We start from the raw sequence: 71,833 nt of genomic DNA, 5'->3' as shown, positions 1-71,833 counted from the left end.
TCAGAAATGGTAAGATTTCATTCTGTTTATTTATTTATTTTTCCTTTAGCAGTAGAAGAAGTAATTCATAGAAGAAATAGGCTTAGGAAACAAGTTATATAGGCAAATGAAGGGCCCTTGGAGCTAGAAATGAGGAAGGTAAAGATGAGGCATCTGGGAGGAGGAGGAAAGGAGAAAGATGCAGGGTGCTCCTAGGAGGGAGAGCACCAGATTTCATTCTTTTTAATGATAATAATATTTCATTGTATATATGTGTCACATCTTTTTTATCTACTCGACTATTGATGGACACCTAGATTGCTCCTATATCTTGGCTATTATAAATAAAGCTGCAATGAACATAGGGGTACATATTTTTTGCTTTTTGTGTTTTCAACTTATTTGGATAAAAGGTTAGAAATGGAATTATTGGATCATGTGGTAGTAGTATATTTTTAATTTTTTGAGGAACCTCCCTTCTGTTTTACAAAGTGGCTGCACCAATTTGCAATTCCACCAATAATACACAATGGTACCCTTTTCTCCACATTCTTACCAACACTTGTTTGTTAATTTATTTATGATAGACATTCTGACAGGTATCTGGTGATATCTCATTGTGGTTTTAATTTGAATTTTCCTGATTATTAGTGACGATAAGCATCTTTTCATGTGTCCATTAACCATCTGAATGCCCACTTTGGAGAAATGTCTGTTCAGGACCTCTTGTTTTTTAATTTTTAGTAATTAATTAATTAACTTTTTGAAAGAGAAACCTTGATTGATTGCCTTCCATACATGCCTTACTGGGGACTGAACCCGCAACCCAAGCATACACCCTGATAAGGAATTGAACTGGCAACCCTTTGGTGCATAGGACAATGCTCAACCAACTAAGCCATTCAGCCCATTTTTTTCCCTTGGCCCATTTTTATATTGTGTTGTTTGCTATTGATGTTTGGATGTTGGGTTATGTGAGTTCTTTATAATTTTTTTATATGAACCCAATATTTGATATATTATTTGCAAATATCTTCTTCCATTCAGTGGGTTATCTTTTTGTCTTGTTGATGGTTTTCTTTGTGGTGCAAAATCTGCTTAGTTTGGTGTAGTTTCATTTGTTTATTTTTGTTCTTGTTGTTTTTGGCCTAGGAGACCTCTCCAAAAACATATTGCTAATACAAGTGTCAAAAGTTTATTGCCTATGTTTTCTTCTAAGAGTTTTATGGATTTATGTCTCACATTTAAGTCAGTAATTCATTTTGAGTTTGTTTTTGTATATGGTGTAAGAAAGTGGTCTAGTTCCTTTATTTTTAATATGTATTATCTACTTTTTCCAACACCATTTATTGAAGGAACTGTCTTTAGCCCCATTGTATATTCTTGCCTCCTTTGTTGTAGATTAATTGACCATATAAGTGGGGGGTTTATTTCTGGGCTCTCTATTCTGATCCATTGTTCTATGTGTCTCTCTTTGTGCTGTTACCATACTGTTTTGATTACTATGGCCTTTTAGTATAGTTTGGAATAAGGTTATGCAATACTTCCAACTTTGTTCTTCTTGTTCAATATTGTTTTGACTGTTTGGGGTCTTTTCTGGTTTCATTTTAATTTTAGAATTATTTGTTCTAGTTCTGTAAAACATGTCATTGGTATTTTGTTAATACCAATGAATCTGCAGATTGTTTCGGTTAATATGGATATTTCATCAATATTAATCTTTCCTATCCATGAGTATGGTATATGCTTTCATTTATTTGCATCTTCAATTTCTTTCAACAATGTCATGGTTTTCAGAGTACAGATCTTTTGCTTCTGGTTAAATTTTTTCTAGGTATTTTATTCTTTCTGATGCAACTATAAAAGGAATTTTGTCTTAATTTGTCTTTCTGGTAGTTTATTATTAGTATATATGAACACAACAGATTTCTGAATAGTAACTTTATATCCTGCAACTTTACTGAATTTATTAGTTCCAATAGTTTTTGTTGGAATTTTGAGTGTTCTCCCTATATAGTATTAAGTACTTTGCAAATAAGGAGAGTTTTACTTCTTTCTTTCCAATTTGAATGTTTTTTTGTTTTTGTTTTGTTTTGTTTTGTTTTTTCTTGCCTAAATGGTGTGGCTAGAATTTCCAATACCATGTTGAATAAAAGTGGTGATAGTGGGCATCCTTGTCTTGTTCCTGATCTTAGAGAAAAATATTTTAGCTTTTCACTATTGAGTATGATGTTAGCTTTGTCATATATGGCCTTTGTTATGTTGAGGTATGTTTTCTCTATCCCCACTTTGCAGATTCTTTCTATTTTAAGTAGATGTTGATTTTGTCAAATGCTTTTTCTGCATCTATTAATATAATCTTGTAATTTGTATGCTTCATGTTGTTTTATGTGGTGTATCATGTTCATTTATTTGCACATATTGAACAACCTTGCATCCCAGGAATAAAATCCCCCTTGATTGTTGAATTTGTTTTGCTAATATTTTGTTGATAATTTTTGCATCTATGTTTATCAGGGTTATTGGCTTATAATTTTCTTTTCTTTTTTTTTGGTAGTATGTTTGTCTGGTTTTGGTGTCAAGGTAATGCTGGCCCCATAAAATGAGTTTGCTCACTTTCCCTTCTCCAATTTTTTGGGAATAGTTTGTTAAGGATAGGTATTAATTATTCTCTGAATATTTGGCAGAATTTTCTTGTGAAACTATCTGATCCAGGAGTTTTGTTAGTTGAGAGTTGTTTTTTAAAATATGTTTTAATTGATTTTTTTTTTTTTTTTTTAGAGAAAGAGGAAGGGAGAAGGAGAGAGAGAGAGAAGCATCATTGAGAGAAAAACATCTATCATCTATTGGCTGCCTCCTGCATGTCCCCTGCTGGGGGTGGAGCCTGTAACCCAGGCATGTGCCCTGACCTCTTGGTGCATGGGACAACTCTCAATCAACTAAGCCACACTGGCCAGGCAGTTGGGACTTTTTTGATAACTGGTTCAATTTTATTACTAGTGATTATTCTGTTCATATTTTCTGTTTCTTCTTCATTCAGTATTGATCTACACCATTTTATATAGAGCACTTGAGCATCCTCTATATAAAATGGTTTTGTTATCTGTGAAGTGTCCTGGAACCAATTCCCCATGGATACAAAGAGTAGTATTTGGTGAGTCTAAAGTTACATGTAAATTTTTTACTGTGAGGATGGTCAGAGTCCCTAATCCTCACATTGTTCAATGGGCAGATGCACTTGGTGTGCTTGAGGAATGAGGAGTAATTCAAAATTCTTCCTGCCTGGCAGAAAAATATGTGATGGCATCCAGGTGTTCAACAGCAGAAAAATAAACATAGATGTGTTAACATAAGAGGTGTAAAACACTAAAAAGTTTAAAAGTTCATGTGCAGCTAATTGAAAAGTAAAGAATACTGTGATGAATAGATACCTGTTAAGTATTTCTGTCTCTGTGCTGGGTAGTTAAGTTAAAAAAAAAAAATCTGTTTTGATCCATGTATTGTGTCATAATATTATAAATGGAAAAACTTATCTGCTTATTTCTAGCATCTAAGTAACTTAGACATAAAGGGGGCAGTTACAGGTTTTTCCTACTTCTGAGACTGAGAGAAGATACTCAAGGTAGGCACACCATGGTTATATGACTTAAATAGTACCTGAGTGGGCAGGCTGGATGAACATGGAGGGGCCAGGATAAGGTCTGTGCTCTGAGAAGGGATCAAGACACACACCAGAGTGTAGAATTCAGGATGGGATCTGTGATCTGAGATAAGGACATTCCAGTGTGGGATCCAGAATAAGGTCTGTTCTCTGAGATGGGATCAGCATGTGGGATCTAGTATAAGGTCTTTGCTCTGAGATAGGATCAGGACACAGCATGGTATCCAGCATGCAGCAAGCCCCTCTTTCCCACAGGAGAGATTCCAAACTGTTTATGTGGATGTTGGGGTTCCAGCTTCTGTGGGTTCTGGTGAGAATTAAGTGATAAAATGCAGGTAGTGAGTAAGCCTAGCAGATGCTGAAGATATTGTGCACAATATCTCTACCCCTCTCCCATCTCCCCCAACACCTGTAACATGGGGTCTTTGACCAGGTTCTTTTCTCTGAGCTTCAGTTCTCATTCTGAAATTCCAGGATCCCGAGTTTCACCTAATTTAGGGAGCAGATAGAAAGGGTGAAACTCACCTAAATGGAAACATCCACAGAATTGCAGTAATCAGGATGTTTCCCTCCCGATGAAGCTAAAACCTGTCCAGGACAAATGCATGAGAATCATGAGGACTAAAAAGGTAACAGGCAGCATGGGCAGACACTGCAGAATGTGGCTTCCCCAAGACTTGTAGCAGCTGTGACACGCCACAAGGCCCCATCTTCTTATCACAGACCCCCAGATTTGCACACTACACTTCTGAGACCCCATGGCTAAGTCATCACCCCCTGACAGCCCAGGACCACCAGAAGACCCCCTTCTCCAAAGCACCTCTAAATAGTGGCAGAGAAGTGACCCCTGCTTTCCCTGCTACCCTCTTCCTGTTCCTCTATCCTCCAGGTGGACCTTCTCCCTTCATCAAGGCTCACTCCATCCCCTTGGGTTGTTCAGTTCATTGGAGTTTGTCAGACTACAGGCTGGTTCTAGGGTGTCTGGCTAAGTTGGCATTAATACTGCAGTGCTGATGAACAGCTCCGGAAACTGTTTGGAGTGTTGGTATTATTTCCTTGATCATAGCAGCCAATACATGACTTTAAGGAATGAGGGATCACCTTTCTCCAGTGACAAATGGGCCATTTATTTATTTTTTATCCTCACCAGGGGACATTTTTTGCATTTATCTTCAGATAGAACGGGAGGGAGAGAGGGAGGAAGAGAGAGAGAGAAACATCGATGTGAGAGACACATTGACTGGTTGCCACCTACATGACCCCAACAGGGGCTGGGGACAAACTGCAACCGAGGTACATGCCCTTAGCAGGAACCGAACCCAGAACTCTCTGGTCCATGGGCTGACGCTCCAACCACTGAGCCAAACCAGCCAGGTCCAAATGGGTCATTTTAGAGATACTTTATCAGAGCCCCTGAGCAGTAAACTATGTTAGTGTCTGTGTGGTTTTGAAGTCTTTTTGCCTTCAGCAGAAGGAAAAAAAAACAAAACATAAAAATAGATAAGAGCCCTCTTGTGACAGCTGAAAGGCCTGTATTGCAAGAACCTTAACACTGAGTTCCTTCACTCAATGAATTCTCACCTAGCCTCTGCACCAGCCACAACCTTTACCAGATATCAAAGTACCAAGGTTCGGCTGGCTGTACCTCCTGGAAGCCTGTGAATAAGTCAGAGTAATATTTGGCACTATTATTGCTAGGACTGCCAATACAGCTGCAGTTTATTGAGCATCTACTATGCACAGGCCCTGTGCTGGACCCTTTACAACAGAACTTATCCACTGCAAAGCACAGCTCTCAGTCCTGGTGCCTGGTTAGCTGGAGGCTGTGCTTGAGTGCTTAGGGTTGTATTTTTAATGTGCTCCTGGGGAAGGCAGATGTGCAGGTCCAGACCAAATGATGAGGTGGTTTATCTTTTTTTTTTTTTTTTTAAATAAGCCAGAGCCTGTATTTTAGAAATTATTATTATCCTCACCCAGGATACATTTTATTGATTATTTTAGGGGGACAGAGAGAGACATCAATGTGTGAGAGAAACATTGGTTGTCTCACATACAAGCCCTGATGGGAGGGAACCCACAACCCAGGTAAGTGCCTTGACAGGGAATCGAACGCACAACCTTTTGGTGTACAGCGTGATGCTCCAACCAATTGATCCAACCAACCAGAGTGAGGTGGCTTATCTTTACATACAAGCATGTTCTGTAGAATGCTCACCTCCTGCTGGTGATATGTATTGCTTCCCTTAAGTGTATAGATACTGGGTTTTAGGAAAGCTACACATGGTACTTCACTGTGCACAGTTCATTTCATGTTTGGCTAAATTTGTCATTTCCTTTGCTATAGCCCATTCACCTTCCTGCTCAGCAAGATGAGCATGTCATACCTTCTCCTTCCTTTCAGCTAAGTCCCCATGTGTTGGTCAGCATTCTCCAGAGAAACAGAACCAGTAAGGTGTGTGTGTGTGTGTGTGTGTGTGTGTGTGTGTAGAGAGAGACAGGTAGATTTATTTATTTTTATTTTATTTTGTTTTTTCCATCACCACTTATTTCCTCTATGCCATATTCCACCTCCATCCACCCCTGCCATCACCACACTATTGTCCATGTCCATGAGTTTTCTCTCTGTCTTCTTTTTTTCTCAATCCCTCCACCCTCCCAAACCCTCCCCATCCCACCCTCCACCACTAGAGCTGATTGCCTGCTCTCTATCTATGAGTCTGAGAGATGGGCAGATTTAGCTAAGGGATTGTCTTATGCAACTGTGGACTGGCAAGTCTGAAATCTATAGGGCAGGCTGGCAAGCAGAAGCCCAGGGAAGAGGTATCGTTACAGTCTTGAATCGAAGGTAGACTACATGCAGAAATCGTCCTCTTGGGAACTTTAGTCTTTACTCTTAAGGACTTCAGCTATTGAATGAGGCCCACTCACATTACAAGGAATAACCTGCTTTACTTTGCTCAAAGTCTACCATTTTATTTTTATTTTTTAATTTTTTATTAAAATTGGGTATACCCAATTCCTCAGACTGTTATATTCCACAAATAAGTAAGATCATATGATATTTGTCCTTCTCTACTTGGCTTGTTTCACTGAGAGGATAATGCTTTCCAGGTCCCTCCATGTTATCTCAAAGGATAAGAGATCTTTCTTTCCTACAGCTGCATAGTACACCATTGTGTATGTGTACTATAGCTTTTTTATCCATTCGTCTACTGATAATCACTTGGGCTGTTTCCAGATCTTAGTTACTGTAAATAGTGCTGCTATAAAAATGGGGGTACATATATTCTTTCTGATTGGTGTTTCAGGCTTCTTAGGTTATATTCCTAAAAGTGAGATCACTGGGTCATATGGCAATTAAATTTTTAATTTTTTGAGGTAATATCATATTGTTTTCCATAGTGGCTGCACCAGTTTGCATTTCCACCAGCACTGTACTAGAGTCCCGTTTTCTCCACACCCTCTCCAACACTTGCTATTTGATGATTTGTGGATGGCGGCCATTCTGACAGGTGTGAGGTGATAACTCATTGTTATTTTAATTTGCATCTCTCTGATGATTAGTGATGTTGAGCATTTCTTCGTATGTCTCTTGGCCATTTGTATGTCCTGAGTCAAACCGGCCAGGGCATCTACCCATTTTTTAATTGGGTATTTTTTAATTCTTTGTCTTCCTACTGTTGAGTTGTATGAGCACTCTATTTTATTGGAAATTAAACACTTATCTGATATATCATTGGCAATTATGCTCTCCCATACAATGGGTTGCCTTTACATTTTGGTGGTTGTTTCTTTTACTGTGCAGAAGCTTTTTAGTTTGATGTAGTCCCATCTGTTCATTTTTTTCTTTGTTTCTGTTGCCTGAGGTGATATATCAATGAAACTTCTGTTGCGTATGATGTCCGAAATTTTGATGCCTATATTTTCTTCTAGTATTTTTATGGATTCATGGGTCACACTTAGGAATTTTATTCATTTTGAGTTAATTTTTGGGTACAGTGTAAGTTGACGATCTAGTTTCACTTTTTTGCATGTAGCTGTCCAAATTTCCAAACACCAATTATTAAAGAGGCTGTCTTTACTCCATTGTATGCTCTTGCCTCCTTTGTCAAATATCAATTGAGCATGATGTCTTGGGTCTATTTCTTGGATCTCTGTTCTGTCCCACTGGTCTATATGCCTATTCTTGTGCCAGTACCAGGCTGTTTTGATTATAGTGGGTTTGTAGTGTAACCTGAAATCTGGTAATGTGATCCCTCCTACTTTGTTCTTCCTTCTTTTTTAAGGTTGCTGTAGCTATTTGGGGTCTTTTTTGGTTCCATATGAACTTCTGAAGTATTTGTTCTAGTTCTGTGAAATATGTCATTGGTATTTTGATGGGGATTGCACTGAATTTATAGATTACTTTGGGTAATATTGACATTTTAATAATATTGATTCTTCCAATCCATGAACAAGGTATGTGCTTCCACTTTTTTATATCTTCCTCTATTTCTTTTTTCAACGTCCTGTAGTTTTCTGCAAATAGGTCCTTTACTTCTTTGGTTAAGTTTATTCCTAGGTATCTTAATTTTTTTGCTGTGATGGTAAGTGGGATTGTTTTTTTTTTTTTAGTTTCTCTTTCTGTGAGTTCATCATTGGTGTATAAAAATGCCATCGATTTCTTGACATTAATTTTGTATCCTGCTACTTTACCAAATTCATTTTTTAAGTCTAGTAGATTTTTTATGGAGTCTTTAGGGTTTTCTATGTATAATATCATGTCATCTGCAAATAATGACAGTTTCACTTTCTCCTTTTCAGTTTGGATCCCTTTTATTTCTTCTTTATGTCTCATTGCTGTGGCTAAGACTTCCAGTACTATGTTAAATAAGAGTGGCAAAAGTGGGCATCCTTGCCTTGTTCCTGTTCTTAAGGGAAATGCTTTTAGTTTTTGCCTGTTGAGTATGATGTTGGCTGTAGGTCCTTCATATATAGCCTTTATTATGTTGAGATATGATCCTTCTATTCCCACATTGCAGAGCAATTTTATCAGAAATGGGTCCTGGATTTTGTCAAATACTTTTTCAGTATCTATTAATATGATAATGCGGTTTTTATTTTTATTTTGTTTATGTGGTGTACCACATTTATTGATTTGTGAATATTGTACCAGGCTTGCATCCCTAGGATAAATCCCACTTGGTCATGGCGAATAATTCTTTTGATGTATTCCTGAATCTGATTTGCTAGTATTTTGTTCAGGATTTTGGCATCTATGTTCATCAGGGATATTGGCCCTTATTTTTCTTTCTTTGTAGTGTCTTTTTTTTTTTGGTTTTGAAATTAGAATTAGGCTGGCCTCATAAAACAAGTTTGGAAGTCTTTCTTCTTCATTTTTTTGAAATAGTTTGAAGAGACTGAGTGTTAGTTCTTCTTTGAAGGTTCGGTAAAACTCCCCCATGAAGCCATCCAGGCCTGAGCTTTTGTTTGCTGGGAGAATCTTGATTACATCTTCAATTTCTTCTATTGTTATTGGTCTGTTCAAGTTTTCTATCTCTTTATGGTTCAGTTCTGGGAGACTGTGTATTTCTAGAAATTTGTCCATTTCGCTTAGATTGTCAAATTTGTTGCCATATAATTGTTCATAGTATTTGTTAACAATCCTTTGTATTTCTGTGGTGTCAGTTATTATTTCTCTTCTTTCATACCTGATTTTGTGTATTAGGGTTCTCTTTGTGAGTCGAGCTAAAGGTCCATCAATCTTGTTTATTTTTTCAAAGAACCAGCTCTCTGTTTCAATGATTCTTTGAATTGTTTTTTGTGTCATTTATTTCTACTCTGATCTTTACTATTTCCTCCCTTCAACTTGCTCTGGGGTTTTTCTTTTTGTTTGTTTTCCAGTTCTTTAAGTTGTGAGGTTAGATAGTCTGTTAGAAATTTTTCTTACTTCTTGAGGTAGGCCTGTAGTGCTATGAGCTTCCCTCTCAGAACTGCTTTTGCTGCATCCCGTAGATTTTTTTTGTTGTTGTGTGTTCATTTTAATTGGTTTCCAGGAAGTTTTTAATTTCTTCCTTGATCTCCTTGGTAACCCATTCATTGTTTAATAACATGCTATTTAGCCTTCATGTGTTCCAATGTCTTTGCATGTTCTTATTGCAATTTATTTGTAGTTTCATGCCATTGTGATCTTAGAAGATGCTTGATATGATTTCAATTTTCTTGAACTTGTAGAGACTTTATTTGTGACCTAACATGTGGTCTATCATTGAGAATGTCCCATTTGCACTTGAAAAGAATGTGAATTCTGCAGTTTTGGGGTGCAATTCTCTGTGGATATCTATTAAATCCATTTGGTATAGTGCTTCATTTAGTGTGTCTGTTTCCTTGCTAATTTTTTGTCTATAGGATTTATTCAGTGATGCCAGCGGGGTGTTGAAGTCCCCTGCTATGATTATATTGGTGTCGATTTCTCCTTTGAAGTCCTCCAGTTGATTTTTAATATATTTTGGTGCTCCTATATTGGGTGCATATATGTTTACTAAGGTTATATCTTCCTGTTGAATAGATTCTTTCAATATTATGTAGTGTCCTTCTTTGTCTCTAGTTATGGCCTTTATTTTTAAATCTATTTTATCAGATATGAGTATTGCTTCCCAAGCTTTCTTTTCTTTTCTTTTCTTTTTGATTGCTTGGAAGTTTTTTTTCCATCCCTTCACTTTCAACCTATGTGAGTCTTTTGTTGTGAAGTGGGTCTTTTGTAAACAACATATATGAGTCGTGCTTTCTTATCCAATCATCTACTCTGTGTCTTTTTATGGGAGCATTCAAGACATTTACATTTAAGATGATTATTGATATCTATTTATTTATTGCCATTTTTTGTTTGGTGTGGTTCTATTTTTCTTCCTATTTATTCTACTAATTACAAAAATCCTTTCAGCATATCTTGTAGTGCTGGTTTGATGCTAGTGTATTCCCTTAGCCTTTATTTTTTCTGGGAAGCTCTTTGTTTGACCTTCTATTTTAAATAATAGCCTTGCTGGGTAGAGTAGTCTTGGATTCAGATCCTTGTTTTTTATGACCTTCCTTACCTCATGCCATTCCCTTCTGGCCTGTAGTGTTTATGTTGAGAAGTCAGTTGATAGCGTTATGGGGGTTCCTTTGTAGGTAACTTGTTGCTTATCTCTTGCTGCCTTTAGGATTCTCTCTGTCTTGAATTTTTGGCATTTTAATTACTATGTGTCCTGGTGTGGGTCTGTTTGGGTTCTTCTAACTTGAGGATCTCTGTGCTTCTTGAAATTGAATGCCTTCTTCCTTCACCAAATTAGGGAAGTTTTCTGTCACTATGCCTTCAAATATATTCTCTAACCCTTGCTCATTTTCTTCTTTGGGGACTCCTATGATGCGAATATTATTACATTTCCAGTTGTCCCACAGTCCTCTTGAATTGTCTTCCTTTTTGTTTTAATTGTTTTTTCCTTTTGGTTTTCTGATTGGTTGATTTTTTCTTCACTGTCTTGTAATTCACTGATCCAGTCCTCAGATTCTTCTGCTTTGCTGTTTAGTCCTTCCGATGTGTTCTTTATTTCTGCTATGTCATTCTTTATTTTCTTGGTGGTTTTTACTTTCCAATTGGTTGATTTTAAATGTTTAGATGTCTTTACTCATGGTGCTGATGTCCTTACACATGCTGATGAGCTTCTTCAAGATCATGGCTCTGAATTCTACCTTTGTTAACTTGCTTAACTGCACCTCATTTATCTCATCTTCAGTAGAGGTCTCCTGTTCTTTCGTTTGGGACTTGTTCCTTTGTTTCACCATTTTGGCTATCTCAGTGGGTCTTGGAGCCTGCCAAATTTTCCCTGTGGGTGTTAGTGTTTTGCTGTTTGTGGCTCCCTCTACTGGGTTTGGATGAGCGAGGGAGGACCCACATTAAACACCACCGTCAAGTCTTACTTTCCTGGGTAGAGTTGCAAGCCCAGGAATGGTTCAGTTATTATTTAGCTTTTTGCCCAGAGGCTATTAGTAGTGGTTACTTGAAGAGCCTTGGGTTCTCAGTTGAATGAAAAACTCTCTCAGGTGTTCAGAGTAAGGTGATTTCCTGAGGGTGGGGCAGATGCTGGTTGTCAATAGGCCTCAATTTGCATTTCAATGGCCCCCAGGTGGGGTTGAATCTCCAAGGGAGGGGCCTCAGCCTCTCCCCAGAGCCCTGTGAAGGAGTAAGATTGCCACTGTCTTGTGTGGTCGCAACTCAGCAAAAGCTCTGAGCGCCCTCCAAATTCTGTGTGTCCTCACACAGTTCCAGTCCAGTCCTCCCTTCTTCTGACAGAGCCCAAGGTGAGTGGCTGTGGCTATTTTAGTGCTCTGTCCTGGCCCCTTGCACTTTGGTGCCACTTGGGAGTTTAACCTGAGTGCACTGCTCACAGCTAAGACCACTGAAGTCCATGGGCTCCCAGCCCCCCCCCTCAGGATTTTCCAGCCCCCCCCCCCGCCCTCAGGATTTTTCAGTGTCCCTGGTTATATGGTCCTCATAAACTGCTTTTCTGTTGCTTTTTTCCAAGGATTTGTCTTTATTTTAGCTGTAATTCCAGTTTGGTCCTGGGAAATGGTCTGTGTAGCTTCCATTCACTCTGCTGCCATTTTGGAATCCAAATCTACCAATTTAAATGTGAATCTCATCTAAAAAAAAATAGTGTTTGACCAAATGCCTGGGCACTATAGTCTGCACAAGTTTACATATAAAATGCACCATCACACTCTGCTTCTCACTTCCCTGAAGTGTCTGAGCATTTACAAGTTTAACCAGTACTCATAATGCCCACCCCTTCTCCCTGTGGTCCTGGACTCCAGACTTGTCCTGCCTGCTGGGCCTTGCCTTGGTGCCTGCCCAGCCTTCCCTTCTTTAGACCTGCACTATAATTTCTTCCATCTTTAATATTGGACCCAGCCCCCCCTAGGCCACAGACACTTTTCTCCACCTAGCCATTTCTACTCTCTCACTTTCTTCTCCAAAATGCTCCAGCCCAGCAGTTCCAGCACTTCTGCTGTGCCCAGGGCCTGTACCAAATCTTATGTCAGTGATCTCATCAGTGTTTTCTCCTCATCTAATTAGATCTTGAAACAGCACTCACCCACATTGACCAGCCATCTTCCTTAAACCACAGTTCCCTGTCTGGATTTGGACTTTGCCCATATTTCCCTACACCTTGGGGTGGCTGCTGCTCTTCCCCTCCCCCCCCAAGCCTATTCCCCTTTTACCCTCCCCTCTTCTCCTCTCCTCCCAGCTTCCAAAGCTGGCATGGCCCTGGTGAGTCAGCCCTTTCCATTCTGAGGCTGCTTCTCTATTGCCCTTGTACATCACAGGGTTTCAATCGCCTCACCCTTCTCCGAGGAAGGTCATCACTGCTTGTGTTTTGGACATCTCAGACTCAGCAAGACCAAAACTCACCATCACTTCCTCCCAGATATCTGCTTTCTTTTTTGGATGCAATTCAGGCACAAACCACAGCTGTTCCTCATTCTAGGGCCACACAGCACAGGGAGGGGAAATCCACCTGTATTTCTGCTGCCCCTTATAACATGGCACCTGCTTCTTCTACTCCAACTTGTTCTGAATGGTGATTGTGGTAAAATAATGGTCCTATCAGGCCACACACTACTTGAATCCATCCTGGGCATTCTTGCACTATTCTTTTTGTTGTTGTTAACCCTCACTGGAGGATATTTAGATATAGTGGAAAGGAGGGACGAAAGGAGGGAGGGGAGGAGGGAGAGAGAGAGAGGGAGAGAGAGAGAGAGAGAGAGAGAGAGAGAGAGAGAGAGAGAGAGAAACATCGATGTGAGAGAGACATATCGATTGGTTTTCTAGGATTGAACCCAACACAACCAAGGTACATGCCTTTGACTGGGAATTGAACCCGAGACCCTTCAGTCCACAGGCCAGCGCTCTAATCACTAAGCCAAACTGGCCAGGGCTCTGGCTTAGCAGTTAGAGAGCTGGCCTGCTGTCCAAACTCCAAGAGTACCAAACTCCTGCTTCATGGGCTTTGCATGAATGTTCCCTCTGCTGACATGCTCTTCCAGCACACCTCTGTTGTGCTTGCCATCTACCTGCTCTGCACTCAAATACCACCTCATGAAGGTCCTACCTGACTGCCATGGCAGGCTCCTCCTTACTGTTTCCTTTTATTTCATTTTTATGGCATCTATCAACAATGGCATTATATTGAAGAGCCATTTATTTACCGTCTGATTCAGCTTCCAGAAGCCACAATCTTCTGTCCATTATGGCCTTCCAAGGATGGAACAATTGGTGGCACACAGCAAGCATGTTATAAAAACATACATAATCAGCAGCAGTAATATAAACCAAATACATATACAGATTGACTGGTGGGCCTTCAGCAGAGTAGGGTTTCCTTGCTGGTGCTTCACCTGTAGCAAATAACACAATCCCACTTGGTACAAAGGAAGGCACCTTCCCATGGCTCCCGGTGCCTCCATCCCAGCTGACACCCCACTCCCCTTTTTCACTGGCCACCACTCTGGGCCACCCCAATAAAATGAAGTTCCTTAACGTGGCATCTACAACCTTCTGTGGTCATCTCACCTGTGCTTGCACTCACTCTGCTTCCCTCAGTAATAATGAATTGCTTTAGTCTCGAGATTTTGCATATAATTTCTTTTTATTCACAATCTCCTCTGAAGGCCTTTCCAACTTCCCACACCTATTTTACTAGTTGAATATCTGATGAAAATGCACTTTTAGAGGAATATTGGTTAAATGCTGCTAAATATTGTAACATCAATTCTGGCAGAAAAAAATGTCCAGATCCTATTTAAACCAATATTCATACCCATGGAACTAGTCCTCAAACTGGAAGGGACATTATAGGAACTTTGTTCTTATCCAGGCTTGAGCTTAATCACTCCCTCATTTCAGATGTCACCATGGCAATGGAGTCTGCCCTGACTTTTTGTTGTTGTTGTCAATCCTTACTGAGGGTGTTTTTTCTATTGATTTTTAGAGAGTGGAAGGGAGGGAGGGAGAGGGGAGAGAGAAATATATCATGTGAGAGAGACATATCGATTGGTTGTCTCCTACACACACCCCAACTGGGCCAGGGACTGAACCTGCAACCCAAGTATATGCCCTTAACCAGGTATGGTGACCCTTAGGTGCACTGGTTGACTTTCTAACCACTGAACCATACTGGCCAAGACTGACTTTTTAAAAACAAATTTTTTTATAAGAAAGTTCATTTAGGAAGTCAAAGAGGCAGATAAAATGGGCTCAGGAAACATGTTACAGAGACAAAAGAAGGGCCCATGTGGCTTAGGAGAAATAGAAAGGTAAAGGTAATGCACGTGGGGGGACAGGAAAGGCATGGACATGCTCCAGAAAGAGCCATGTTGCCCTGACTTCTTTAATACAGGGACCCAGCACCCCCTTATGGTTACCTGACACTGTTCCACTTTTCTTTTCCTCTGCAGCATGAATCAAACTTAGCAGATTGTGGTATTGATTTTGCTAACTGCTTGTTCCCCTCAGGAGCTAGTGGTGTTCACAGATGTACTCTGAGCACCTGGAAAGGTACCTAGCACTAAGAGAGCTTAGTAGGTGCTTGATATGAATAATTCCATACCCACCCAATGAGGTGGACAGCATCATCTCTGTTTTCTGGATGAGTCACAGAAAAGTTAAGTTGGCTTGAGATCACCTAGTAAGGAGTCAGGGAGGCAGGATTTAAACCAGATGCTCTGGCTCTTAACCTCTGTGCTTAGTGAAATACAAGAGAAATGCAAAGTGAGGGCAAGCTCTGAGCTGAGACAGGTCAACAATTTGCAGGGAGGTATCTGTTCAAGGGAAGGAGCTGGTCTGGGCAGTGGGGACTGACATGATGCTGTGTGCTAGCAATCTCTGGGTTCTGCATTTTACCTGCTTTAGGGATACACTAAGCAGAAAGAGAAGCACAAATTCTCAACACTCACAGCTGGTTCCCCAGCCAGTCACAGGGCTTAGAGCTCTAGCAGAGGGTCTGGACCTCCAGACAGTGCCACAGGGTGGGCTGTTTGCTAAAGCACCGAAGTCCAGCCTACCTCTCTGGTCCCTGGTTCCTCCTATTGGGAACCTCTCTTCTGGCTCCATGGCTGCAATGGTGCTGGTTGGTGCTCCTGAGAGGGGGGCTTAACACTGAGTTCAGTGAAGTTGGACAGGGGTGGCTCCCATTTGAATTCGCAGGCTCCAGATGCACTCTCTGGGTGACCCTGCCAGCACCTGGTATTTCCGGAGGCAATCACTGTTCACAAAAAAGAGCTTCACTCCTTTGCTTTCGTTCACTTCCTGCTGAAGTCAGAGTCCAGGCATTTGACAAATGTGGCTCTTAGTAACTTTCCCTAGTCAGAGTGACAATTTGTAATTTAAAGGAAGAAACAGGAGGCACCAGGCCATGGAATGAGGAGACATGCAGGGCAAGGATCTGGTGTCTTGGCCCACTCACCTCCTCCCCACCCACTTGGGCCATTTTCATTAGGGGAACTGGTTTATTCTGCTTGCCCTTGAAACAGGGTCTGACTGTAAGCAGAGATGTATGCAGTGAGGTGACCCTCTGGTACATAAAGACTTTTCTCTGCCTTCTGTTCCGAGAGTTTAACTTAAGTGCAGGGTCGATGAAGGAGAGGTTTGAGGGAATCAGACCTGCTCAGGAGACCAGAGGCACTCTTTCTCCCAAGCTCCGAAATCTGAAAGATTAAGGATGACCCAGGAAGACCCCTCCTGACTCAGGCAATGTTCAGCGTAGGGTAGTGTTTGCCGGATCCTAAGGCCCTAATTCCTGCTTGCCCATCACTGCCACTTGACTTCCAGAGGTCTTTAACTTCTCCCTGCGTTCCTGGCCCAGTGTGAACCAAGAGCACCAAGCTTTCCCCACCAGATGCTCCGGGTGAGATTCACCGGGACCCTCTGGGCTCTCCCCAGCCTTGTTCTCATGCTCAGAAAGGCCATGCAGCAGGTAACCTTCTTAAACTGAAACTCCACAAATCTGTTTCACCCCAAGAAAGTGCAAACTAACACCTGGGCGTCCCAAGGCGGAGGAGGCAGAGAGAGGGATGTCCACATTTCTCTAGCCCTACTCGCCTCTTGAGCTGCGCAGCTGGCCCAGAAAGCGGGTTTTGGCTATTAGTGGGTGGCGCCTGCCAAGGGCGGTCACAAGGGATTCCTAAATGGAGCGGCTTCCTTTCCCCATTCCAGCCGGCAGCTCAGGCCCCAGATAGGCCCTTCCGGGCATCCACAAACCCTGGGGGCGCGGAGTGAGGAGAACAGTGAAGAGGATCGCCCAGACCCCTAGCGCCCTCATGACTTCGGCGTCCTCTGTCACTGCCTGCAGGGGGTCGTACCCACCGCGCCCTCCACGCGCTGTGCCATAGGGAGGCTGGCCCTGGCGGCGGGCCGGACGTGCGAGGAGAGGGGCGGGGCAGCGCGCAGGCCATGCTGGGGGGGTGTCGGATATCACCCCTGCGCACACCTCGGTCTGGGGGCGGGGAGCGAACCACTGAGATGCTGAGACCTCCGCGGTCCTAGAGTGGAGCAGGAAGTGTCCCAGGGGAGGGAGCCGAGGGTCCGGCCTTTCCTTTCCTCCGCGTCAGGCGGGCTTCGGTGGCGGCCCAGGCTGCGCGGCCCGCCAACTGGGACGCGCTGTGGTGGTGAGTGGGGCTGGGCTCCTAAAGGCTCGTGCGGAGCCCTCCCACCGCTTCCCCCAGTCCCAAGCACCCTGGACTCCCAGCCCCGCGCACCCTGATCCCTTGCGCCCCTCAGCCCGGCGCGTCCTCCATCCCGGAGCCAACCGTCGCTGGATCTGCGGCTGGAGGCGGTAAGACAACACCAGTATTGTTTTTCAGGTGTCTGCATTTGTTTATACTGCTTCACTCCGAAGTGGAGCTGTGGTTTTCTGAATGAGCAGGAGACAGGGCTTGTCTGGCTGGGGACAGAGTCTGGCCCTGCAGAGAGCCCGCCTTGGAAAGGACGCCGAAAGCCTGGCTGGGAAGCATGAAGAACAGCTGCAGAGACTAATGCCGCAGCAGGAGCGATTTGAGTTAGATGCTAGGAAGGAATTTCAGGCTGTGAGGTGAGGAGTCGGGAGCTGGCTACACTGGGGGCGCGCGCGCGCGCGCGTGCGTGTGTGTGTGCGCGCGCGCGCTGGCTACACTGGGGGCGCGCGTGCGTGTGTGTGTGTGTGTGTGTGTGTGCGCGCGCGCGCGCGCGCATTGGGAGGAAGCGGGAGAGAGGGGAAGCGAGGAAAAGCTCTCCCTTTCCCTGGGCTAAAATGCCCTTCCTTTCCTTTCTGCTGATCACTCGCTGTCCCTCCTCCGTGAGCTGCTTTAATCCCCACCCTGCCCCGTGGGAATCCTCCCGGACCCGGGACTCACGTTTGTTCATTCATCAGGCATCACTCCTGAGCCTCCTACCTCCAGGTGCATGGGTGACAAAGAGGAACGCAGCTGTCTGGTTAGGACTGGTTCTAAGCGGACACCGAGTGCTGAGGGTGGGGCTTAGGTCCCCTAGGTTGGGGCAGACCTGAGGAACCCAGAGGCCCTACAGGTGTATGATGGCTGAGTTCAGGGTCTTTGGGCTGGTGGAGCCAGAGACTGGGTTTCATATGCAGGAGCAGGCACTGAAGGAACTAACGTGCCCAACCAGACTCCTTGAGTCCTTTTCTGCTAGTCTGTTTGTTTTCCTTTGGAAAGCAAAGCTGATGTACACTTGGGATTTTCTGACTGCCATTTCATGGCTTTGTGGGTCTTCTGGCCTTCCTGTGAAATCGGAGGGAGGCCTGCATTCCACATGGGACCCTTGGGGCCCTGAGCTGTTGAAGGTTAAGGTTAAGCTAGGGTGCCTCAAACAATCTGGGTGTGGTGGTCTAATGATTGTGCCCAGTGGTCTCAGAGGCCTGAGAGAGGGGGAGGGACTTTCTCTGGGTTCTATAGACTATGAGTAGTGGCTGTTACTTTTTTATGTGGCCTGTATATGGTCACTGGGGAGGTGGAGGGGCCTTGAGTCTCACTGTGCTCAGTTGGGGCTTGTACCTTCAGCACCTCATCTCTGTTCTGCCTCAGAAGGGCTCTTTGGTGTGTGCAAGGTGCCTTCATCATGGTTTGAAGATGGCAAGGGTAGAGAACTCTGGCAGAGGCAGGGTTGAAGAGTAAGGCATCTTTAGATATATGCTAAAGTTTACTATTCAGATTTTAGTGAGTGAGCCCTGGGGAGGCTGATTTTTTAGAGAGAGAAAAACATCAGTGTTAGAGCAAAGCATGGGATCAGCTGCCTCCTGCATGTCCCCACTGGGGATTGAGCCCAAAATCCGCCACATGACTGGGAATTGAACAGTGCACAGGATGACACCCAACCACCTGAACCACACTGGCCAGGGCAAAGTGCTGGTGTTTTTAAATAAATAGTGTTGCTTTTCTCCAGGAATCTGAGGGAGTGGCTGTCACTTTTGACTGTCCCATTTCTTGGTGTGTTTTTTTAATCCTCACCTGAGAATACGTTTTTATTGATTGATTTGAGAGAGAGGGAGAGAGAGAGAGAGAGAGAGAGAGAGGGAGAAAGAGAGAGAAACATTGATGTGAGTGAGAAACATGGATCCATTGCCTCCTGTATGTACCCCTAGTGGGGTATAAAACCTGAAACCCAGGTATGTGTCCTGACCAGGAATCAAACCTGCCACCCTTTGGTGTACGGGACAGCATTCAAACCAACTGGCTAGGACTTGTCTGGGTATTTTCTCAGCCATGTGCTTCACGAACTCTGTCTCCTAGGGCAGACTTGGTGGGGCAGGGCCAGGTCTGTCTGTGTGGATCTAGCAGGTCTAGTACCAATAGTCAGCGCTGGCCACCAGCAGGATGGGTTTTCCCTACTGGCTATGCCTTCATGGCTCTTACCCCGAACATCTGTCTTTGTCTTTCCAACTCATGTTGTAAAGGTCTCAAGGGCAGGAACTGTGACTTTGGCTCAGAAGCCGCCAAGATAGCAGCCTGCTTAGCTCAGCCCTCCCAGGTCTCCAGGAGGACGTGGCCACTGAAGGTACCACAGAGTCTTAATTCCTTCTCTCTCCTGCATGTAGCCCTGTCTGTTTTCTGGAATGCTTGGAATGCCTTTGTCACATTGAAAGGCCACCACTTTTCTCTCAGACTCCCTGCCTTGATTGTCTGGTTGACCAGTTAGGAGGATCATGTAATGATGCTGTTGGGGGGTGATAGTTCTTCTTTCTCTTTGTGTAAGGGCCAGTCACACTGATACTTCACACATGTCCCAGGGCTTCTCCCAAGTGCTGGTCTCTGGGCCTTGTCACTTTCTCCATCACCACCCTTGGCACCTACTGCAAGAGTTCAGAGTATTGAAGCCAGTGATTTCTGTTTGGAAATAGGGTCGTCTTCTGCTGCTGACCCCCATCAAATCCCATCATGCCCACAGCCCTGTGCCCCCGAGTCTTGGCTCCGAAGGAAAGTGAGGAGCCCAGGAAAATGAGGAGCCCACCGGGAGAGAACCCTGGCCCCCAGGGTGAGCTTCCCAGCCCCGAGTCCTCCCGACGCCTCTTCCGCCGGTTCCGCTACCAGGAGGCAGCGGGCCCCCGTGAGGCCCTGCAGCGCCTCTGGGACCTGTGCCGGGGATGGCTGCGCCCTGAACGGCACAGCAAGGAGCAGATCCTGGAACTGCTGGTGCTGGAGCAGTTCCTGGCCATCCTACCCCATGAGATCCAGGGCTGGGTTCGAGCCCAGGAGCCTGAGAGTGGAGAGCAGGCTGTGGCTGCTGTGGAGGCACTGGAGCGGGAGCCAGGGAGACCCTGGCAGTGGGTGAGTGGAGCAGCTGCTTTGGGCTGGCTGGAGGTTGGGAGGAGAGGGTAAGAGCGGGTTGGGTAGCAGTGTGAGGAGGTGGGCCATGCAGCCCTCCCCCCCACTTCCCCGCAGGGATGAGAAATTCTGTCTAGAACGTTTTTGTTTGTTTTGTTTTTGTACATGCCCCTAGCGGGAACCGAACCTGGGACTCTCTGGTCCACAGGCCGACGCTCTAACCACTGAGCCAAACTGGCCAGGGCCTGTCTAGAACTTTGTGCTTTGATTAGGCCCACATGAGTATTGGTTTCTCAGTAAAGCATATTATATTCCCTAAAGGCTCTAATTAGGGGGATGATAAGTCCTCCTCCTTTACAACCCTTTTCAAGACCTAGGCTGAGCCTCCAGTGGTCAGCTGTGGAGGTGATGGTCAGTAGACCAAGGGAGGGGCTTTGCACCACTGCTGGTCCTTGCTGGCTGGGGATCTCTCCATGAGTCCTGAAAAGCTCTTTCTGGGATTACAGCTCAAGCACTGTGAGGACCCTGTGGTGATTGATGATGGGGATGGCCCTCTGGACCAGGTGCAGGAGCCACTGCCAGCAGAGCCCCAGAATCACCTTGCAAAGAGCCAGGAAGCCCAGCTGATGGCCCTTTCCCAGGGCCCTGGGCTCTCAAGCAGACTGCCAGGCCAGCTCAGCGGGGACCCAGGTAGGGAGTCGGGGTGAGAGGGTGTGGGGAGGCCTGCACACCCCACCTTGTGCCTTGGTGGTGGCTCTTGACCTCAGTAGTTCTCTCTTGTCCGCTGAGGAGCCATAAACCAATTTCAAGGTCTGGGTTCCTGCCTAGAGTGATTGAATCAGAATTTCCTGAGGGTGTCTGTTATTTCAATGGTGTCCCGTTCACCCAGAGGGACCTCTGTTGTAGGGGGTGTGTCTTTGAGGCTGCACCATCTTCTCTTGGTCTGTCTGGTCTGTGGCCAATGCAATAACCACTGAGACAAACCAGCCAGGGTTACCGTCATCTTTGTGAGGGCACATTTCTGGGCTTTGTCATTTGGGGGACATCCAAGCACTGTTGTCAGGAACCTGTTGTCAAGAGCCAACTGTGGTCATGTCCACTGGTTTCTCTCAACCTCTTTCTCTGTTAAACAACTCTTGATCTCAGACTTGTTATGATGTTACAAGGAAATACAGAAATACTTTCCAAGGGAACAGGTTTGTGTCTTAGGATATGCGGCTTGGATGTCACCTAGCCATGTCTGAATATCTATATAAAGTATGCTGGTGGCTATAGGCAGGTGGTTTTGTACCAGGTTTACTTGACTTTGAATCCCCTCGCTATAACCCAGGGCTTGCTTCTAAACTCTGCAAGCCTCAGTTTTCTGGTCCATCCAAAGGAGATAATCATTACCCTTATTGGGTTTCTTGAGGATTAAAGAATTATATACATAAAATGCTGAGCAGGGTACCTGAGCCAGTCATGATTTTGAGTTGAAGTAATCTTTTCTTTTTAATCCTCACCCGAGGATACTTTTGCATTTATCTTCAGATTGAGCAGGAGGGAGGGAGGGAGGAAGAGACAGAGAAACATCAATGTGAGAGAGACATATCAAGTGGTCACCACCCACACGACCCCAACCGGGGCCGGGGACAAGCTGCAGCCAAGGTACGTGCCCTTAGTGGGAACCGAACCCGGGACTCTCCGGTCCACGGGCCAACACACTAACCGCTGAGCCAAACCAGCCAGGGCAAGTTGAAGTAATCTTTATGGAAAGTTGTGCTGCCCTCAGGTTGAGTAAGTGACCTCTGTGGTGTGAGGGCTACTTTGAGCAGACTTGCCACATTGTGCTATAGATAACAGATGGAAAGGAGAGGGCATGCCAGGAGAGTATTCTTGAGATTCACAGTTGTCCTTTACATTGTTAATAAGTTTTTCAATTTAAAAAAAGCGCATATTAAATTTCTTCATGGGTGAAACTATATTGACTTCTGTATCAAACTCTTCAGCCTCTCCTTGGTTAACAGTACAGATAATTTTGTTAGTTTTTTAGGAATGTTTGAACAAAGTCTCACAGACAGGATGGCTTAAACAACAGACATTTACTTTCTTCCAGTACTGGAGGCTGGAAGATCAAGATCCAGGAGTCAGCAGGGCTGGTTCCTTCTGAGGCCTCTCTCCTTGGCATGTAGACGGTCGTCATCTCCCTGTGTCCTCCCATAGTTGTCCCTTGTGTGTGTCTGTATCTTAATCTCTTCTTCTTTTTTAAAAATAAAATTTATTATTTTACTATTTAAAAAATTTTTTTTAATTGATCTTAAAGAGAATAAGGGAGGCGGGAGAGAGAGAGAGAGAAACATTGATGTGAGAAAGAAACGTCAGTCGGTTGCCTCCTACACATGCCCTTACTGAAGATCAAATTGAAAAACCTGGGTATGTGCCCTGACCGGGAATCAAACCCATCACCTTTTGGTGTACTGGTTGGGGGGGTGGGGGGCGCTATAACCAACTGAGCTACCCACCAGGGCTTAATCTCTTCTTTTTGTTTTTTATCCTCACCCAAGGATAGTTTTAGAGTGGGAAGAAGGGAGAGGGAGAGAGAAACATCCATGTGAGAGGGACACATTGACTGGTTGCCTCCTGCATGGCCCCAACCAGGGCCAGGGACAAACCGCAACTGAAGTACATGCCCTTGAGTAGAATCGAACCTGCGATTCTGGTCTATGCGCGGACACTAACTGCTGAGCCAAACTGGCCAGGGCTTAATCTCTTCTTATAAGGACATCAGTCCTATTGGGTTAGAGCCCATCATAAAGATTTTATTTTAGCTTAGTTATCTTTTGAAAGACTCCCATCTCCAAATGTAGTCACATTTTAAGGTCCTGGGGGTAGCAACTTCAAGATGTGAATTTGATGCGGACATAGTTCAGCCTGTAACAACAGGCATAAAGGAAGCAACCAATAGCCCAAATGAACGCTGCATGTGCAGGCAGCCTGGGGTATGCAGGTTGTGGGTGTCAGGAATCCCCTCAGGAGAAGCTTCCCCAGCCTAACCTGGTACTTCTGGGGGATTTTGGAAATATGCCACCAATGGACTTCTGGTCAAAAGACACAGCTCCTTTAATTACCCTGAGCAATAGTAAATGGACAGAGTAGAAGTGATGGGTTAGTTACTAGGAAGTGATTTATTGTTGGGATGAACCTCAAGTAAAAGCCATATAGTTCCTAATCATGAAAATCTTTCCAAAAAGCTAGATCTTCTTTAGAGGATGAATGCTTTCCAGTGAGCTGTAAAAGTGTCTGTGTACTCAAGTCCCAGGGGAAAGGTAGGGTGAGGCTGTCATTCATCCTCCAGAAGGTGGCAGGTATGAGAGAGCAGAATGAAATCACCCCTCACATCCATACCCACCCAGCCTTAGCTTCCCCTAGCAGAGTAAGGAGGCTGCCTCCCTCAGCTACCTCCAATATCACTGCTGGCTAAGCCGTCTCCTGTTCTGCTTCCTGTTCCAGACCCTTGTTCTAAATAGCTGCACCTGTCCTTGCTGCATCCTGGTGAGGGACACTAGCTTCTGTGTCAGCATTGAAACTGATTTAATATGTGACCTGGGGTCAACCTTTAGGAGACCAAGAGATGATAGTGCAGCTTTCCAAGTCTTACTCTATGAAAGGAGCACCTTTAAAAACACAGCTTATTTTTATGTGGCTGCATCCAGGGCCAGATATGTGGCTCACTGCTTACAGAAGCCTGAGCAAAGTGTAGTTGCCAGTCAGGGAGAGAAGTTCTGTTGTAATAGTACCCCCTACACCCAGGCCTCAAGATCAGGCCAAATGAGGTGATTGCAGTGCTATATTCTGCACTTACAGTGATGATGGTTAGGGCACTGTAACAAGTACTCTTTCCAGGGGCACCTAACAGTGACACAGCCTTTTTTCTGGAGTTTATAGTTTACAAACTTACAGATGTATACACTTCTATGACCCTGGAGCCTCACAGTAAACTTCAGGCAGCTCTTACTGATCTTGACTCAGAGTTCTGATCTTTATTTTCTCTATATTTTGGATCATGAAGTTGAGGTCCTTACACCTGTGGGAAGTTACATTGTGACTTGGCAGGGCCAACTCAAGCCCAGCCACTCCCTGTTGAAGTCCCCATTGTTGGGTCTGAAAGCAAAGTAACAGAAATCTTGTGGTTTCTCCAAAGCTTTTTATCTGCATTATTTTATAATCCTCCCTTTGTATGTAAGAAAAGAGACCTGGGATTATGAGATACCCTTTTCTCATCTCTTTCAGTTCTACAAGACCCATCCCTACTTCAGGAAGCGAGTTTGAGGGATGCACAGCAGGTGACTGCTCTCCAGCTGCCCCTGGTGAGTGACTCCTGCAAGAGCCCTTGAAAACCCCACTTTGCCTCTCTGTTAGCTACAGGGCAGCTTTTCCAGGACCCTGGCCAGCTTGCTGTCTGCCATACAGGCTGTTCAGCCCCAGCCTAAAAACTAAGGACAGATATGAGTTTATGTGACTCCCATCCCTCCTCCTGCCCCATAGTCTGGGCTGCTCACTTTGTTGGCTGTGTTGCCACCTTTGGGAGCTTGTGTGGACAATGGTGGTGGACAATAAACATCCTGGAGTCCCCATCTATCTTTTTGGCATCTTGGTGTCCTTTCCAGTGAAAAAGGGGAGGGAAAATGTAGATTTCTTTGATACCTTTCTCAGCCATTCTGTAATAATTCCCCATTCCCCTATACCTCTGTCCTCTGCACTCACCATCCCAACCTCACTCTAGAGAGTACACATAAGTGTAACCATACAGCATTTGTTCTTTTGTGTCTGGCTTATTTCCCTCAGTGTAATGGCCTCAAGGCTTATTCCTGATGTAGCATGTGTCAGAATGTTCTTTGTTAGGGTTAAATGATATTTCTTGGTGTGTATATAACCCATTGTGCTTACCATTTATTCTTTTTAAAAAAATATATTTTTATTCATTTTTAGAGAGAGGAAGGTGGGGGGAGAGAGAGAGAGAGAGAGACAGAAACAGAGAGAAAGAGCAACATCGATGTGAGAGCCTAACATCTATTGGCTGCCTCGTGCAGGCCACCATCTACTGGGGATCAAGCCTGAAACCCAGGCATGTGCCCTGACCAGGAATCAAACTGGCAACCTTTTGGTGCATGAGACAATGCCCAACCTACTAAGCCACACCAGCCAGGGCATTTCATTCTTTGATGGATACTTGGGTTGCTTCTGCCTTCTGGCTACTGTGAATGATTCTGCTTTGAACATGAGTGCACATAAAGTTGTTTTTATTTATTTTTTTAGGTAATCGTAGATTTTCCCGCATTTGTAAGAAATAACAGACCCTTTATACTCTTCACACTGAATGGTAATGTCTTATAGATACAATACAATGTCATAAGCAGCATTCTGACATTAGTACATATAGGATACAGAATGTTTGTTTTCAGAGGATGCTTCTGTTGCCTTTTACAGCCATATCCACTGCTCTCACCCCAGCCTTTCATTGATTTCTGATGTGTTCTCCATCTGATAGTGTTGTTTCAGAAACATTAAGTAGGTGGGTTCATATAGTATGTCATGTTTGGAGATGGACATCTTTTTTCTTTTTATTAAATTTATTGGGATGACACTGGTTAACAAAATTATATAGGTTTCAGGTGCACAATTCTACAACACATCATCTGTACACTGTATTGTATGTTCACCACTCCAAGTCAAATCTCTATCCATCACCATTTATCCCCCCCTAAACCCTCCTCTCCTCCCTTCAGATCCTCTCCTCCCTTCAGCTCCTCTCCTCTCAGCAATCTCTACACTGTTGTCCATGTCCATGAGTTTTTTTTTCAAATCCTTCACTCTCCCCTTAAGTCCCCCCCACCCTCATGCCTTCTCCCCAGCTGTCAGCCTGTTCTCTATGTCTCAGTTTTGCTTGTGAGTTCATTTTGTTTATTAGATTTCACATATGAGTGAAATCATATGGTACTTGTCTGTCTCTTAGTGGCATATTTCACTTAGCATAATGTTCTCGAGGTCCATCCATGCTGAAGATTTCCTTTTTTTTTTTTTAAATTATGGCCAAGTAGTATTCCATTGTGTAAATGTACCACAGCTTTTTATTCCACTAATCTACTGGTTGACCGTTGGGATGCTTCTAGATCTTGACTATTATGAATAACACTGCATTGAACATAGGGTGCATATATTCTTTCAAAATAATGTATCATACTTCTTCAGATAAATTCCCAGAAGTGGAATCACTGGGTCATAAGGGAGTTCCATTTTTAATGTTTGAGATAACTCCATACAACTTTCCACAGTGACTGCACCAATCTGTATTCCCACCAACAGTGCACAAGGGTTCCTTTTTCTCCATATCCTCACCAACACTTGTTATTTGTTGATTTATTGATGATAGCCATTCTGATAGGTGTGGCATGATATCTTATTGTGGTTTTAATTTCCATTTTTTATTTATTTTTTTTATTTTATTTTATTTTTTTTTAATCCTCACCCGAGGACACTTTTCCATTTTTTGTACAGATAGAGTGGGAGGGAGAGAGAGAGAGAAACATCGACGTGAAGGGACACATCGAGTGGCTGCCACCCGCACGACCAACCAGGGCCGGGGACAAACTGCAACCGAGGTACGTGCCCTTAGCGGGAATCGAACCCGGGTCTCTCCCGACCGCAGGCCGACGCTCTAACCGCTGAGCCAAACTGGCCAGGGCTAATTTCCATTTTTTAGATGACTAGTGACATTGAGCCTCTTTTATATCTCTATTGGCTATTTGTCATCTGGAGAAGTGTCTATTTAGGTCCTTTGCCCTTTTTTTTGCATTTATTTTCAGATAGAGCAGGAGGGAGAGAGGGAGGAAGAGAGAGAGAGAGAGAGAAACATTGATGTGAGAGAGACACATGGAGTGATTGCCACCCACACGACCCCAACTGGGGTCGAGGACAAACTGCAACCAGGTACACGCCCTTAGCGGGAACCAAACCTGGGACTCTCTGGTCTGCAGGCCGATGCTCTAACCACTGAGCAAAACCGGCCAGAGTCCTTTGCCCATTTTTTAATTTGTTTTTTTTTTTTTTTTTTGGTGTTGAGTTTTATAAGTTCTTTATAAATTTTGGATATTATCCCCGTATTAGATGTATTGGTGAATATGTCCTTCCATTCAGTGGGTTGTCTTTTAATTTTGCTGATGGTTTCTTTTGCTATGCAAAAAATATTTAGTTTGATGTAGTCTTATTTGTTTATATTTCTTTTGTTTTTCTTGCCTGAGGAGATATATCAGAGAAAATATTGTTATGTTTAGTTTGATATAATCTCATTTGTTTGTATTTTGTTTGTTTTTCTTGCCCGAGGAGATGTATCAGAGAACATATTGCTATGAGAAATGTCCAAGAATTACTGCCTATGTTTTCTTCTAGGATTATTATGGTTTTGAGTCTAACATTTAAGTCTTAAATCAATTTTGAGTTTATCTTTGTGTGTAGTGTAAGAAGGTGGTCTAGTTTCATTTTTTTTGCATGTATCTGTCCAGTATTGAATAGATTGTCTTTACCCTATTGTATGTTTTTGCCTCCTTTGTCAAATATTAATTGACTACAAAGGCATGGGTTTCTTTGTGGGCTTTCTATTCTATTTCATTGATCTCTGTGTCTGTATTTATGCCAGTACCATGCTGTTTTGATTACTAGGGCCTTGTAATATAGTTTGATATCAGGTAGCATGATTATTCCACCTTCTTTTTTCTAAAGGTTGCTATTGCTATTTGGGCTCTTTTGGGTTCCCATGTAAATTTCTGAAATATTTGTTCTAGTTCTGTGAAATACACCATTGGTATATTGATAGGAATTGCATTGAATCTATAGATTGCTTTTGGTAGTATGGACATTTTAATGATGTTAATTCTTCCTAACCAAAAACATGGTATATGCTTCTACTTATTTGTATCTTCTTCAGTTTCTTTCTTCAGTGTCTTATAATTTTCTGAATACAGGTCTTTTACATCCTTGGTTAAAATTATTCTTAGGTATTTTATGTTTTTGAAGCAGTTGTGAGTGGGATTGTTTTCTTAGTTTCTCTTTCTGATAGTTTATTATCAGTGTATAAAAATGCAACTGGTTTCTGGATATTTATTTTGTATCCTACTATTTTACTGAATTCACTTATCAGTTCTTGTAGTTTTTTGGTGGAATCTTTTTTGATGGTATCATGTCATCTACAAATAATGATAATTTTACTTCTTCCTTTCTAATTTGGATGCCTTTTATTTCTTCTTGTCTGATTGATGTGTCTGGGACTTCCAGGACTGTGTTGGATAAGAGCGGTAAAAGCAGATATCCTTGTCTTGTTCCCTATGTTAAGGGAAATGCTTGTTCTTTGCCCATTGAATATGATATTATCTGTGGGTCTGTGATACATGACCTTTATTATGTTGAGGTATGATCCCTCTGTTCCCACTTTGCTGAGATTTTTTTATCATAAATGGGTGCTGAATTTTATCAAATGCTTTTTCTGCATCTGTTGATACAATCATGTGGTTTTTATCCTTTATTTTGTTTATGTTATGTATCACATTTACTCATCTGCAGATATGGTGCCAACCTTACAGGGGATGTTTTTTTTTCAATCAGCATAATTCTATGGAGCTTCAACCAAGTGTTTTGCATGTATCAGTAGTCCATTCTGTTTTTATTGCTGAGGAGACCCCATTGTGTGGATGTACCACAATCAATTGAACCATTCACCTGCTGAAGGAGATCTGAGTTATTTCCACTTTAGGGCATTTTGCATAATACCACTCTAAACATTCATATACAGGTTTTTGTGTGAACATCAGTCTTCATTTCTCTGAAAACACGTGCCCAGGTATGCAATTATTGTGTTGTTTGGTATCATTTTCTGGAGTGACTGTACCATTTTACATTCCCACTACATTCCCTGCATCCTTGCTAACATTTGATGTTGTCACTGGTTTTTATTTTTATTTTATTTATTTATTTCATTGCCATTTTCAGGAACCATAATGACTTTAATGTCTTTAAGGCTTGTAACATGGCGTTACTATTGCCAGCTTTCTCTTAATTTCTGCAGAAACACATTCAGACCTGCACCTCCATGTCTTCGAGGTATGCATGTAGATGAGTCATGTTTTGTAATCCACTAACAGTTGCTGTGTTAACTGATATATTTAGACCATTTGTATTTTAACATAGTTATTAACATGTTTGGGCTTAAATCTGTCTCTTCCCCTTTTTGTTCTGTGTTTTCTTTCTCTGTTTTCTTGTTCTAGCCTTCCCATTGGTTACTCAGCATTTTTTGTTTTTGGTTTTTTTGTTTGTTTGTTTTTGTTAATCCTCACTCGAGGATATTTTTCCATTGATTTTTAGATAGAGTGGAAGGGAGGGAGGGAGGGAGAGAGAGAAACATTGATATGAGAGAGACACATTGATTAGTTATGTCCCACACAACCCTAACCGGGGCTGGGTATCAAATCTGCAACCCAAGTACATGCCCTTGACTGAGACTGAACCCAAGACCCTTTAGTCTGGAGGGTTGACGCTCCAACCACTGAGCCAAATCAGCCAGGGCTCGAACATTTTTTAGAACTCCATTTTTATTTACCTACTGTATTGTTGAGTGTATTTCTTTATATTTCTAAAGAAAAAATATTCAATGATACTTGTTTAAAGATGGTAAGGTAGACTTTATTCAGTACCATTGTGGTAGTTGTAGGGACCACCGCAATGGTATTTTACAGTAGGGGACAAAGATTGGACTCAATTCCAAATACAGCATGGACGAGAGAATTTGTAGCCAAGGAGCAGAATTAGGGGGTGGGGGTGGTCAGTGGATGGAAAATTAACTTAGAGGAAATATCAGGATAACGGGGACTTTTGGGTGTTCTGAGACCCAATCTCTAATATGGGGGGAGAGGTTTCCCCCTTGTCCACAAAATATTCTCACAGACAGTATGGATCCCACAGGCTAAGGGTTCAGTCCTGCAAGACTGCACTCCCACCTCTCCCACTTCAGACCAGTCACAAGCCCAGGCTTGTCACCTATACTTCTGAACAACTGACTATAAATCAGAGGTTCCTACAACCCCCTCCTTGGGTTTGATTAATTTGCTAGAGTGGCCCACAGAACTCAGAGAAATATTTTACTTATTAGATCACTGGTTCATTATAAAAGAATATGACTCAGGAACAGCCAGATAGAAGAGATGTACAAGCAAGATAGTGGGAAGGGGCGAGGCGTTTCCATGCTCTCTGAGCCCACCACTCCCTGCATCTCCACGTGTCCACCAACCCAGAAGCTCTCTGAACCCTATCCTTTTGGGGTTTTATGGAGGGCTTATTACATTGTTGTGATTGATTAAATCATTGGCTGTTGGCTATTGATTCAACCTCCAGCCTCCCTTTCTTCTCTGGAGGTGTAGGGAGGGAATGGGACTGATTTAACCCTCTACTCACTGATTGGTTCCCCTGGTAAACAGCCCCATCCTTAGGTTCAGAGTCACCATATTAACATAACTAAAGACACCTTTGTTGCTCACTTAGGAAATTACAAGGTTTTAGGACTCTGTGCCAGAGAGTGGCGAAGACCAAATACCATAAATTACTGTATCACAGCAGATGTTCTGGCAAAACTGACCTAACAGGATTCTTGCTGAAAAAAGTCCAGGGTTATCAGATGTCACCTGGGGGTGGTAGAGGGTGAGGAACCTGGATGATCAGATATGAGGGGTGGATTTTTACAGGCAAGTACACAGATGGGCCCAGGAGTAGGTTCAGGAGCCTCACTAAAGTTTGTCAACCAAATAGTTTTTTTCAATACAGCATTTTTAGAGATTACTTTGATATTACATTATATATGTATAACTTATCACACCTTTGAGTTCATCCTTCCTCTTTCCAACACAATTGATTTAAATAGTTCCTTTAATACATTTATAAGTACATCTCAGTGTTACAAATTTTGCTTTAACTATCAAACCTGATTTAGAAAACTTAAAAAGATTTTTCTTCTTTTATTGTGAGGGGGTGGGAGAAATTTTTCTCTGCTATTCTAGGTTTGTTTGAATTATCTACTAATTAAGTCTACATGAGACACATTAACAAGAGGAAATAACCAAATCTAATACATATATACGTATAGGAACCTCACATACATGAGATGTTCCAGACAGAAAGGTAAAATGAAGTAGGTGTGACATTCTGAAATAAGGAAGAGTTTGGACACCTGGGGCTTCAGGGGGAGGAGCTCTCATTGCAGGACAAAGAGAAGAGCAGGTGTTTAGTGATTAGAAGTTAGTTTGCCTGCCCTATTGAGAGCTCAAAAACAGTTATTTCTGGTGATAACTATTATGGGCAAAGCCCCAATTCAAATTCTTCAAGGGAGAAGTGTCTCCTGGGCCCTCAGGGCCTCAAATACCTTCAACTCAAAGCAACCCACATGCTGACTGGCCCATCTTAGGCACCTGTTCTGAAACCTTTCATTTGTTTCCTTTCTGTTTTAACACATTTTCTTCTACTATTCTTTTAGGGTAAGTATGCTGGTGGCAAATGCACAGTTTTGGATTCATCTGAGAATGGTTTGATCCCTCCTAATTCTTGAGGGCTGTTTTCACTGGAGGTGGTATCCATGGTTGACTGTTTCCTCTCAGTTGGGAATACGAGCCCTTTGTTCTGCCTGCATAGCTTCTGATCAGAGATTGGCTGTTGTCTGGATTTCCTTTTCTTTTATAGGGAAGATAGCATTTTTTCTTTGGTAATTTCTAAGGCTTTTTCTTCTTTTGTCTTTAGTTTTCAGAAGTTTATTATGTGTATTGCCATGGATTTCTTTGAATTATTGGTTTGGAGTTTACTTCTTGAATCTGTCATTTTATGTCTCTTTCCGAATAAGAAAAGCCTTGAGCCATTTTTTTCTTCAGGTGCATTTTTAGCCCCACCTGCTTTTTTCTTCCAGGATACTCATTACACAGATTTTAGTCTTTTATTATAGTTCCACGCATACCTTAGACTCTGTTTAAGGTTTTGTCTATTTTCTCTCTGTTGTTCAGATTGGACAGTTTCCCTTCCTGTCTTCAAATTGACCGATCTTTTTCTCTGTCCCATCCATTCCGCTGTAGAGGACATCCCCTGAGCTCTTTATTTTAATTCAGGCAGACTTTGGAGATACTGTGGTTCTGTTTCAGACTACCACAATGAAGCAAACATCAAAATAAAGTCACATACATTTTTTGGTTTCCCAGCTCATATAAGTTATGTCTACACTATACCAAGGTCTATTAAGTGTGCAGTAACATTGTCCAAAAAAAACCCAACAAGACCAATATATGTATCTAAAAAAATAAGGTATTTTTTTTAAAAAAACCTTACTGTGCTATGGCTGGTTTGGCTCAGCAGTTGGAGCGTCAGCCTGTGGACCAGAGTCCCGGGTTCGGTTCGCGCTAGAGGCATGTACCTAAAAAAATATACCTTATTGCTAAAAAATGCTAGCCATCATCTGAGCCTTCAGTGAGTCATAATTTTTTTTATCGGCAGAGTTGGCTTGGATGTTTATGGCTGCTGACTGAAAAGGGTGGTGGTTGCTAAAAGTTTGGGTGGCTAAAGAAATTTCTTAAATTACAGTTGATATTCAATATTACATTACTTTTAGGTGTACAACGTATTGATTAGATATTTATGTAACTTATGAAGTGATCCCCTGTTAAGTCTAGTGTTCACTTGACACCATAGATAATTACAGTATTATTGACTATATTCCCTGTGCTGTATTATACATCTCTGAGACTATTTTATAATTATAAATTTGTACTTAGTCCCTTTACCTTTTTCACCCAGCCCCTAAAACCCCCTCCCATCTGGCAACCATCGGTTTGTTCTCTGTTATCTATGAGTCTGTTTCTGTTTTGTTTACTCATTTATTTTGTTTTTTAAATTCCTCATATAAGTGAAATCATATGGTATCTATCTTTCTCTGTCTTATTTCACTTAGTATAATACCCTCTAGGTTCATAAATGGCTAAAATTGTAAGATTTCTTTTTTTCCCCCAAATTATAAGAGAAAGTTTATTTAGATAGTTGCAGAGGTAGTAGAAGTGAGCCAGCTGGGCTGCATAGGCTCAGAAAACAAATCACAGAAGCAGAAAAAGGGCCCTTGGAATTTAGGAGAAAGAATGGCAAAGATGTGACTCTGGGGAAGAAGAAAGGGTGAGGATTGGCACAGGAATGCTCCTGAGTGATACAGCATGCCACAAATGGTAAGATTTCATTCATTTTTATGGCCGAGTAATATTCCATTGCATATATGTATCATCTTTTTAAAAAAGTTTATTGATTTGAGAGAGAGAGAAAAACATTGATTTGTTGTTCCACTTACATTTAGGCATTCATTGGTTGATTCTTTTTTTTTTATCCTCACCCGGGGACACTTTTGCATTTATCCTCAGATAGAGCAGGAAGGAGGGAGGGAGGAAGAGAGAGAGAGAAACATCGACGTGAGAGAGACACATCTATCGACTGGTTGCCACCCACACGACCCCAACTGGGGCCAGGGGCGAACCACAACCAAGGTATGTGCCCTTAGCAGGAACCAAACCCGGGACTCTGGTCCGTGGGCCAACGCTCTAACCGCTGAGCCAAACTGGCCAGGGCATTGGTTGATTCTTACATGTGCCCTGACCAGGGATTGAGCCTCTAACCTTGGTGTATCAGGAGGACACTCTAACCAATTAAGCTACCCATCCAGGGCTTCTCACATCTTATTTATCTAATCATCTATTGATGGGCACTTGAGTTGTTTCCATATCTTGGTTATTGTAAATAAATCTGCAAGGAACAAGGGGATACATATATCTTTTCAAATTAGTGTTTTGATTTCTTACCTTTTTTTTAAACTTATTTTTATTGTTGAATGTATTACAGATGTTCCTCCTTTTTCTCCTATTGACTACCTCCTCCCCACTCCTGCCCCCCTCCTGCCTAGGGAACTACACTGTTGTCTGTGTTCATTGGCCATGCATATATGCATAAGTTCTTTGGTTTATTTCTTCCTATCCCAAAACCCCTTCCCTTTGAGGTTTGTCAGTCTAGCAACCAATTTGTACTTATTCTTTTTTTAAATTTTATTTTTTTATTAATTTACAGATGTTTCTTCTTTTTTCTCCGTTGACACCCTCCTCTCCATCACCCCCCTTTCCTAGCTTTGTTGTCCATGTCCATCAGTTATGCATACATGCATATAAGTTCTGTGGTTTATGCCCTGGCTGGTTTGGCTCAGCGGTTAGAGCGTCAGCCTGCAGTCCGGAGAGACCTGGTTCGGTTCCCGCTAAGGGCACGTACCTCAGTTGCAGTTTGTCCCCGGCCCTGGTTGGGTCGTGTGGGTGGCAACCACTCGATGTGTCCCTTTCACGTCGATGTTTCTCTCTCTCTCTCTCTCCCTCCCTCCCACTCTATCTGAACAAAATATCGAAAAATGTCCTCGTGTGAGGATAAAAAATAAATAAATAAAATAAAATAATAACTTTTGTGGTTTATCTCCCCTCCCCCTTCTGAGGATTGTCATTCTGTATCCTACTTCCAGGTCTCTGGCTCTACCCCATTCCTCAGACTGTTATGTTCATTACATTCCACAAATAAGTGAGATCATACGATATTTGTTTTTCTCTGCTTGGCTTGTTTCGCTTAGGATAATACTCTCCAGGTCCCTCCACGTCGTCTCAAACGATAAGAGATCTTTCTTTCTTACAGCTGCATAGTACTCCATTGTGTATATGTACCACAGCTTTTTTATCCATTCGTCTACTGATGGACACTTGGGCTGTTTCCAGATCTTAGCTATTGTAAATAGTGCTTTTATGAACATGGGGGTACATACATTCTTTCTGATTGGTGTTTCAGGCTTCTTAGGGTATATTCCCAGAAGTGGGATCACTGGGTCAAATGGCAATTCAATTTTTAATTTTTTGAGGTAACACCGTAGTGTTTTTCACAGTGGCTGCAACAACTTGTACTTCTTAATTATTTCACCTTTTTCACCCATTTCCCCAACCCCCTCCCATCTGGCAACCAACAAAATGTTCTCTATATCTATGAAATGTTTCTGTTCTGCCTGTTCATTTTGTTTCTAGAGTCAGTTGTCGGTAGATATGTAGTCATTGCCATTTTGTTTGTTCATATATTTTATCTTTTTCTTCAAAAAGACCCTTCAACATTTCGTATAATAATGGTTTTGTGGTGATGAATTCCTTTAACTTTTTCTTGTCTGGGAAACTCTTTATATGGCCATCGATTCTAAATGACAGCTTTGCAGGATAGAGTAGTCTGGGTTGTAGGTTCTTGCTTTTCATCACTCTGAATATTTCTTGCCACTCCCTTCTGGCCTGCAAAGTTTCTTTTGAGAAATCAGCTGACACTCTTATGGGAATTCCCTTGTAGGTAACTAACTGCTTTTCTCTTGCTGCTTTTGAGATTCTCTCGTCTTGAACCTTTTGCATTTTGATGATGATGTGTCTTGGTCTGGGCCTCTTGGGGTTCATCTTGTTTGGGACTCTCTGTGCTTCTGGACATGTATGTCTGCTTCCTTCACCAAGTTGGGGAAGTTTTCTGCCATTATCGATTTCTTGTTCTCTCTCTTCTCCTTCAGGCACCCCCTAGATGCGGATGTTGGCACGCTTGAAGTTGTCCCAGAGGCTCCTTACACTATCCTCATTTTTTTGGGTTCTTCCTTTTTGCTCTTCTTATTGGGTGTTTTTTGCTTCCTTATATTCCAAATTGATGGTTTGCTTTTTGGCTTTACCTACTCTTCTATTGAATGTCTGTACATTATTCTTTATTTCAGTTAGTGCCTTCTTCATTTCTGACTGGTCCTATTTTATGTTCTTGAGGCCCTCACTAAGTTCATTGAGCATCCTTATAAGCAATGTTTTGAACACAGAGCGAGACTTACTTCAGCAAGTCTGTGGTACCTACTGAGTCCATTCCTTGAGTGTGTCACTTGTGGAGGTGTTTGGGTGGTGGTGCTTCACAGTGTTCTGAAGCTGTCCACTAGGAGTGCTGGCTTTGGGGTCAGGTTAGCCACCACCTGTGTTTTACCCAGGGCCACCAGGCATAAGCTACAAAGTGATCTGCAGATGGCTGCTTCTTGTGCTGGGCTCAGAGGTGCCCAGGAAAAGCCAAGTTGTGTACCAAGCCTGGCTGCTTTTAGTGCAATGAGAGGTATGAAACTAGCTGAGACCAGATGCTGCTTGTTTGAAAGAATTTAGGAAAACCTGAAGCTGGATCCAAGACAGGCCAATCCTATGGTAAAGCAACTGGCAACAGCTTGGGTGGGCCTGAAAGTTGGGTGGGACAGGGCTTCAGGTAATCACCAGGGTAGAGCTAACAGTGTGAGCCAAGTTGCTAGAGTCCCAGATATGGTGGCTGTCTGCAGCCCCAGGGAAGGGCTCACCAAAGGAACAAAGTCCTCCGACAGCATGATTGTCCAGGAGAAACCTACTCCTCCAGCCCTCACCCAATGCCAAACAACTCAGTTCTTCCCCATATGTTTCTGGTGCCTTTCAAGCTGCCTCCCCCACGCTGGGGCCTGGAGGGTGTGAGTCCGAGTAAGTTCGTGCACAGGCCCTTTAAGAGGAGATGCCTGGGGCTCCAGAAGCCTCAGCCTCATTTCCCGCTGGTTTTTAGAGCCAGTAGTGATAGGGACTTTTTTCTTTTTTGGTACGTACCCCCAGCGGGAACCGAACCCAGGACTCTCTGGTCCACAGGCTGATGCTCCAACTGCTGAGCCAAACCAACCAGGGCTGAGGACTTCTTTAATTTTGTAGTTGTAGGACTTCCATTCAGCTTGATTTCAGGCAGTTTTGAATGATGATGTTCTGTAGTTTAGTTGTAACTTTGATATGGTTGTGGGAGGAGGCGATACTGCATTTAACTATGCCGTCATCTTTAGTGTTTTGCTTTCTATAGATAAATACCTACAAGTGGGACTGGACTGCAGGGTCATATTCAGTTCTGTTTTTAATACTTTGAGGAAACTCCATACTCTTTTCAATAATGGCTACACCAGTTTGCAATCCCACCAACAGTGCATGAAGATTCCCTTTTCTCTACACCCTGCCAGCATTTGTTTGTTGATTGATTGATTTTTGTTTGTTTTTTTATTAATCCTCACCTGAGGATATTTTTTTATCATCAGATACAGTGGGAGGGGGAGAGAGTGAGAGAAACATGATGCAAAAGAGAGATTATCAAGTGGTTGCTTCCCGCATGACCCTGACCAGGGCCCAGGACCAACCACAACCCAGGTAGACTAATTTGTCTGCAGATCTATGCTCTAACTGCTGAGCCAAACTGGCCAGGGCATCGATTTGTTGATGATAGCCATTTTGACAGGTGTGAGTTGAAAACGCATAGTGGTTTTAATTTGCATTTCCCTGATGATGAGTGATGAACATCTTTTCATATGTCTATTGGCCATCTTGTATGTCCTCTTTAAAGAAATCTCTGTTTGGGTCCTCTGCCCATTTTTTAATTTTTTTTTTTTAATGTTAACTTGTATGAGTTCTTAATAGCATGTAGAATGGTGAATTTCCAGAAGGTTTTCATTTACATAGGTTTGGGTGTATAAACTAGTGATTAGACATTATATAACATATTAAATGGTCACCCTGATAAATCTTGTACCCATGTGCCACCATATGTAGTTATTAAAATTTTTTTTTATCCTCACTTGAGGACATTTTTGCATTTATCTTCAGACAGAGTGGGAGGGAGGGAGGAAGGGAGAGAGAAACATCGACATGAGGGAGACACATTGAGTGGCTGCCACCCACATGACCCAACCGGGGCAGGGACAAACTACAACCAAGTTACATGCCCTTAGCAGGAACCGAACCCGGGACTCCCTGGTCTGTGGGCCGACACTCCAACCACTGAACCAAAACAGCCAGGGCATAGTTATTAAAATATTATTAATTATACTCCCTATGTTGTACTTTACATCCCAGTAATTACTCTGTAACTACCAGTTTGTACTTCTTAATCCCTTCACCCTTTTCACCCATCCCTCCACCCCCCTTCTATCTGGAAACTGTCAAAAATGTTCTCTGTATCTATGAGTCTGTTTCTGTTCTGCTTGTTCGTTTTATTTTTTAGATTCAATTGTTCATAATGTATTTATTGTTCATGTTCTTTATCTTTTGTTTTTCTTCTTCCTAAAGAAGACCCTTTACCATTTCATGTAATACTGGTTTGGTGGTGATGTACTCCTTTAGATTTTTGTTGTCTGGGAAGATCTTTATCCATCCTTTAATTCTAAATGATAGATAGCTTTGCTGGGTAGAGGAATCTTGGTTGTAAGTCCTTGGTTTTCATCACTTTGGATATTTTTTGCCAATTTCCTCTGGCCTGCAAAGTTTCTGTTAAGAAATCAGCTGACAGTCTTATGGGAGCTTCCTTGTAGGTAACTACTGTACCTGCTTTTCTCTTGCTTCTTTAAAGATTCTCTTTTTGTCTTTAACCTTTGGCATTTTAATTATGATATGTTGTGCTATGGGCCTGTTTGGGTTTATCTTGTTTGGGACTCTCTGCACTTCCTAAACTTGTGTGTCTGTTTCCTTTACCCAGTTAGGAATGTCTTATGTCATTATTTTTTCAAGTAGGTTTTCAATTTCTTGCTCTCTCTCTTTTCCTTCCAGCAGTCCCATGATGTGAATGTTGGTATTCTTGAAGTTGTACCAGGGCTTCTATCCTCATTTTGAGGGATTTCTTTTTTTTTTCTTTTTTTGTTGTTCTAATTGGGTGTTATTTTGCTTCTTTATATTCTAAATTGCTGATACGATTCCCAGCTTCATCTACTCCATTGTTGATTCCCTGTAAATTATTCTTTATTTCAGTCAGTGTAGTCTTCATTTCTGACTGGTTCTTTTTTATGGTTTCCATGTTCTTTTTTTATGCTTTTGTAGTTCTCACTAAGTTTCTTGAGCATCCTTATAACAATTGTTTCAAACTCTGTATCTAGTAGTTTATCTCCATTTTCTTTGATTCTTTTTTTTTTCTTAATCTTCACCCAAGGACACTTTTTCCATTTATCTTCAGATAAAATAGGAGGGAGGGGGACAGAGAGAGAGGAAAACATCAATGTGAGAGAGACATCAACTGGTTGTCTCCTGCATGACCCTGACCAGGGCCTGGGACGAACCACAACTGAGGTATGTGCCCTTGACCGGAATTGAACCCATGATTCTTTGGTCCATGGGCTGACTCTCTAACTGCTGAGCCAAACCAGCCACGGCTTATTTAATTCTTTTTCTGGAATTTTTTCTGTTCTTTCATTGGGATATTTCTCTGTCTCATCATTCTGTCTACCTCCCTGTGTTTGTTTCTATGTATTAGGTAGAGCTACTATGCCTCCCAGGCTTGGTAGAGTGGCCTAAGGTAGTAGGTGTCCTGTAGGGTCCAGTGGTACAGCCTTGCCATTCACCCGAGCTGGGCACTTGAGATGCGCCCCCTTGTGTGCTGTGTACATCTTCCTGTTGTAGTTGGGCCTTGATTGCTTTTGGCACATCAATGGGAGAGATCTACACCCAGGCTGATTAGCTACAAGGACTGGTGGTGACCACTGTGGAGGATCAGCTGCGCCTGGGACTATCCCACAAAGTATGACTAACTTCAGTAGGGACTCTGGTGCTCACTGAGTCTGCCTCTTGAGGGTGTTGATTCTGAAGGTTGTTAGGTGGTTCTTTGATGTGGTCTGAAGCTGTCTACTGGGTATGCTGGCTCTGGGACCTCCTGGGAGGTAAAGGCCAAGGTCAGCTTCTGCCTGAGGCCACCCAGCAGGAGCTACAAAACTATCTGCCACTTGTACTGGGCTTGGAGGTATCCATTTGAGGCCAAGGCATGATCAAAGGCTGGCCTGGGGCCACTAATCGAGAAGTCTGGGCACACTGAGGCCAGATGCTAGGTTTTTTGAGAGATTTTACAAATGTCGGAACCATGAGCCAGGACAGGCCATCAGTATGGAAAAGCCATTGGAAACAGCTTTGGTGGGACCACAAGTTGTGTGAAGCAGGGTCTCAGAATCTCCAGAGCAGTGCAAACAGTGTGAGCCAGATTGATGGAGTCTCAGATATGGCTCTGTGGGCTGGGATCTCAGAAAAAGAACAATGGCTTCTGCCAGCACTCCTGTCTGGGAGAAAGCTGCCTCCCCAGCTCTCGCTCTGATAGCTGACAATTCATTCCTTCCCTTTATGTCCCTAGTGCCTTTCAAGCTGCTGCCCCAGCCCTGGAGCTCAGAGCAGTGAGTCTGAGTAAGTCCATGCATGGGCCCTTTAAGAGATACTGTCACCCTGACCAGTTTGGCTAAGTGGTTAAAGCATTGGCCCGCAGACCAGAGTGTCCCAAGTTTGGTTGTCGCTAAGGGCACATACCCTGGTTGAAGTTTGACCCCACCCCAGTTTGGGTTGTGTGGATGGCAACCAGTCGATGTGTCTCTCACGTGGTTGTTTCTCTCTCTCTTCCTCCCTCTCTCCCTCCTTCTCCATCTGAAGATAAATGCAAAAATGTCCACAAGTGAGGGTTAAAAACAAAGAAAGAAGAGGGAGAGATATTGTCTGGAACTCCAGCAGCCCTTCTTCTCCTTCAAGTCTCAATTCCCGCTGGTTTTTAGAGCCAGAAGTTTTAGGGACTTCTCTTCCTGGCACTCGAACCCTGGGCTGGGTGGCCTGGTGTGGGGCCTCATTCCTCAGGGGGAACTTCAGCAGCTGAGGAGATATCCCTTCCAATTTTTATCTGCCATATGTGGGTATGGGACCAGGCTGTTCTGCATCTCTACTCCTCCTACCAGTCTCAGTGTGGCTTCTTTAAATCCTTGGTTGTAGAACTTCTATTCAGCTAGATTTCAGGGGGTTCTGAATGATGGTCCTTCTGTAGATTAGTGGTAATTTTGATGATGTTGTGAGAGATGTGGGTTTTATCTTGGCTTTTTTTTTTCCTATCTAATTGTATGTAAATTTATTCTGCAAAGGAATTGCATCAAATTCTGTTCCAAAAAAAGAACTGCCTTTAAGACGATTCTAATTAGGTAAAAATAAATATTCATAAAACAAATCACCAAGGCAAATGAGTCTTTTTTATTTATTTTGCATTTATCTTCAGATAGAGTGGGAGGGACAGAGGGAGGGAGAGAGAGAGAGAAACGTCTTTTTGAGAGAGAAACACTGACTGGTTGCCACTCACTCGACCCCAACCAGGGATAGGGACAAACTGCAACCGAGGTACATGCCCTTAGCGGGAACTGAACCTGGGACTCTCTGGTCCGTGGGCCGACGCTCTAACCATTGAGCCAAACCAGCCAGGGCAAGGCAAATGAGTTTTAAAAGATATATGTCATCAAGGTTAAAAAATGTGTCCAGCTGGTGTAGCTCAGTGATTGAGCATCGACCCATGCACCAAGAGGTCGCCAGTTCAATTCCCAGTCAGGACACATGCCCAGGCTGTGGGCCCAATCCCCAGTGGGGGGTAATGTAGGAGGCAGCCAATCAATGTTGTATCTCATCAGTGTTTCTACATGTCCCTGCCTCTCGCTTCATCTCTCTCTAAAAATCAATAAAGGAAAAAAAAATTGTTTTAAATGTTATGACCATTATAAAAACTTAAGTCTTTGATCTAGTTTTGCCTGTTTCCCCTTTAAATTCTAGGAGCTTCCTAGTTGCTTTAGAAATCAAGGACTTCTGAATTGCAGTACTTGAACAAACTGCCTGAGGAAATATTTATTACGTTCTTTTTTTTTGTTGCAATTTTTATTAATTTATTTTGTTACAGATGTTTCCCTTTTACCCCTTAGATAACCTCCTCCCCATCCCTCACCCCTCCACCCCTAGCATTGTTGTCTATGTCCATTGGTTACTCATACATCCATATAAGTTCTTTAGTTTATCTCATCCATCTTTCCTGTACCCCTCCTCTGAGGTTTGTCAGTCTGTACTGTACTCCTTTCTATCACTCTGGGTCTATTTTGTTCATTAGCTTATTTTGTTCATTATATTTCACAAATAAGGGAGATCAATGGTATTTGTCTTTCTCTGATTGGCTTATTTCACTTAGAATAATGCTCTCCTGGTCCCTCCATGTCATCTCAAAGGATAAGAGATCTTTCTTTCTTACAGCTGCATAGTGTTCCATTGTGTACATGTACCACAGCTTTTTATCCACTCATCTACTGATGGATGCTTGGGCTGTTTCGAGATCTTAGCTATTGTAAATAGTGCTGCTATGAACATAGGGGTACATATATTCTTTTCTGATTGGTGTTTTAGGCATATTAGGATATATTCCTAGAAATGGGATCACTGGGTCAAATGGCAGATTTTTAATATTTTGAGGAAACACCATACTGTTTTTCATAGTGGCTGCACTAGTCTGCATTCCCACCAGCAGTGTATTCGAGTCCCCTTTTCTCCACACCCTCGCCAGTACTTGTTGTTGGATGATTTGTTGATGGCAGCCATTCTGGCAGGTGTGAGGCGACACCTTATAATTGCTTTAAGTAGCATCTTTCTGATGATTAGTGACGTTAAGCATTTTTTCATATGTCTCCTGGCCATTTGTATGTCCTGTTTGGAGAGGTGTCTCTTTAGGTCCTCTGCCCATTTTTTAATTGAGTTTGTCTTTCTTTTATTGAGTTGTATGAGCACTCTATATATATATATTGGAAATTAACCCCTTATCCGATATATCATTGGCAATTATGCTCTCCCTTGCTTTGGGTTGCCTTTCCATTTTTATTGTCGTTTCTTTTGCTGTGCAGAGCCTTTTAGTTTGATATATTCCCATGTATTCATTTTTTCCTGTTTCTCTTCCTTTAAGATGTTGATTCAGTGATAGTTTTGCTGCATGTGATGTTTGCAATTTTGATGCCTATATTATCTTCCAGGAGTTTTATGTATTCACGAGTCACATTTAAGTTTTTTATCCATTTTGAGTTAATTCTTGTGTGTGGTGTAAGTTGGTGGTGGTCTAATTTCAGTTTTTTTGCACGTAGCTGTCCAATTTTCCAACACCATTTATTAAAGAGGCTGTCTTTACTCCACTGTATGCTCTTGCCACCTTTCTTAAATATTAATTGAGCATAATGTCTTGGTCAATTTCCAGGTTCTCTGTTCTGTTCCATTGACCTATATGCCTGTTCTTGTGCCAGTACCAGGCTGTTTTGATTACAGTGGCTTTATAGTATTACCTGAGATCCGGTATTGTGATCCCTTCTACTTTGTCCTTCTTTTTCAGGATTGCTGTGGCTATTTAAAGTCTTTTTGTTTTATATGAACTTTTGATGTATTTGTTCTAGTTATGTGAAATATGTCGGTATTTTGATGGGGATTGCATTGAATCTATACATTGCTGTAGGTAGTGTGGACATTTTAATGATATTGATTCTTCCAATCCATGAACAAGATATACACATTCTCTTTTTTATATCTTCTTCTCTCTCTTTAATGTCCTGTAGTTTTCTGCAAATAGGTCATTTATTTCTTTGGTTAAGTTTATTCCTAGGTATCTTAATTTTTTTACCGCCATGGTAAATGGGATTGTTTTTTTAGTTTCTTTTTCTGTGAATTCATTATTGGTGCATAAGAATGCTGTTGATTTCTTGATGTTAATTTTGTATCCTGCTACTTCGGCAAATTCATTTATTAAATCTAGTTGATTTTTGATGGAGTCTTTAGGGTTTTCTATGTACAATATCATGTTCTGCAAATAATGATAGTTTCACTTTCTCCTTTCAAATTTGGATCCCTTTTATGTTTTTTTCATGTCTCAGTGCTGTGGCTAGGACTTCCAGTACTATTTTAAATAAAATAGGCAAGCCCTGGCCGGTATTGTTCATTGGTTAGAACATCGGCCTGTGGACCAGAGAGTCCGGGGTTCAATTCTCACTAAGGGCACGTACCTTAGTTGTGGTCGTGTGGGGCTCCTGTGCACTTGAGAAGAATGTGAATTCTGCAGTTTTGGGGTGCAATTCTCTGTAGATATCTATTAAATCCATTTGCTCTAGTGCATTATTTACAGTCTCTGTTTCCTTGGGTTTTTTTTGTTTGTTTTTTTAATCCTCATCCAAGGACATTTTTCCATTTTTTTGTTCAGATAGAGTAGGAGGGAGAGATAGTAAGAGAGAGAGAGAGAGAGAGGGAAACATTGATGTCAAAGGGACACATCGAGTAGTTGCCACCCACACGACCCAACCAGGTCCAGGGACAAACTGCCACTGAGGTACATGCCTTAGTAGGAACCGAACCTGGGTCTCTCTGGACCGCAGGCCAATGCTCTAACCGCTGAGCCAAACCTGCCAGGGCTCCTCGTTAAGTTTTTGTCTAGAGGATCTATCGAGTGATGTCAGTGACATGTTGAAATTCCCTGGTAGGATTGTATTGCTGTTGATTTCACCTTTAAAGTCCCTCTGAAATTTTAAAATATATTTTGGTGCTCCTATATTGGGTGCATGTACGTTTACCAAATATATTTTGGTGCTCCTATATTGGGTGCATGTACGTCTTCCTGTTGGATAGAGCCTTTCAATATTATGTAGTGGCCTTCTTTGTCTCTAGTTATCACCTTCCTTTTGAAGTCTGCTTAATCAGATAGGAGTATTGCTACCTCAGCTTTTCTTTCCCTTTTTCCTTTGAAGATTCTTTTCTATCCCTTCACTTTCAACCTAATAGAGTCTTTTGTTGTGAGGTGGGTCTCTTGTGAAAAACATATATATGAGTCATGCTTTCTTATCCTATCGGCTGCTCTGTGTCTTTTGATCGGAGCATTCAATCCATTTACATTTAAGGTTATTACTGATATATACTTATTTATTGCCATTTTTGTTTATTGTGATTATATTTTTCTTCCTATTTCTTCTACTAATTACAGCAGTCCTATTAACATTTCTTCCAGTGATGGTTTAAAGCTAATATATTCCCTTAGCCTTTTTTTGTCTGGGAATCTCTTTATTTCAACTTCTAATTTGACTGACAGCTTGCCTGGATAGAGTAGTGTTGGATTCAGATCCTTGTTTTTCATTACCTTGTTTACTTCGTGCCGTTCCCTTCTGGTCTGTAGTGTTTCTTGTGAGAAGCCAGCTGATAGCCTTATGGGGGTTCCTTTATAAGGGTTGCTTATTTCTTGCTGCCTTTAGGATCGTCTCTGTCTTTAATTTTTGGCATTTTAATTATTATGTGTCTTGGTGGACCTGTTTGGATTCTTCGTACTTCGGGCTCTCTGAACTTCCTGTACTTGAATTTCTTTTTCCTTTACCAAGTTTAGGAAGTTTTCTGTCACTATTTCTTCAAATATATTCTCTATTCCTTGCTCATTTTCTTCTTCTGGGACTCCTCTTTTGTTGATGTTGTTACGTTTCATGTTGTCCCACAGTTCTCTTAGGCTGTCTTCCTGTTTTTTAATTATTTTTTTCATTTTGGTTTTCTGATTGGGTGATTTTTTTCTACCCTGTCTTCTAACTCACTGATCCGATCCTCAGCCTCTTCTACTCTGCTGGTTTTTGTTTCCAGTGTGTTCTTTATTTGTGCTATGTCATTCTTCATTTTCAGTTAGTTGGTGTTCAGTGTTTCTATATCTTTACTCATGCTCTTGAGCTTCCTCATTATCATTGTTCTGAACCTTGGATAAATGGTTTTTTTTTTTTTTTTTTTTTTTTTTTTTTTTTATCCTCACCCGAGGATATTTTTCCACTTTTTGTACAGATAGAGTGGGAGGGAGAGAGAGGAAGGGAGAGAGAGAGAAACATCGACGTGAAGGGACACATCGAGTGGCTGCCACCCACACGACCAACCAGGGCCGGGGACAAACTGCAACCGAAGTACGTGCCCTTAGCGGGAACCGAACCCGGGTCTTTCCGGACCGCAGGCCGATGCTCTAACCGCTGAGCCAAACCGGCCAGGGCGGATAAATGGTTTTAACTGCATTTCTTTTATCTCTTTTTTGATAGAGGTCTCTTGTTCTTTAATTTGGATTTGTTTCTTTGTTTCACCATTTTGGCTTACTCAGTGGGTTTTGGGCCTGCCAAATTTTCCTCTTGGTGTTGGTGTTCCGCTGGTTGTGGCTCTCTCTATTGGGTTTGGATGAGTGTGGGAGAATCCATGTTAAACACCACAGTCAAGTCTTACTTTCCTGCACCCAGGAAAGGTTTAGTTATCCTCTAGATTTTTGCCTGGAGGTTTTTAGTCTCAGATCCTTGATGAGCCTTGGGTTGTAGCACTCAACCTAATGAAGAAATCCCTCGGATGTTCAGGGTAAGAGGATTTCTGGATGGTGAGGCAGATGATTGCTGGCTATTAGTGAGCCTCAATTTGCATTTTTCTGGCCTGGCCTTGTGGTGTTAAGTTCCCGAGGGAGGGGCTATTGCTTCTCCCCTGGGCTCTGGGAAGGGGCTCTTTGAGTAAGAAGGGTACTGTCCTTTGAGGGAGTGATTCAGGAAAGAACTCATTGCCCTCCCAGCTCTCCAAGCTCCCAAGTCTCCACACCATTCCTGTCCAGTCTTTCCTCCCTCTGCCAGAGCCCAAGGTGAGTGGCTGTAGCTAATTTAGGGCTATGTCTCGGTCCTCTGTGCTGTGGAGCCAGCTTGGGATGTTAACCCCAAGGGAGCTGCTCGCAGCTAAAACAGCTGCTGTACTTGGGGTCCCAGCCTACCCTCTTGCACCTCCACAGTTCCTACCAGGCTCGATTTAGTGTTCTTTTTCTGTCCCTAGTTATATGGGTCCTCTCCAGTTGCTTTTCTTTTGGTTTTTCTCAATGATTTGTCTTAATTTTAGTTGTAATTCTAGTTTGTTTCTGGGAGATGGTCTGTGTAGCTTCCATTCGCCCCACTGCCATTTTGGAATATCTTATCTTGGCTTTCTACATACCTTCCTTAATAAGCTTAATCATTTGTAGATTTAGATTTAAAGTGAGAAACATATGACTCTTCCTTTCACTTAGAGGCCATTGTACAGTCATCAATAGGGTTGATTTCACTATTGGTGTGTCTCAGGGAACCAGGGAAGCCTGAGCAGAGGGAGAGAGGTGGGTCATGACCCCTTGTTGGAACAGTCAGGACACACAACCTTCATTGATTATGTTTGACCTCTTAACATAGACGTAGCCTGTGAAACCCTAATGTGTCATGGTAGTAACATCAAAGATCTCTCACCACAGATTACCATAACAAATATACTAATAAAATAATAAAAATGTTCAAATTATTGCAAGAATCACCAAAATGTGACAGAGAAGCAGAAAGTGAGTAAATGCTGTTGGAAAATGGTGCCGATAGACATGGTTGTTGGGCTGCCACCAGCCATCATCTTGTACAAAATGCAGTGTCTATGTAGCATAATAAGCCAACGTGTGCCTGTATTGTGGTTTCAATTCTAACAGTTTCATTTTGTTGTTCTTATTGTCTTCTATCTTCTTTGCTGAGACTATTTCTTTGTTTGTTTGTTTGTTTTTAGTGTGTTTGTAATTGCTCACTAAAGCATTTTTAGCAAGGCTTCTTTCTATCTCATATCTGTTGATCTTTTTTTCCTCCAGTTTGGGATTCCTCCATGGTCTCCATAGTCCCTGAAGGGGGCTCCTGAGTGGAGGTAGGAGCTCCAGCTTCTTACATTGTCTCCACCAGTGGGGTCTGTATGTGTGTGTTGGGGAGGGGCTGCCTTTGGCCCTCAGGGACAGAAGTCCTGGCTCCCCTTTGGCCCTCCTGAGACCCCCTTACTGCAGCTTGGTGTGAAGGAAGTCTAGGCTCCCCCAGTTTGTTCTGCAGTGCTTGGTGGAAGTAGAGTGACTATTGTCTATTTGGCTCTGCTGCTCTTTCCTGGTTCTGTGGCTGAGTGAACAGGTTTTGTTGGATTTTATTTTTATCTGTACTTGCTGGTGTTCCTGGATTGGCAGTTCATTCAGCTTCAAGTTTGAAACATGAGCCATAAGGTACCATGTGGTTCCTCAGGACCCCAGATCCTTATTCTGTCAGGGTCTGACCTATCCTTAGTGGAAGGAATCACGGAAAATATATCTGACCATGTCTGAGAAGGCAGCAAATTTCCCCCTCCTATTCTCACTGTAAAAAATTGGCAAGATTTAGAAAGTGAAAGTATGTCACATGTCCCCAGATACCTCAGATCTGCAAATGGGTTGATATACTTTCTTCTGGGTTTTTCTCTGCCATTCTGTCTGTGTCTTGCTTGGGTCACGCTATAGATCATTGTGCCCTTTTTTTATGCTTCTCCCCAAGTGTAAGCATTTCTCCTGTGACAGAAAAGCTCCCTGGTTGTCCTACTAAGTGGCTGTGTCAGCGCTGTCCAGGCAGCAACTGGAGTGCCACTGGTCATTCACCTGTGCTGGCCCTCTGGTTTTCTTCCATAGTTTGTGAGCATCCTTGCCCACTGTTTTCACAGACACCACCAAGGAAAAAATACCCATATATCTTTTGATAATATATGCTGCTGATTTTTTCTTGGGAATCTGTAAAACCGGACATCCCCCAGTGCTGTCCCAGAGCCCAGATTCCTCTCATATTTCATCAATGGTGGCAGTTAGCATCTTTTCTTCATTAAGGGACTGTCAGGGAGGGAAAAAACTCTTTTTCTCTACTTTCTTAGGTTCAGTTGCCGGGGCTCTGCAAACTGACAAGAGAGATTCACAGGAGAAAAAGACTGATTTCATATGCCTATGGGGTGCCTCACAGAAATGAAATGAAAATCTCGAGACAGCAGTCAGAGCTTATATACCATTTTCATGGAGAAATGACAAGACAGAGGAAAAGAATTTTGAGCTTCAAGGGGCAGTAAGTTGGGCAGGTAAATATATGTGGAAACTTATGGAAGATAAGGGTTATTTAGTAGTTTGTTATGCTGACTTGGTCTGATTAGAATCTAGAGTTCAGTCTGGTAATTCAGAGTCATTCTGCCCTTCCTTATAGGAGAAGGGAATGGGATTCCTGAATAAAGGGAAATTCAGACTTTGTTTCTCTGTTCACTTCAGCTCAAAAGTCTTTTCGCCAAGCTGGCTTATTTTGGGGTGGCATATTTGATCCTCTTTAAGACCAACATCAAGTTATTTTCTACAAACCTATGGCTTACCTGAGGCCTGTCTTCCATTCTGTGGAACTTGTCCTGGGGAGACAGGCTTCCCCCATGCTTACCTGGGGACCCCTTCAAATGCAGGCTCTTAGGCTGCACCACACACCATTTGAGGCAGAATGTTTATTTTTACCCATATTCCCGAGTGAGTTTTATATACATATCAAGTTTGAAAAGCCCCGTTTCAAACTCCCAATTCCACTATAAACATTTCTTTTTCTTTACTGTTTCTTTATTATCCACTGTAGACATTTTTAAATGTTCTATTTATTTATTTTTAACTTTTTCTTTGGAATTAATTTCAAACTTGGGGAGATTATAAGGATAGGACAAAGATTTCCAAATAACCCTTCACTTTAACTTCCTTATAGTGATTCTCTCTCCCATCCCTGCCTGTCCTCACCTCCTGCCCCTACACACATTTTTTTTCCTGAATATTTAGAGACTGAGCTGCAGACTTTGTGCCTCTCTATTCATACAGGGCATATTTTCTAAAAGCTAGAACAGTTGCTTACCTAATCACAATGTTGCAGATTCTTGAATGTTGTATTGTTCAGTATCCTTTCATTGTAACATTTATGAGGAGGAAAAAATTAGTTCCAGGCTGGGGACAGGGCCACTCACTGTCCATGTGGAGCTGGCCCATTTTCCCCATGTCTGTGTAGTTTTTCTCTGGGACTCCAGTTTCCTTCCTCAACCCAAAGATGTGCGTGAGGGTAATTGGTGTGTCTACCTCATTCTGTTTTGAGTGCCCTGCTGTGGAAGGGCTAAAAGGGCGTCCTGTCCAGGGGTCCTGCCTGTGCCCTAAGCTGCCCAGAGAGGCTCCGCTCTGGCCACCATGACCCTGAATCACCATGTGGGAAATCATTTTTTTACTTGTTTTTATTAATCTTTCTTCATTGTCTGTATAGCTCACATTTATTTCGGTGTTTGATATAAGAGTTTTGGGCGTTCATTTAGAAGTTTGGTGACCAGAAATATGCCATAGGAACTTGGTCTAATTTATATCAATCATCCTCTGATCAAATTGGTTTTCTTATACATTGTTTTGCTTAAAATCACAGTTTCCAAGAACCTATCATCAGTGTTAGGTAGAGACTTTTAACATTTAAATAATACATACCAGGGTTGTGCTTTTCATTTTGTTGTCCTGGCTCCATTATTTCTTCCTTGGTGTCTCCATGTTTGTTATGGCATTGATAATTCTGGAGAGTGAAGACTAGATCTCAGTCAGATTTAATTCCTATTGAGGTTCAGGTCACATGTTTTGGTGGGAGTGTCAGGCTGGGTAGTATCCTTCTGAGGGTGGCATCGAAGTGGTATGTCCCATAAGGGTCCTGTCAGCGCTGAGCACCGGGTAGGTTCTTAGGTAATTTTTAATATGACATTTGTAGAATTTGGGTATAATTGTTCTATACATTTTTTTTTTTGGTCACCAAAATGATGACCGAAAATGGTATCTATGTTTTAACTTTTTAAACATATTTTTTAGCTATAATTTGCATATTATACACCTATTTAAGTGCAAAGTGTAAAGAGTTTTTGCTAAGTTCCTGCACTCAAGTAACCATCATCCCAATCAAGGTACAGAGCATCTGCATCACCCCAAATTTCTCTTGCACCCCTTTGTTATAAAGCTAGACCGTCATTCCCAGGCCAACACTGATCTTTTTGTGTCAGGCTTCTCTAACTATGCCCAGTGATTTAAGCATCACTTACTTTGTGTGTTTCAGTTGTTTGTGTCTTTTCATTACTGAATAGCATTCCATTGTATGACTGTGTCACAGTTGGTTTATCCATTGACCAACTGTTGATAAATATTTGGGTCATTTTTATTTTTGCCTGTTATGAAAGAAGTTTCTATAAACATTCATATGGAAGTCTTTTTGTGAATGAATGTTTTTATTTCTGAGGTAACTGCCTAGGGTTGAGATTGTCATAGGGTCAGTGTGTGATTAATTACACGAAAAATGGTCATTTTTCATAGTGCTTTACCACTCACACTCCTACACACAGTGAATGGGAGTCTAGTTGCTCCACATCTTCACCATCCTTTGGCATTGTTATTAAAGAAAAACACATACTTTGCCCTGGCCAGTTTTGCTCAGTGATTAGAGCATTAACCTGCAGATCAAAGAATCACGGGTTCAATTCCAGCCAAGGGCACGTACCTCAGTTATGGTTCAGTCCCTGGTCTTGGGTCATGAGGGAAGCAACCAATCAATGTGTCTCTCTCATGTGGATATTTCTCTCTCTCTTTCTCCCTCCCGCTCTATTTGAAGATAAATGGAAAAAAATATCCTCAGGTGAGAATTTAAAAAAAAAAAAACACTGCCCAGCTGGCGTGGCTCAGTTGTTGGGTGTCGACTCAAGCACCCAGAGGTCGCCGGTTCGATTCCCGGTCAGGGCACCTGCCCAGGTTGTGGGCCAAATCCCCAGTGGGGGAATGCTAGAAGTAGCCAGTAGATGTTCTCTCTCATTGATGTTTCTATCTCTCCCCATTCTCTTCCCCTCTCTCCAAAATCAATAAACAAAAACAAAAAATTAAAAATAAATAAACCACATACTTTAGCCATTGAAGTGTATATCTAAGTGTGGTTTAATTCACATTCCCTGTTGACTAATGAAATTGAGCATCTTTTCATCTGCTGTGCATCATTTATGCATCATTTGTGAAGTGTCCAAATATTTTCCCTCTTTATTGGATCACTTGTCTTACTGTGTTTTAACAGCTTTTAAAAATATATATATTCTGGATAGAAGTCCTTTTTTCAGATGGGTATGTTGAGAATATTTTGTACCATTCTACAGCTTGCCTTTTCATTGTTTTAATGATTATTTTAAAAGATTGAACATCTTTAATTTTGATGAGATCCAGTTTATTTTTTATTTTATCATTTATGCTTTTTGTGTTCTAACAAACCTTTGTCTACCTCAAAGTCACAAGGAATTCTTCTGAATTTTACAGTTGCAACTTACTTTTGGGTCTTTTTTTATTAATTTAAGTTCTTTTTGTGTATGGTATGAGGTATTGTAGGGTTCTTCCCCCCCCCCCCCATGTTGATATTTAGTTATTTATCACTATTCACTGAAAACATTTTCTTTTCCCCTGTTGAATTCTTTTGCACCCTTGTCAAAAATCAGTTGTGTACACATGTCTGAGCATTTGGGTTCAACCTCAACTGAGCTTTGTTTTGATAATTTATGCCAATGTTACTGTAACCATAAAGTAAGTTTTGCAATAGGGTACTGTGCACCCTCCAGTTTTCAAAATTCTTTTGACTGCTTCTAAGTGCTTTGCATGTCTATAAATTTTGGAATCTTCCTAGAGTTTTTGTTTGGGATTGCACTGAATCTACCAAGTATTGTAGGCAAAATTGACATCTTAACTTATTAAATTCTTCATTTCTTCGGTTCTTCAGTGTTCGAGTGGGACACATATTTTGTACACATTTTCCTAAGAATTCCATGGTTTTTGATGCTATTGTAAATGGTCTGTTTTTTTTTTGTTGTTGTTTCTTTATTTTTATTGTTGAATGTATTACAGATGTTCCTCATTATTCCCCCATTGACCCCCCTCCTCCCCACTCCCGCCCCCCTCCTGCCTTTTCCCACACTGTTGTCTGTGTCCTTTGGTTATGCATATAAGTTCTTTGGTTTAATTCTTCCCACCCCCCAACCCCCTTCTCTTTGAGGTTTGTCAGTCTAGCAACCAATTTGTTCTTCTTAATCCCTTCACCTTTTTCACCCATTTCCCCAATCCCCCTCCCATCTGGCAACCAACAAAATGTTCTCTATATCTATGAGAATGTTTCTGTTCTCCCTGTTCATTTTGTTTCTAGAGTCAATTGTCAGTAGATATGTAGTCATTGCCATTTTGTTTGTTCATATATTTTATCTTTTTCTTCAAAAAGACCCTTCAACATTTCGTATAATAATGGTTTTGTGGTGATGAATTCCTTTAACTTTTTCTTGTCTGGGAAACTCTTTATATGGCCATCGATTCTAAATGACAGCTTTGCAGGATAGAGTAGTCTGGGTTGTAGGTTCTTGCTTTTCATCACTCTGAATATTTCTTTCCACTCCCTTCTGGCCTGCAAAGTTTCTTTTGAGAAATCAGCTGACACTCTTATGGGAATTCCCTTGTAGGTAACTAACTGCTTTTCTCTTGCTGCTTTTGAGATTCTCTCGTCTTGAACCTTTTGCATTTTGATGATGATGTGTCTTGGTCTGGGCCTCTTGGGGTTCATCTTGTTTGGGACTCTCTGTGCTTCTGGACATGTATGTCTGCTTCCTTCACCAAGTTAGGGAAGTTTTCTGCCAGTATCGATTTCTTGTCCTCTCTCTTCTCCTTCAGGCACCCCCTAGATGCGGATGTTGGCACGCTTGAAGTTGTCCCAGAGGCTCCTTACACTATCCTCATTTTTTTGGGTTCTTCCTTTTTGCTGTTCTTATTGGGTGTTTTTTGCTTCCTCATATTCCAAATTGATGGTTTGCTTTTTGGCTTTACCTACTCTACTATTGAATGTCTGTACATTATTCTTTATTTCAGTTAGTGCCTCCTTCATTTCTGACTGCATCCTTCATTTCTGACTGGTCCTTTTTTATGCTTTTGAGATCCTCACTTAGTTCACTGAGGTTCTCACTAAGTTCATTGAGCATCCTTATAAGCAGTATTTTGAACTCAGCATCTGTTAGGTTGTTTATCTCCATTTCGCTTAGTTCTTTTCCTGGAGATTTTTGCTGTTCTTTCATTTGGGACCTGTTTCTTTGTCTCCTCATTTTGGCTGCCTCCCTGTGTTTGTTTCTATGTATTACTTAATGGGAGGTATGGGACTATCTGAGACCAGATCCTGCTTGTTTGAAAGGATTTAGGAAAACCTGAAGTAGGATCCAAAACAGGCCAATCCTATGGTGAAACAACTGGCAACAGCTTGGGTGGGCCTGAAAGTTGGGGGGGGCAGGGCCTCAGGGAATCACCAGGGCGGGTCAACCAGTGTGAGCCAGGTTGTTGGAGTCCCAGATATGGCAGCTGTCTGCTGCCCCAGGGAAGGGCTCACCAAAGGAACAAAGGCCTCTGACAGCATGTCTATCCTAGAGAAAGCCCCCTCTCCAGCCCTCGCTCCAATGCCAAACAGCTCAGTTCTTCCCTGTATGTCTCTGGCGCCTCTCAAGCTGCCTCTCCTCCAAGCTTAGAGGGAGAGAATCCGAGTAAGTCCATGCATGGGCCCTTTAAGAGGAGCTGCCTGGGTCTCCAGCCACCTCAGCCTCTGTGAGCCTCAGTTCCCGCTGGTTTTTCCAGCCAGAAGTTATGAGGACTTCTCTTCCTGGCACTGGAACCCTGAGCCAGGTGCCTGGTGTGGGATGGGGACCATTCAGTCCTCAGACAGGACCTTCCCAGCTGAGGTATCCTCCTGATTTGTATCTGCCACATGTGGGTGTGGGACCAGCCCACCTGCCTCTGCCCCTCCTACCAGTCTCCACTTGGCTTTTTCTTTAATTTCGTAGTTGTAGGACTTCCATTCAGCTCGATTTCAGGCGGTTTTGAATGATGATTGTTCTGTAGTTTAGTTGTAACTTTGATGTGGTTGTGGGAGGACACGATATGGCGTTTACCTACGCTGCCATCTTTATCAGAAGTCAATGATCTGGTTTTTTAAAAATATTCCATCTTCTAGTTGTTTATATAGAGATAAAGACATGCATTTGATTTTGTTACATTGACTTTCTATTCAGCAACCTTGTTAATTTTACTTATAAGCATAGTAGCTTTTCACAAGATTCCAGAAGATTTTCTGATTGGGTTATGGGACTTTTATGCCACGGTGTTTAAAGTGTTCCTAACACATTTTTACATATAATGACAAGGTAATTGTTGAAATGTTATTACCTTTCTTTCTGAGTCTTCATCAAAGCAGTGATTGGTAATAGAATTTTATATACATATATTTATGTACTAATGAATGTGAATTTTTTCACATACTTAATGTATTTACTTTCTTAATTTCCTCTTTTATAAAAAAATAATCGAAATGAAAGGCTCTTCACTTGGGTTATAAGGGCTCTGTATATTTTAAGTTGTCCCTCTTTGCCTCTCATAAATGGTGTACATTAGTTCTCAGTGTATCATTGGTCTTTTAATTTTATTCATGCTGTTTTATTAGTGTAGGTATTTCCAATTTTTATGTGAACATCTGCCCATTGTATTCATATGTTCAGTCCCTCTATTCTTAGTCACTGAAAGACTATTTTTTTTCTTTTGGTACATTATTTTTACATTAGTTCCAATCAAGGATCAGAATCTAGTTTTATTTCTAAATAGTCAACCAACTATATCAGATACATTGGATAAAAGTCATCTCTCTCTCCACTGATTAAGTTCTTTTTCTTGTAGATTAAACTTCTACATGTACCAAATTTGGTTTCTGGACTTTTCTTTTGTGTTGGTCTGTTTTTGTTCCAAAACCACATTTATGATTTTGAAGCTCTTTTATAAAAATTATCATCATACTAATTTTTTAATTGTTTTCTAGCAGTTCATCCTATACCACTAATTTTACTGATTATTTATATCACCGTTAAGTAATTATAATACATTTAGAATTTTTAATATGAAAATTTAAATAATGTTATCTTTTATAATAGTGAGGTATATCTACAGTTTAAAATAAGCTGGTTAAAAAATAGGAAAAGCAATCTATTGGAAAATAGAAAAATGAGCAAAAAATATAAACGAGGATCTCAAGGAAGATAAATCCTGTTGACCAATACACCCGTAAAGGGATGTTCATCAAGGAAAGGGTAGTTCCAGGACTGTGATCGCTGCATTCCCACCAAGGGGACAGAACCATAGACCTTTGACAGCCCCAGCTAGCCAGTGCCTCCCCTTGAAGAACCATGTGGCAGCGTGTCATGTTGGTGAAGATGAGTTTTCCCATTGGTCCAGTAACTCTCCTATTCTAGAAACACAATTGCACATGGACGGGGGGACAGACAAGAGAGTTCATTGAACTGTTGCTTGTAATAGCAAAGTATAGCCAGTCCCAATTTACAATGGCTCAACTTTACCATGGTAGGAAAGTGATAGGCATTTAGTAGAAACTGTACCTTGGATTTTGAATTTGGATATTTTCCTGGCTGGCCATATGGAGAAGGATACCCTCTCATGGTACTGGGAAAGGCAGTGAGTGCAGCTCCTGTCAGCCACATGATCACTAGAATCAGCAACCCATACTGTAGAGCAGCAGCGGTTCTCAACCTATGGGTCGTGACCCCTTTAGGGGTAGAATGACCCTTTCACAGGGGTCGCCTAAGACCATCAGAAAACACATATTTCCGATGGCGATTCATAACAATAGCAAAATTACAGTTATGAAGTAGCAACGAAAATAATTTTATGGTTGGGGATCACCACAACATGAGGAACTGTATTAAAGGGTCACGCACGGCATTAGGAAGGCTGAGAACCACTGCTCTAGAGTGTGGTATTGCATGCATTTTCCACTTAGGATATTTTCCAATTATGATGAGTTTATCAGGATGTAATCCCATCTCGGTCAAGGAGCATCTGTACTGAGAAAAACCTAAACATTATTGACAAAAGAATGGGTGAAATCACTGCACTCTGAAATTCTACACATCAGTTTAAGTCAATGAATTAGACCTATGTATATACACGTAAGTCTTAAACAGAGTGGGAGTGGGAGGTAAGTTCAACATTTAAAACCATACAGAACAGTACTGTTAAATCATTTCAAGCTATATTCAGATGTAGTTAGAGTTTAAAGACATGCACTGAATGTGAACACCAAACTCAGATGGCAGCTTCCCTCTAGGGAGGTCTGGAGGTGGGACTAGGGGCAAGGGAAGCTTAGAGTTCAGCTACGAGTGGTCTGTGACCCACTGACCATGCCCTTTCAAAGAAAACCTGAAGCAAAGACTGTAACCTGTTAATAGTTTTTGTATCTTAGAGGTGGTTGTATGGGTATTTTGTTTTCATTTTAATGAAACTTAAATAATTCATACAGGATAAAGTCTTCAGGCACTGGCATAAGAAGAAACCTGACATGTGATTCTACCAAACAGTGTCTTACACATTCTTTTATGCTCACTTTTGCATCCATCTCTGATCATTTCCTTAGAAAAATATCCTGGAAATGGAATTACTGAGTCACAGGATATACTTCTGTTATTTTCTCCAAAATTGTCCAGAAATTTCCCCAAGGACCTTGGGAAGCATTCTACTTAATCTCATCTTTTTCTGGATGGGCTTGGGCAAAACAAAACAAATACTTGTAAGCCCATGACTATTGTCACATAAACATAAGACTGTTGAATTTCACTTGTATAACTGATGATTGACATTTAAAGACACAGTTTACATTTAGCAATATTTCTAAGACACGTTAGAAAGCTTTGACCCAGCAATTTCCAATCTTCTTGTCATAGTCACCTGTGGAAGTCTTCATACTTCATTCCTTTGAAAAAATAATACTATTTCATTGTTCAAAGACACTAAATGAGCCCTGACTGGTTTGGCTCAGCAGTTAAAGCGTTGGCCCTTGGACTGAAGGGTCTCTGGTTCAATTCTCCATCAAGGGCACGTACGTGGGTTGCAGGTTCAATCCCTGGCCCTGGTCAGGGTTGTGCAGGAGGCAACCAACTGATGTATCTCTTTCATAGTGATGTTTCTCTCTCTCTCTCTGTCTCTCTCCCTCCCTCCCTCTCTCCCCCTTTCTCCCTCCCTTCCCTCTATCTAAAAGTGAATGGGGAAACAATCCTCCGGTGAGAATTTAAAAAAGACACGAAATGATACTATTAAACCCATCTTAAATTTTTTCTGATGTTATAGTGCAGTTTCTAGACCATGGCTTTATTGACATTTTGGCTGACAGTTGTCACCTGGGGCTGTCCTGGCCACTGTGGGGTGTTGATCAGCGTCCCTGGCCTCCATCCTCTTGATGTGTGTAGTATGCACCCCAGTGGTGACAAATGTCTCCAGGCATTGCCACATATAGTCTCGATGCAAAATCTGTATGCCTCGGTTGAGAGTCACACAGTGCCATAGGAAATTGTACTGATGTAGGAGAATAACAACTTTTTACTTAGAAGATACACACAGATATTTTGAGTAACGTCTTTAAGTCCCTAGTGATCCAGGGGATGAGTAAACATGCCCAACCATCATATATGAGTGACAGGGAAAATGTTACAAATAGGCAAGACATTAACTTAGTAAATCTAGTTGAAGGGCTGTGTGCCCTTTATGTTCATTGTTCTACTCTCTGCTTTGTCTAAGTTATGTGAAAAAAACTGTACATGCCCTGGCCAGTTTTGCTCAGTGGTTAGAGCATTGGCCCACGGGCCAGAGAGTCCCGGGTTCGGTTCCCACAAAGGGCACATACCTCGGTTGCAATTTGTCCACGGCCCCTGTTGGGGTTGTGTGGGTGGCAACCAGTCGATGTGTCTGTCTCACATCAATGTTTCTCTCTCTCTCTCTTCTTCCCTCTCTCCCTCCCGCTCTATCTGAAAATAAATGCAAAAATGTCCTCGGGTGAGGATTAAAAAAAAAAAAACTGTACATAAGTGAGGAAAAGTCCAAAGGATATTTTTTGAAAACTGTCCTTTCCCAGCCTTGCCTCCCACCCCCCACCCACATACACACACCCCTGATCTCAGCCCCAGAGCAGCCATCTGAGTAACTGGTTATCATCTAGAAACACAATTTTCAACCTCTTCATCTCATGGCACATATAAACTAGTTACTAAAATTCTGTGGCACACCAAAAAATATATTTTTTGCTGATCTGACCAAGAAATAGGTATAATTTTGATCCATTCACATTGGACAGCTATTGTTATGCCTTGTTAAGGTAATATCCACTGAATGTACATGCAGACAGTTCTTCCAACCACATATATATGGTTGTAACACTCATACTGACATGCTTAGTACAGATATGCTGTATTTTTCTTTTTCTTTTTTTATCCTCACCCAAGGACATTTTTGCATTTATCTTCAGATAGAGTGGGAGAGAGAGAGGGAGGAAGAGAGAGAGAAACATCGATGTGAGAGAGACACATTGACTAGCTGCCACCCACACAACCCCAACCAGGGCAGAGGACAAACTGCAACCGAGGTACATGCCTTTAGCGGAACCAAACTCGGGTCTCTGGTCCACGGGCCAAAGTTCTAAGTGCTAAACCAAACTGGCCAGAGCATGCTGTGTTTTTCTGTTCTGAAATTAGATAGTATGAATAGAAATGTCAGCTAGATCAGAAGTTCCCTATCATTCACATTTTTCTTCTCCCAAATATTCTTTCAAATAATCAAGGTTCCAGATTATTTCAAATAAAGTGAATAGTTTTTCAATGGCATTATTGTCATCATTAATCCAGTCATATTAATATTTACAGGAAGTTTGGAGACCCAAATAACTTCATATTTCAACAGGCAAAATCTATTACCATTTTGTAAAGGACTTCTTCATTTTTATGATATTCTAATATTATATGGTTATGGCACCATTTTTAAAATTAAAATTAATTTGACATATTCCCATGGTTCGTGATTCAAGTTTAAGAGAAGTCTCCCAGCCACGCCTAACCCCAGGTCCCACTGCAAAGCTGCTGGCAATCCAGACTTTTAACATTCTGTGCATTGAGCAGTCTAGATCACTTTGTGTACAGCTGTTTTGCATGTAATGTATCATGATATCTTTAAGCCTCAGTTACCCATGGGATGAGTAAACATGCCCAACTGTCATATATGAGTGACAGAAAATGTGACACTGTGGAGGGCTTCCTCCTTTGCTGAGAGAAGGACCTCGTTCCTAATGGGAGTGTGCTTGAACCTGGCAGAATGTCCTGGGGTTAATCAATGCTGTGGTGATGGGCAGAGAGCTTGTCTTCAGTCTTTATGATCAATATGTATTGATAGTATAATGTTATCTATGATCATCAATGCTGTCATGAATAAGCTGGTATGGACTTATCCCTGCATGTGTACAAGATAAACTCTAGAAATGGCGAGTCGCGTGACAAGCTGAGCCTGGTGGTGTCAGCGGTCCCCATTGGCCACCTGGGACTGTGTGCATGTACCCTGTCTGCACTGAGCAGTAGGGCCTGGTTCTGCACACCCTTGGCCCCCAGAGAGTTATCATGGTTTGTGTTCAGCCAAACCAGATAGAAACGAGGTGCATCCCAGGTGAGAACCGGGGAGCAGTTTTCTGCTCTCTCCCTTCTGCATACACACATTGCAGGGGCTTGCCCTCAGCTCCAGCTCACTCCCTTGTTTGCTGCATCCCTTCCCTAGCTTGTCTAGACCCTGAGGTGCCCCTCTTGTTCCGTGGTTTCAGAAACGGGTTTCTCCTTTCGAGGACATGATCTTCTGTTTCTCGGAAGAGGACTGGTCTCTTCTAGACCCTGCCCAGACTGGCTTCTACGGAGAGTTCATCATCGGAGAGGACTGCGGGGTCTCACTGCCTTCAAGTAAGACTTCCTTCCACCCTCTCCTGAGACCAAGGAACTGGGGGTCCACATCTAATCTTGCTGACCACCCTCCAACCCTGACAGGAAGGAGGTCACCTGCACACAGTGACACTGAAGTCACTTAGTAAAGAGACCCTCACCTGCCACTATCATGTGAATTAGGCTTATTGGCTTTTTTTTTACATGAAACCAAATATAACAGGTTCCTGTTCATTTGCTTTTCTTTTGTCATTCTGATCCTATGGCCTCTAAAGTTCTGGCTTTCTAATCCATGGTCCTGACTGCTTCCCCAAGTCCACAACTTCCCCACTAGTGTGCCCCTCCCTTGCCTTCACTTCTTGTTCTAGCCTTTCAGCTTCTCTGTAGCCTTGCATGGCCTGTCACTGCCACGGCCTGTCCTGCATGCCTTCAGCTCACTGAGGAATGTGTGTCCACCCCTTTTCTGTGAACAGATGACCCAGCAGCTCAGCTGGACCTCTCCCAGGGTGAGGAGAACGAGCCATGTGTTCCAGAGCTGCAGGACCTCCAGGGGAAGGATGCTAGTCAGGTTTCCTACTTGGGTGAGTCATGATTCCACCACTGGACAGAGTAGGGTGGTAGGTGGTGTCTGCTGGAGGTGGGCTACTCTCTTCAGTCCTCTGTAACTCCAGACTCTATCTTAGTAGAACATATCTTGCCTCCTCCCCAGCTCCTTGAAGAAAGAATGTAGGTGTTTATTTGGTTGGGTGTGGGCATCATACTCCCTTCAACCAAGGATTAGGACACAATGGGAATATCTTTCTTCTCTGTTATAAATAGCACCTGCTTTCTGCTTGCAAGCCAGTGGCTTCTCTACAAGGGAGGTCACATTCTCCATAGGTCAGGTAGAGAAGGGATACCAGACACAGGACCTCCAGGTATCTCACTCCAGTCCTTCCACCACATACTGCGGGTGTGAGGAAACTGAGGCACAGGGTGTTGGGGCTTAGCTGACAAGCACAACTCAGCCCTGGCAAGTTTGGCTTAGTGGTTAGAGTGTCGGCCCACAGACTAATGAGACCCAAGTTCAATTCCGGCTAAGGGCACATACCTTGGTTGTAGTTTGTCCCCGGCCCTGGTTGGGGTTGCGTGGGAGGCAGCCAGTCGATGTGTCTCTTTTGCATCAATGTTTCTCTCTCTCTGTCTTTCTCTCTTTCTCTCTCCCTCCCTCCTACTCTGTCTAAAGATAAATGGAAAAATATCCTCGGGTGAGGATTTAAAAAAAAAAGCACAGCTCAGCAGCAGCATTTCCTTGTCCCCCTACCTGGACTTTCTGTGTATGTTTTTAACCACGTGCTGCTTCAGGGAAAAAAGCTGTATGTGGTATCAACAGCAGCCCCACAAACCTTCCGCTTCAGAACCTAGAGCTGGCCTAGTGCAGTCAGGTGTGGCTTCCCATCCTCACCTGGAACGAGCATGCAGGGCATCAGGGGTGGCCAACTCCCTGTCCCATCTGCCTGGCAGACTCTGTGCAGGCTGTGTTCATGCAGTGTCTGTGAGGGATGCTGGGACCTGTGGAAATTCCACCACAGAGATGGAAATAACCATAGGGACGGCAGTCACTTATTCACAGGCAAGCAGATGAGGCAGATCCTGGACCCATGCTGATTCCATCTAGCTTCAGAACCTTTCTGCCTACAAATTGATTTGTTTTACAAACACTGAGTGGCTGCCCAAGAAAGGAGCCTAGGGCTGCCCTTAAATCACAGCATGGCATCTGTTAAGATGCCTCCCTGGATAGTATAGCCGCAGTATGACAAGTCTACTTTTCCATTTTCTTCTCTGGGAAGATTTTCCAAGTCTCCAGCCATTCGAGGTTGAAGAAAGAGGAAAACGGGATGAGCTACAGGTACCAGAGTTCCAGGCCTGTGAGCAGACGGCACTTGCTCAGAGTACCGTCCCAGGTAAAGAGGGTCTAGGAGGGTGGGGTGTGTGTGTGTGTGTGTGCAGTATGTGTACATGTGCATCTACACATGTGTGCAGGCATGTGTATGTTTATATGTGGTATCTGCTGTGTGGCAGATTATATGTGTGTGGTGTGTATGTTGCATGTGTATAGTGTCATGTTGTGTGTGAAAGTGTGAATGTGTATGGTATGTGCATGCATGTTTCCTGGTGGGGGTTAGATTCAGGGATTGAATTCCCTGAAGTCCCTGCCAGCTGACTACTCCTGTGAGTTGTCAGCTAATTGCACTGGTTCCCTTTTGCTAGGATCTCTCTCAGATGAGCTCCAGCCCAAGACCCTCCTGGCCTTCCCCTGCAGGTTGAAGCAAGTGTGCCACAGCACTGCTGGCCATGTAGGAGTGTGTTTCTTCTCTGAGCACAGAAGGCCAGAGTCCTGGGCAAAGTCTTGTATCTAAAGAGCAGGATTGTGGAATGTCACAGCAAAAGGGACTCTGGAGAGTGTTTGTTTCACCTGCCCTCACAGGGTAGCCAGCATTTTCATTCTAAATCATGTTGGTAAAAGTGACCACATCCAGAGGCTAAGACTCAGATGTGGCCATCTTTAATGTCCTTGGGGTTCAGGTGTTCTTCCAGACACCAAACTTGAGTCTCTGGTTCTCTTTTTTTTTTCTATTTTTTTTATTTTCTTAATTCCAGTTAACATAATATTATATTAGTTTCCGGTTCTTACTTGAACTCACTGTGTCATGGATATTTTCCACAGCTGTGGGGACTGATTCATGCGCAGTCTCTTTTACCTGAGATGCCTTTTGGAGCAAGATTTTTCTGGTATTATTGTAATTCCACCTAGTTCTGTGCAGGGCTAACTGCCATCTTTGTTCACCCCATAACGTGTAGACAAAGGGATTTTATGTTTACAGCAGATCCAGAAAGAGAACAGCCTCTCCCCAAAAACTTTGAGCTCCCTCATCCCTGGTTTTCTCAGGTACCTGCTGAAGGCTCAGGGTGGTTATGCACAGCTGAGGCTGGCCTCTCCCCAGGTTAAGGGTGGCCATGCACGATTGAGGATGGCCTCTTCCCAGGCTGAGGCTGGCCAGCTCAGTGGAGCTAGATGAATGCTTGTTGCCACACATGCATTTTGGGCCTTCTCTGGCCCATAGTAGCCTCATGCTATACAGGGTGTGTGCTTGCATGTATTAAATCATGTAATCCTCAGTAATAACCCTACAAGGCAGCTCTGATTCCTACTCTGTTTTGCAGGAAAACATTTAAAGGAGAGAGAGAAAGTTACCCAAGGTGTCAGGGAAATTGAGCTCAATCAGGGTATTGGGGATATCGAAGCCTGTGGCCATGCTGTGCATGGCCTGGGACTGGATGATGGATGGTTTCCTGTGAGTTGCAGGGACTGAGGAGAGAAACAAGGAGGATAGGAAGCCAGATGTGAAAATACAAAAGACAGAGGCATTGTAAAAAATATATTCTTATAATGTTAGGATGGGGAAGCTTTCTTGCAAGATATAAAACCAGAAAGGAGATGAATAAATCTATTCCATTTAAAACTGTGAAAAACAAAAGTGCTGAAACAATACACATAAAGTTAAAAAAAAAAAAAAAAACGGGAGGAATTATGTGCAAATAAGAGGCAACAGATTCAGACCCATAATTTTTATTTCATAGAAGAGGCAGGCTATGGTTCAGCAATGTGGAGTTACGCGCAGGCATGGGGCCTGATGGCCCACATTCAGATCCTCAGTCTGACACCCATAGCCTGTGAGTGTGGACCCTGGGCCAGCGACTTCAGGTCAGGTGCTCAGCTGCAGAATGAAGATATCAGAGTATCTGTTACGGGGTTCAGTGTTTGTGTCCCCCCAAAATGTGTGTTGAAGCCCTATTCCTCACTGAGGAGGCATTAGGAGGTGGGGCTGGAAACACCTGTGTAATAACTAGCCACTCTATAGCGTGAGACTGCAAGGCCAGAGAGAGCCCGAAGTGAGTTGGACTAGTTCGGCATGTTTGTTTTTTCTCTGTGAATCTTGTAGTTGTTATTGTTTAGTACTGTTTCTGCTTTGGCCTTTTCCCCCTTCACAAGAGATAAGCTATTTTTGACCTAAGCACTAGGGTAAGTTCTTCATGTGATTTTATGCACTGTATCTGTACAGCACCTTCTAAGATGGGTACCATCTCAGCCAGCACAGCTAATATAGCAAAAATTATTGATAGGTCCGCTGAAACAACTAACTTATTTCTCAGTGTGGAGGTGGGGCAGTCCCCAGCAGAGTGTATGAATAGTGAAGGTTCTCTTCCTGGTTTATAGATGGCTGCCTTCCATACATGTGCTCACAGGCCTTTTCCCAGTGCATGCTGTGTTGGGAGGGAAGGAGGCGAGGGAGCTTATGTTATCATGCCTCATGCTCTTTCTTTTCCTAAAAGGGCACTCTTCCCCACACAGGGTCCCACCTTCAACACACAGCTAATCCTAATCACCTCCCAAAAGCCCCACCTCCTAATCCCACCTCAGTGGGGGACAGAGCTTCAATAAACACATTTTGGGGAGTCACAAACAATTAACTAGTAACTGAGAATCTGAATGTGGGCTGTCACGCCTCAGGCCCATGCTTGACTCCACATTGCCAAGCCATAGCTTGCCTTTTCTATGAAATCAAAATAATGGGTCTAAATCTGTTGCTTCTTTTTTTTTTCCATTTTTTGTTCAGGTAGAGTGGGAGGGAGAGAGAGGAACAGAGAGAGAGAAACATCGATGTGAAAGGGACACATCGAGTGGCTGTCACCCACACAACCAACAAGGGCCGGGGACAAACTGCAACCAAGGTACGTGCCCTTAGCGGGAACCGAACCCGGGTCTCTCGGGACTGCAGGCCGACGCTTTAACCACTGAGCAAAACGGGCCAGGGCATCTGTTGCCTCTTAATAGCACATAATTCCTCCCATTTTTTTGTTTTTTAAACTTTATGTGTATTGTTTCAGCACTTTTTTTTTTTTCAGTTTAAAAATGTAATGCATTTATTCATCTCCTTTTTGGTTTTATGTCTTGCAAGAAAGCTTCCCCATCCTATAAGAATGTATTTTTTATAATGCCTCTGTCTTTAGTCTTTTCACAACTGGCTTCCCATCCTCCTAGCTTCTCTCCTCAGTCCCTCCAGCTCACAGGGAACCATTCATTATCCAGTCCCAGGCCACTCACAGCATGGCTACAGGCTTTATTCCCAATCCCTTAATTGAGCCCAATTTCTCTGACACCTTGAGCAACTTTCTCTCCTTTAAATGTTTTCCTGCAAAACAGAGTAGGAGTCAGAGCTGTCTTATAGGATTATTGTTAAGGATTACATGATTTAATACATATACAAGCAGACCATAACTCTTCCTCATTTCTCTATTATCCTAAAAGCCAATTCAGCAGACCGCCCACCCCCAACACACACACACACACACACACACAACCCCACACACCTTCTTCTATACTCATCAGTACTGAGCTGGCAGTTTCCTGGCTTTACTCTTTCTCTGGTGTTTTGGGCATACCTCTGAATCCTACCTCATCTAGTAACAATCCTAACATTGTTGTGTGAATGGCCCACAGGAGCACTAATTGTTGTTTATGTCCCCTTTTTAGAAACTCTGCATCTACTTTTTGGTAACTTTAGCTGATTTAAGGGGATGTTGTCCATATGCACTGTATTAGTCTCCTAGGGAGGCTTAGACACCAAAAATTGATTTTCTCAAAATTCTGGAGGCTACAGGTCTGAAATCCAAGTGTCAGAAGGGGAGCGTCTCCTGCAGCCTCTCTTCTTGGCTTGTAGAAAACTGTCTTCTCCCTGGGTTTCTACATGTCTGTGTCCTAATCTCTTCTTACAAGGATGCCAGTTGGATTACAGTCCACCCTAATAATCTCATTTTAACTTAATTACCTCTTGAGAGAGCTTAACATCAAATATAGTCATACCCTGAAGTATTTGGAGTTACAACTTAAGCATAATAAGAATTTCTAGGGGATGTAATTCTGCCCTTAGCACTCCACCCTCTGATCCCCCAAGTTCATGTCCTCATATGCAAAATACATTCACCCTCTCCCCTTAGCACCCAATGTCATAACTTATTCCAACATCAACTCTAAGTGACCTCTACATTGCTTTCCTGCAGCCCGAGGTGACTCCCCACCCCCTAAGAACAGCCTGGATGAGGAGGTGACCATAGAGATCGTCTTGTCCAGCTCTGGGGAGGAAGACTCGCAGCTGGGCCCCTACTGCACAGATGAGACACGGAGCTCCTTGGGGAAGCAGCACGGCACCCCCACTGCCCAGCAGAATGGCGCTTCTGTGGGGGGTGATGTGCATACCTCCGGGAAGTCCTATATATGCCCCAATTGCGGGAAGGTCTTCCGCTGGAGGGTAAACTTCATCCGGCACCTGCGCAGCCGCAGGGAGCAGGAGAAGCTACACGAGTGCTCGGTATGTGGGGAGTTATTCAGTGACAGCGAGGACTTGGACGGGCACCTGGAAGCCCACGAAGCCCAGAAACCTTTCCGGTGTGGCGCCTGTGGGAAGAGCTTCCGCCTCAACTCGCACCTGCTTTGCCACAGACGAGTCCACCTACCACCCACCGGACCCCGGCCGGTGAAGGGAAGCGAGCAGGGGGCAGCGGGGTCCACGGGTGGGGGGCCTGATACACAGCTGCCTGAGGGCCGGGCCCGACTGAGCGTCCAGTGCTATGACTGCGGGAAGCTGTTCCAGCGGCCTGAACATCTGGCGAGGCACCGTAGCAGCGTGCACGGTAAGGACCGGGCACGGCCCTTTCGTTGCCGGTACTGTGTCAAAAGCTTCCTGCACAACTCTGACCTCCTGCGCCACCAGCGCCTGCATATGAAAAGGCGCTCCAAGCAGGCGCTCAACTCTTACTGACGCCAGACCCTCCCCAGGACATACCTTCCCCAGGACAGACCTCATCTTCCCACCTTTTGCTCTCAGGTAGAAATGAGATAGTGGCCAACTGAGCATTTCTTTTGTTTCTGCTGTGCCAAAAAGCAGGGAGGAAGTACTTAACCAGCTTGGACTTCCCCTGTGTTTCTTGTTCCAAAGAGACCCCTGTCCAGTGCTTCCCAAGTGGGCCAAGGATCTGGGCTGCCCCGACTGCAGTGACCTGTTGTGGTCTGTTACTTGCCCCTATCCTGAGATTCCAGGGTAACTGCACTTCCCATCTGAGAGCAAGGAGCTGTGGGTGGGGTAATGGCATTGGGAAAGGCATTGGGACAAGAGGTGCATGTAGGCATGGCCAGCCACACCAATCCTGCCATGTCACCAGGCGGACCTTTCAACATCAGAAGCCTTGAGGGCACTGTACAGCTGTTTGCGAAGGGGAACTGCACTATACTTTTATTTGTGATGGTGGCTGCTCATTAGAGATTTGGAGTTCACAAGAGCAATGCTCACATTTTAAATTGTATATTGCACAGCCTACTCAAATATCATTTCTTTGTACCATGAAAGTCCTGGTAAATGGTTGAGGGGTGGAAGTAGTTGTCATCATTCGAAAGGCACTTAAGTTCCCCTGCCCATTCCACTGTGTCCAGGAATGGGAAGCTCAGTTCCAGTGAGGGGTTCTGTGTGGGTAAGGGACAATGGAAACAACCGCCTGTGAGGTTGAGCTCTGCATACATATTAACTTAGCCTAGTTTTCATATTTGTTTGCTGGGGCTATCTTAACAAAGTACTGAAAACAGGGTGACTTAGAACAACAGAAATTTATTGCCTCAGTTCTGGAGGCAGGAAGTCCAAGGTCAAGTGGTTGGCTGGTTGGCTCCCTATGAGGGAGGGTCTGTTCCACACCTCTCCCCCAGCTTCTGGCAGTTGCTGGCAGTCGATGATGTTCCTTGTAGAAGCATCACCCCGTCCCTGCCTTCATCTTCACGTGGTGTCCCTGTGTACATGTATGTCTCCAAATTTTCCCTTTTTATAAGTGCGCCAGTCATTGGATCAGGGCCTCCATGCCTACTCTCATATATTCCTGTTTTAACTAGTAACATCCACAATGACCGTATTTCTAAGAAAGGCCACATTCTGATATACTGGGATTAGGACATAAATATGAATTTGGGGTGGTAGGGAGACAGTTCAATCCACAAATGCAGATAGTCTTGCAATTGTGTGGTTGGTTATCCCTGATTAACCGATGAGTCAACAGAAATTTGAGTTGGCTTGCTCCGTTCTACTAGAAGAGCATAGCCTTGAAAGTTTGTGGCCTAGAATTTTGGATTGGGAGTGACCATTGGCTGTGAAACCTCAAGCAATGAAAACCATGGTCTTACTGTTCCTAGAAGACAGGAGATGTAAGCTACCAGGCTCAGTGTCGAGAAAGCACAAGCACTGTGAAGTGGTGGTGGCTGAATCAAAGCCACCAGGTGGGCATTTTGTGCTATTTGCATGTCATGTCCATTGGCAGGCAACCAAGTTTCTTGTCACCTATATTATTGTCACATTGAAATTCCACTGCCACAAACCCAGTGCCTGTGTAGACATACCTACACGCCACGGAGCCATAAATGCAATAAAACCGTTGTCATACTTTGAACAAGAAATAAATACTGGGGCTCTTTGTTTCTAAATAGTTTGCCTCTAATTGATCAGCCAGGAAAGGGGGGAAAATGAATTTTTAAGGCCATGGAAAGAGGAAATTTTAACTAGAGGCCAGGCTATACATTTGCCCCACCCTCCTGCACTCTTATTCAGGACTTGTCAGCTGGAAGATTGTTTTCCACCTGCTTCAGACATTTGTCTAATAGAAGAACATTGCTCCATTTACTATTGTGTCTTACCTATAAAACCAGGTTCTAAATAAGAAAAACACAAAGAATTGGTAACTGCTTGAGTCCCCACCAAATACTGTGGGGAACACCCCATTCACTGACTCAACACACCTAGGTTCCTACCTAATTTGGAGGGTCACATCACTCGGGATTCAGGAGCCCTCCTGGGTGATGTAGCTCAAATCCCAGTCCATCCCATTCCGAAGAAGTCAGTGGGCTTACCTGCATTTGGGAAAACTCCAGATGGCAGGAGAACTGACTACTTCCTCCCTGTGGTATGGGCAGGCAAGTGAGCTACATCACCACTTTGCCATTGAAGTACAGGCCCCACATCTGAGAAGCATCTGTTCTTTGTATCCCTTGGCATTGTTCCCACAAACTCATAAGTACATAATAATAATAACTGCTGAGTTAATATTCATGTTAGACTTTACATTTTAGCTTAAAAAGTAACATGCACCACAGCTGACAGAGATAGTCAGTTTCCCTGACAAAGAGCTTGAGGTGTGAGAATGCTAAAAATAGTTTTCTAGGCATCAGACATCTGCCTTGTGGTACATTTAAGCCTCAGATGGATGGTCTGGTCATCTGTTCTGACCCCTGTCCAGAGGAGAGAGAAAGGCACTACAACTAGGGGTAGTTTGCACTCCTGGTTGCACTACAGCAGGATAACCCAACTTCAGCCATTTTCCTATATCCTGTCTCCCAACCTCTTCCAGCTGAGTGATGTGGTGGGAAGGTCCCTTGCCATTTCTAAGTCACACCATGGCACAAATGAAAGAGAAGGCATGAGTCCAAACCTGCCTTGGAGAACAGTCCATGTCACTTTTCTCCCACAAGACAGTTTTCCGTTTTTGCCAAAAGCAGAGTTCAGACCTGGCACAAGCATGTCTGCTTGCAGTATAATGTAGGGAAATTGATACATACATTACTATGTCTTGTCAAAATATGGAGGGGCTGGCACCTTCCATGAAAATGTATGTCAGAAAAGGCACAGCTAAGAGGGTTTAGTTTATTCCATCCAAAGTAAGCTGGAGCCCCTTTGAACATGTCTGTGTGCTCTGAGAAGAGACAGGGCCTGCCTCCAGCCCACTGAAGGTAAATTCAGAGTGAGATTTCTGGATATTTTTAAGTGTTTTCCCAGAAGATCAAGTGAGAAAGAATAAAAACTCATGTGGAAATTATACCAGCACTTTGTATCTTCAGCAAACATTGACCCATCCAGTTGGGAGGGGGTGGTGGTGCTGAAAATAGGTAGACCATATTTAGTTTGGTCTCCCTTTTGATCATTCATATTTTTCTAAAATGGCTTGGCTAATGTTGGGATGATACTCTGTGGCCATGATCTAAAGGCTTCACTAGCAACTTCTTTTAGCCATCTGTACTCAAAGGGCCAAAAGTCTGACCAGATGTGCACTCACCAGATTTGCACAAGCAGAACCAGGTTCTCCAGCAAAGACAGCCACCAAGATGGGACCACCAGGAGCCCCAGCATTCTTAGGCTGTCTGTGGTCCCTGTGGGAATTTTCATGTAGCTGCTGGTGGTGACAACAGAGACCTCTGGCTTGCGCAGTCTCTGTCATGGAAAGTGTTAGGCAGGTGGCAGGTAGGTAGTCTTGGGGCCCAGAGAAGATGAACACAAACCCATATTGTCAGGAAGAGATACTTGGTGCATCTCTCAACACTTTCTCTACTACTAATCACCAAGGACAGAGACCTCATTATGTTCTGCTTACAGAGTCTGAAACAAAATGGGACATTGTTATGTGATGTATAAGGTACACCTCATCATGTCTGCCTTTCTGAGAAACAGTACTGCTGGAGCAGGGCCTTAGAAGCCAACTTGACTAGGTGCCAAGCAAAGCCTGCACTATCCTAATGCCAGTACTCTGACACCAACTGCATGTCCAACAATTCAGTTCCTTCCTGACACTAATGACCCAGGGTGAACATTTGATCCCACAGGTTAAGGATGAAGGCCTAACAAAATGCCCCACTTCAGATGCCAGTTATGAG

At 42.9% G+C, this 71,833-nt stretch overlaps 1 protein-coding gene and 1 non-coding gene across 2 annotated transcripts; one reads left to right on the top strand and one right to left on the bottom strand.

Moving 5' to 3' along the window:
* Positions 1–17,585: 17,585 nt before the first annotated feature.
* ZNF496 (zinc finger protein 496) lies at positions 17,586–69,594 on the top strand. The gene is made up of 9 exons (XM_036240404.1): positions 17,586–17,745; positions 19,603–19,703; positions 20,047–20,473; positions 20,977–21,160; positions 24,740–24,816; positions 60,945–61,077; positions 61,530–61,637; positions 62,886–62,999; positions 67,159–69,594. The coding sequence occupies exons 3-9, from the start codon at positions 20,084–20,086 to the stop codon at positions 67,914–67,916; spliced, it is 1,764 nt and encodes a 587-aa protein (XP_036096297.1). The 5' UTR covers positions 17,586–17,745; positions 19,603–19,703; positions 20,047–20,083; the 3' UTR covers positions 67,917–69,594.
* LOC118616696 lies at positions 29,471–29,595 on the bottom strand. Its single transcript, XR_004956673.1, has one exon. It is a non-coding gene; the product is annotated as a small nucleolar RNA SNORA33 (small nucleolar RNA).
* Positions 69,595–71,833: the final 2,239 nt, after the last annotated feature.

Source organism: Molossus molossus, unplaced genomic scaffold, assembly GCF_014108415.1.
Source record: "Molossus molossus isolate mMolMol1 unplaced genomic scaffold, mMolMol1.p scaffold_m16_p_4, whole genome shotgun sequence".
In the NCBI taxonomy this organism is placed as follows: domain Eukaryota; kingdom Metazoa; phylum Chordata; class Mammalia; order Chiroptera; family Molossidae; genus Molossus; species Molossus molossus.
Note: the sequence above shows the minus strand (reverse complement) of the source record. Positions and strands in the feature narration are given on the sequence as shown.

Excerpts from the sequence above, each read along its gene's own strand:
- ZNF496 (XM_036240404.1), top strand. The coding sequence starts at position 20,084 with ATGCCCACAGCCCTGTGCCCCCGAGTCTTGGCTCCGAAGGAAAGTGAG. Across the intron at positions 24,817-60,944 it reads CTGCTCTCCAGCTGCCCCTG|AAACGGGTTTCTCCTTTCGA; the intron begins GTGAGTGACTCC and ends CCGTGGTTTCAG. Across the intron at positions 61,078-61,529 it reads CGGGGTCTCACTGCCTTCAA|ATGACCCAGCAGCTCAGCTG; the intron begins GTAAGACTTCCT and ends TTCTGTGAACAG.